At 35.4% G+C, this 72089-nt stretch overlaps 1 protein-coding gene across 6 annotated transcripts; it reads left to right on the forward strand.

Annotated features, from left to right (window-relative positions):
• The first annotated feature begins 7288 nt into the window (after window positions 1-7288).
• Window positions 7289-55332, forward strand: LOC143237942 (protein CBFA2T3-like). Of its 6 annotated transcripts, XM_076477712.1 has the most exons (11): window positions 7290-7643; window positions 11570-11795; window positions 29374-29498; window positions 34755-34972; window positions 35618-35707; window positions 37262-37449; window positions 39680-39897; window positions 42518-42582; window positions 51540-51750; window positions 52236-52426; window positions 54329-55332. In XM_076477712.1, the coding sequence occupies exons 3-11, from the start codon at window positions 29405-29407 to the stop codon at window positions 54641-54643; spliced, it is 1590 nt and encodes a 529-aa protein (XP_076333827.1). In that variant the 5' UTR covers window positions 7290-7643; window positions 11570-11795; window positions 29374-29404; the 3' UTR covers window positions 54644-55332. The 6 variants fall into 6 exon arrangements, with proteins under 6 accessions (XP_076333825.1, XP_076333826.1, XP_076333827.1 ...); XM_076477710.1 differs by lacking the exon at window positions 11570-11795 and having other exon boundaries at window positions 7289-7643; window positions 29385-29498; XM_076477711.1 differs by lacking the exon at window positions 11570-11795 and having other exon boundaries at window positions 7289-7643; window positions 29385-29498; window positions 52239-52426.
• The last annotated feature ends 16757 nt before the right edge of the window (window positions 55333-72089 follow it).

The raw sequence follows: 72089 nt of genomic DNA on the forward strand, positions 1-72089 counted from the left end.
TTAAAATAGATCTCTCAGATCTGTGTGTACGGGAGATAAAAACAAACACGGCTTAATTTTTCCAGTGACAGCTGTTTTTATCAAGCTAGTACCTAAACATTACCGTAAAATGAACAATGTCTCATGTTATTAGTAAAGACGACGAACGAATGGACTTTTAATTTGTGTGAAACTGAACGTTCTTATATCAGCGTGTTCAGAACGACAAATTTCGCCTTTGATATTCATAGCAAGTTTCTAAAACTGCTCTTTAATTGGGTTAAAGAGCACACCTTATAGAAATGTTTTCCTCTTGTATATTCATTTTACAATCTTTGGATATACCACAGTGGCAATTTAAATATAAATGCGCAAGTTATACATATCAAATACATCTAATACATGGTGTTCGGAAAGTCGCTGTGAAAGTTAATATATTTATTAACAGACAAAGCTGCACAGTGACTTTCCGAACACCCTGTATTTTTAAAAATTGCTATAGCTTTTTTTTTTCTTTAATTCCCTGAACTCTGGAAATTCTAGTATGATGAGCAGTGAGGCTATGGGAAGGTGTGTTACTAGTAATTGCTAGGGTGTTGACTTTTTTATTTCTGGTGTTAGAGAACTCCGTTTGCGTACAAGAACCCTTGAGTAGGAACTCATGAGACGTAAAACTGGCAGTCAGTAGGTGTTTGACCTATGCACGACCTTCATATGGCGCTCATATGTGTGAGAGGAAAGAGTGTGGTAGTCTAAGGTCTTATGACTCTGACGTAAGGTCCTGGGTGAGATCTCTGTGTGTGTGTAAAAAACAAGAATGGTATAATAGTCTGGCCTAGTAAGGCATAGTGATTAGGGAATTGCGGTTTCAAATCTCGTCACAGACTTAGGGGCATCATAATCTTTCAGTTAATTACAGTCATTCGTAAAGAGCAATCCCAGAGTTTGTGGTTTGAATACTTTCCTTCCCTTTAGGTACAGCTCGTGCAGTTAAATATCGAGTATTATTGCATGAAACCCCAATAAAGAAACTTTCATGTCATTCTACAGACTTGGGGCACTTGGATATGAAACGTCAGAGTTCTATAACATTAAAAACAAACAGAATACTACAAAGTTATTTTCTAGATTTGTGTATTCCTCTCCAATATACAATAGTTTTAATTTAGTCCCGAATTTTAAATTTTCCTGTTAGGCTTAGTGACATATTATCACTATACAGTTTTAAGTAGGTAGCCATTTCATTCCGTATAGCGCCACATGTTTCACAGATCTCACGATCTTACGCTAGAGATGTAACACTCTGTTAAATGTTAACTGTAGATTTATATTTAGGTCTCTTATATCCTGTATGTTGCATAACATTGAACCATTTGTGTGCTATGATTCTTACTTTATTAATTTGACAATGTAATAATTATGAAACTGTAATATACAGCACGTACCAAATGCACGTGTCCAATTCTTTCACCTTCGTTTGCCACGTGTTGTGGAAAGGATGATGTTTGAGATACGTATGTTTCCGATGCATACACGTACAACCGTCACTGAATTTACATGTGTGTGTTTTTTTCATCCACTATGTTTCAAACGAATTTTTACAATACTGGTTTATAAGAACAGTTACTACCTACCAAAGTTTTTTGTTGTCGTTGTTATCTTTGGTAGTGATATTGAGGAAGGGGGCGTCTCGTATCTTGTAAGTCAAGACAAATGTTTGAAGTAAGAGATCAAATATAAAAATAATTATCTTCTCTGAAGTTTCTGGGTCGAACTGTCGAAAAATAAAGTTTCTCTTAATGTTTCACAATTAACCTATATGATGAAAAAAAAATCTCAACATACATTGTCTCTCGATGGGACGGCGGTAAATTTATGGACTTACAATGCTAAAATCCGGGGTTTGATTCCCTGCAGTAGACATAGTTGCTTGTCGAATGATATTGTGCTCAAAAGCAAACGAAACGAAATTGAACACGTGGTTATGTAGATAATTACGATGTCAGATCTGTGACAAATAACAAGAACAGCTCTTAGAGCTATTTCTGCGCAGATAGCCCTCGAGTAGCTTTGCGTGAAATTAAAAAAAACAACAAAAAGAGCTATTTCTTTAATATTGGTTTTCGCCAAAATCTAAAAGTTAGAAAGTGTTAGCTAAATCACACGTCATTAACGACGTATTCCATTTGTTGTTCGATATCAATGTGCGTGTTCATCCTCAATTAAATACTCAAGTACGCAGTTCATCTTTATAAATGTCGCGACGCAAAAGTCTCAGCCTTGTATTCATACAGAGTATTTGTAGTTCTGAAGATCTAAAACTGATAGTTTCGTATTCGTACTGTGTGTTTGCAGTCAAAACGATCTAGTAGCCACAGTTTCGTATTCATAATGTATGTTTCCAGTTATAGTGAGCTAAACGCTTAAGGCCCAGCATTCCTTCTAGTCCTACACTGCTAAATTATGGATAACGAATGCAGATAGCTTCCGTGTAGCTATGCGAGATATACAAAAACAAACAAACAAACAGAGAGACGTATTGTACCTACTCTCTTTAGAAGACATAAAGCTAACGAGACCATAATCATCGAATGAGAAAAGAGCCTAGCATGACGCAGTGGTTAAGGCTCTTAACTCGAAACAGGTTCAATCCCCATCACCACACATGCTCGCTCTTTCAGTTCTGGGAACGTTACAGCGCGACCGGCATCCCAACTATTTGCTGGTAAAAGAGTAGCCCAAGAGTTAGTGGTGAGTGGCGCTAAGTAGCTACTATCCCTCTGGTCTGTCACTGTTTAATTATAGAAGTAAAGTGCAGCTAGCCCTCGTGTAGCTTTGTGCGAAATTCAAAACAAACCTAACCAATCGGGAAAATTATATATTATACATAACCTATAACATATCCACTTATGAACTATAAGTTTTCCGAAGTATTAAAATATGAATAGCTTGTAATATATCCGCCCATCTATTCGGTACCCGTTCGTACATACTTCATATGTACGTTTCTTAAAGAATATACACATATTTATATATATCTACGTACACATACGAATAATTATATGGCTTCAAGTAAAGATCATTCAGTAATACAATGTACAAGGACCAATCTAATGATTTTCTGATAGGTAGACGGTACATTATGTGCACTTAAACGTGTGGTTATTTTTTTCCCAGATTACAATTAGTGGTCGAAACAAGCATTACTGATGTCCGCACGAAGTATGCCCACCCGTTACTTATACTTACAAAGAGAAAACCAATACAGTAATTCTAGTAAAGTACACTTCGCAGTATTCTGGAACAGGTTTCGTGACCTGACCAGTAAATATTCTTGATGCAGAGAGCCTCGGTTCTACAGGTCCAGCCCGAACTGTGCTTTTAATATGATACTTATCGACGGGCTTGGGAAAGTTCGGTACTACAGGTGACTTCTACCTATACTCCTGTTGTTGTAACCGCTTATTAGTGATTTGTATGGAAATTAATTTGGAGGTCCGTAAACACAGGTTAGCTACCCTCACTAAATACATTACAAGTAAAGTTTAACGGAACTTCCAGTCGTTCTTGGAGCGTCTCCATATTGACGTTTTTGTTGACACAGAATTCGAGTGTTTGAGTGACACCGTACGCAAGGTTGGAAGACACACAACAATACGGCTTCTGAGCGGAGACAAAACCTGTTATTTAAAACACAATACGTGAATGTAACATACGCGTAATTACATAAATTTCCAAACTGTATTTTTTTTATTTCCCAGCAATTTTAAACTTGGTTCTCCAACTTTAAGTCACGTTTTCTTTAATGTAATATGCTCTATTTAATATCAATCTCTGTCATACAACCAGAAATCGAAACGTTGGGCTATAGTTAGTGATTCTTCAATTATCTTACACGCACATGCTATTTTTGATTCGCACGGAAGCTAAAACACACAGGTTAAACGGATCGCTAAAGTTCACCCATAAATATCTTGATCTTTAAGTCGAAGGTGCTGACCACCCGAGAACACCTGCCACCTACTTGAAGGTGATTATAAACTGAATAGAGAGATTGAATGTTCCGATAATAATGTTTCAACAGCTGACGGTGTGAAAAATGTTCGGTACCTTTCGCTGGTTGAACCTCGGACCTCACGATTTATAGCCTAGTACGTAAATAAACAGTTGTGAATTTGAGGTATGTGTAGAGATACGAAACTTACCGATAGTTTAAAATTAGTACAACATATTCAGAGGGAAACCAAAACACAAAAAAGTAGTCTCTGTGATACTTTGGTGATGAAAAATTTATAAAAGTGAGAAGGTTTTATAGAATTAGAGTTAATAAGGAACTTCAAGTTGGGTTTAAATGATGTGATTATCTGATATCTAAGATGTTCTCTTATCTTAATTAGCTTAAATTCTTAAAACAAACCCATAAATCTCAGGAACCAAGATGATTAAACGCTTACAATCTATCTGACAGACATAATTTAGCCTCCCAGTAACACAGCGGCATGTCTGCGTTCTTACAACAGGAGAAACCGAGTTTCGATACTAATGGTGGGTAGAGCACACAGATAGTTAATATACAATCTTACTAAATCAGGTTATTCGTCTATTGTGAACTTATAGAAATAGATCTTATATCATTAATTTTAAACTTCAAAAAGAGACTTTAAAACTAGTATTAAAGAAACATTCGTAACAAAGTTGTAAAAAAGCCTTAGAAACTTATAGTTATTTTCTATACACATATAAACACTAAGATAAAGGGAAAAAATTAATACGCCGTATAAAAACCGACAAAAAAAAGCTTTATATGGGAATTCTAAGAGTCTGTATATAAGAACACCCAGATAAAGGGTTAAATTCACTATATCAGATTAAAGGTTATAAAACAGCTCTGGAAACTGTAAAAGCTATGGATAAGAACATCCAGATAAACGAAGCTCTTTTTCTTCTAAGGCTCTTTCTCGGCCTTTAATATTTTAATATATATAAATAAGGGCCCTTATACGGAACATTGTGTAAATATATATCAGTTATCTTAGCCTTGAAAAATGTGATATAAACCACGTGTCTGCGTGGAATTTTGTATCATCATGCGCAAAAAATGTTTGCAAGGTTCAAAGTTTCCAAAGCTCACCACTTTAAAGTCTCAGATAAGTAAAGAAATGTCAAAACACGTATCTTTTTCGTTATTTATTGTTCGTTTAAAAATAAATGTGACGCTGGGAAAGATTGTGATATATAAACGTGACAGTGAGAGAGTTAAAACGCTTTATAACGTCATGGTAGAGCCATTCTAAAAAGAGACCGTATCATGCAAGAATCTGGTCTCTTATTAATTAGGTACACTTATTAAAACTTTCTCTAACTAGACACTTTTATCACGAGTGTACACGGTGTTTATATTACTAGTTTGTTAATTAGGGACATTTATTGAAAACGTTCTCTAACAGGACTCTTTTTTTTCGCGCATGTACACAATGTTTTTGTTAATTAATAACGCTTCGTTACGTTCATTTTAGTTGTTTTTATTTTGTAATATTTTACGAGGAAACGATGAAACAGTGACAAATGCTTCACGACTGTGGTCTCCTATACTAATGAAAAGAAAGACAAACACGTGAATATATACATATATATATCGTTTGCATGTTAGTAGTCACTAAGTTAACCCTACACACACACTTTTGATACGTACTTACGAAAAGCTACTTACTAATATGGAAGTTTGTTTTTGTATTTTGGAGAAAGACAGATAGGTCTGTGTGAAATATTTCTTCGCTAACAGATGCACTATTTAAACTGGCGCGACTGAGAAAATGAATTAATTTCAAATGTGCTGAGTTCTATACATCTTTGTCGAAGCACTATTCTGTGTGTAATGTGCTATCTCAATCCATAGATGAATATGTACTTGCTATATATTTGGTCTATCTGTCTATCTTTTGTTATTAGTTTTAAATGTCTTCCTCACTTGTATAGTATCTTATTACAAACTTATGCTAAAACTTTTTTGTCATTCATTCAATCTGCATTTCTCTTTGACAGCACGTGTGGTAATGTTTTTTATTTATCAGAAAACAGAGACGCGCACACGATGCAGTATTATTTAATGTTCCCAAGCTCAAATTGTTTTGGTTTTTATCGAAAAAAAATTTTTGTTTGTTTTGAATTTCACGCAAAGCTACACAAGGGCTATTTGTGCTAGCCGTCCCTAATTTAGCAGTGTAAGACTAGAGGTAAGACAGCTAGTCATCACCACCCACCGCCAACTCTTGGGCTACTCTTTTATCAATGAATAGTGGTATTGACCTTCACATTATAACGCCCCTACGGTTGAAAGGACGAGCATGTTTGGTGTGACGAGGATTCGAACCATTGACCCTTGGATTACGAGCCGAACGCCTTAACCCACCTGGCTATGCCGGGCGTATCGAAAACGAACGTGCAACGTTATTCACGTTCCGCTATATATGGCGTGTCCTCCTTCTCTGAATGTCTGATTATGAATTACACTACAGAATGGATATGTATAATTAAATACGAAAATGCTATTGTAAAAAAGTCTGCATGGGTTATTAAAAGTTTATTTGTTTTGGATTTTCGCGCATAGCAACCCATATCATAGCCCAATTCTAATTTTAAAGCGAGGAAAAGCAACTAGTCGGCAACAACCACCGCCAACTCTTGGAGGTACTCTGGACAAATGTTAAAATTTTATTATTTTGCTTATAACAAACCTACTGCTCCTCCCCAAGTGCGGAGAGCGATTTTGCGGCAACGAGACGCGAATCAGGATCTTCGGATTTACCGTCCGGTATGCTGAATACTAGACTATGCTTGGCTCATTTATTTAAATTAGAGAAAATAACATATGGGATTATAAACTGTAAAGATTTCGTAATAACATCCTGACGATATGTGTAAGTGTGTACGCAATGCGGAAATACGAGTAGTTTACTTCTCTTTGTCTTATTTCTACGCTTGACAAGCGCCAGAAGGGTAGTGAAATTAAAGACATTGTCCTAAAACAAACTGTTGTCGACAGGAAACCGTAGCCCCCACACTCACGGGCTCGGAACACCTGGCCGATATTTCCGCTAGTGAGCATTGGAACAACCATCGGAGGATCCCTTGTTGTAGCCTCACGTGGCCCATTGTGTACATGCAGCTGTCGCGGCTAGCGCTGGAAACGCAGGTGTTTCAACAGTGTGTGACGTCTCTGTTATACGTAGATGACGTAGCTGACATGGAAACAGAGTCAGCACGAGACCACGTGCCTGAGTAAAGCATCTGCTGTGTTCTTCTAGTGTGGTTAATAATCGAAGAACGCTTCCTTCTCTAAGGACTAGGAAGTGTGAGAGGGAATCTTGAAGCAAGGGTTGCAAATTCTCTATCGCTTACCAGAATAGAGATGACAGTTACATGAAACAGACGTTTACTCCAAGTTCTTGGGCCGAATGTGGTTCTTGTTAAACACGCTTTTAGTAATTTGAGCTAATTGGAAAAGCTCTGAAAGTGGGTGCCAGGACGTACATGTGGTTGAGAGTAAGTCGCGAGAAGCATCACGTACTTGAGCTACGGTTAGATGGACTTCCTGCTTCTTCCATCCTCCATATCTTTTCCTGACTACCACACACGCATGGCTTTCTGCAGAGGAGGTTTACTGGGTAAGTCGTGCATTATGTTGAATTATAATTAAACAAGTTGTATTAAATAACAAGAAGAAACCCGAAGTTAAATAAAAAAAAAAAGCGAAATAAACACTGTAGTGTTGTCTTCGTGCTATACATAATAATAATAGCACTGTTATTTATGTCTACGAGCTTTGACAGTGTTCAATAGAACGTGTAAAAACACAACAAAAGTCACTTAAATTTCATAATTGTAAGTGGTGTCATCCAAAATGGATGCTATCACTTTACGTTTCTACCTGGACAAAACGTTATGCTCTTTTATAATATATCCCTTCCCTGGTGCAGCGGTAAGTCTACGGACTTACAACGCTAAAATCAGGAATTCGATTCCCCTCGGTGGACTTAGCAGAGAGCCTAATGTGGTTTGCTATAAGAAAGACATCCAAACACCCTTTTAAAATGTAAATGTATAGGTCACTGGTTAGGCACCCTTTGGAGCACAGAGTTTAGTCTTGGGCTCCTAACTTCAAGAAGGACATTTAATCGTTGAAAAGGGTTCAGAAGAGGAATATTACGATGGTATCTGGGATGAAAAGAGGTTAAGAGCTCTGAAATTATTTTCTCTTGGAAAAAAAAACAGACTTAGAGAGGATCTGATTGATAGTATTGATATCTCATCTTCGTTTCTTGTCGAATTTAATGGTGATAATAACAAACCTAGGATACAAAAACATGTTTCGTTTTCAACTAAAACAGCTTTATTTTTCTAATGGGGTGGTTGGCCTTTAGAATGGACTGCTTTCAGATGTGGTGGAAAACTAAAAGTGAAGAAAACTTATACCAAGAAAAATGGTTAATATTAAATAGATATTTTAATATTCATAACGTTTCGGGTATGGAAGCCCTCCCTCTGGTGACTGACTTTAAATTTTCTTCGTGAATGTAGCTAATTTAAAGGAGCTCAAGAAAAGTTTTCATAAATATTATAATGGTAAAGGCTTCGTTTGTTTTATTTTAGTTTTAGAGTTTACTATTGTGGATGGGAGAGTCCAGAGTTCTAGTGTTACCCTTGCATTTTATTTAACCTTTTAACTACGTAACATTCAATGAGTGCTTCTATTTGATGTTAGATCATTGAAACGTTTCTCACACGTTTTATCTTCCTAAAATCTTTTATTAACTAAAAAAACAAATATATAACAACCATCTGGTTGTTATGCCTTCTTTTTCATGTTTTAAGATAGTAAAGAATATCACTTCAATGGAATCAGTCTGAAAGTTTCACTCGTTTAAACTTTTGTCTTCAGGTGGTCTCATTTATCAGCATGGGTTTATTTGTTCAAAGTTAAGGACAAAGCTACATAATGGGTTATCTGTGCTTTGCCCATCACGGGTATCGAAACACGGTTTCTAGCAGTATAAGTCCGCAGAGGTATTACCGTGCCACTGGGGGTGAGCAGTAAGATATTTGCTGTGCCCATTACGGGGGTATCGAACTCCGGATTTTAGTGTAGTAAGTATATAAACAAGTGGATTTGAAGCATTGTTACGACTGGATAATTGTGAAGAAAACTAAATCTGAAAACATTCTTTTACATAGTGGCCCTGGTACGTACGTTATGATAATTATTAATAAATCAGCGTGTTGTAGACTTTCTAAGGGCTAAAGTACCAATACAGGATACAAGAAACATAACTACGTTTTTACAATCAAAGTTTTCTACGATGTTCCTATTACATTTCTTACCATTTATATCCCGCGAATATCGTATAAAGTTTGTTTGTTTTTGAATTTGCGCAAAGCTATACAAGGGCTATCTGCGCTACCCGTCCCTAATTTTCCAGTGTAAGACTAGAGGGAAGGCAGCTAGTCATCACCACCCACCACAAACTCTTGGGCTACTCTTTTATCAACGAATAGTGGGATTAACCGTCAACTTATAACGCCCTCACGGTTGAAAGGGCGAGCATGTTTGGTGTGACGGGGGTTCGAACGCGCGACCCTCAGATTACGAGAGGAGTGCCTTAACCACCTGGCCATAATGGGGCAAGAATAAAAACGAATTAAAAACATCTGTAACATTTCATATAAAGCTACACGAGGACTATCAGCGCTAGCCGCCCCTAATTTAGCAGTGTGAGACTAGAGGGAAGGCAGCTAGTCATCACCACCCACTTTCAACTCTTGAGCTATGAATGAATAGTGGGATTGACTGTCACATGATAACGTTCCCACGGTTGAAAGGGCGAGCACGTTTGGTGTGACGGTGGCTCGAACCCGCGCCTCTCAGATTACGAGTCGAGTGTCTTAATCACATGCCATACCGGGCCCTCGTATAAGATAATAAAGTAGGGTAAATATTTTGTTTAAATAATAGCGTGTTTGCATGTCATCACCTTTTACACTGGTAGAAATAGAAAGAAAAAATAGTTTACGTTTGCTTATATGTTTTTTTTGCATGTGCTGTATTTTTATTTTATCGCCTTTGGTTTAAAAATTATTCTACGTGTTTCATAATCGGTATTTGCTGGAGCCTTGAACCTTGCGGTATGCAGCCCAGAACTAGGTCATTGATTTACTTTAAAGCTTATTTTTTTCGCTTTTCATTAATTAGTAAAATCGTCTAAAACTTGTCGGACTCATTCGATCTGTAAAGGATTAATTTAATGACATTTTGATTTGACGGTAGGCACAGCTTTGATTGCTTTTCGAAGAAAGTAGAAAGTCTTCCTTCACTGTCTTATCCACCAGTCTGGTATAAACAATAAAACTGACTGAATGACATAATTCCTATTTTAACAACAACATTCAAAAATGATTTTTCTACTGTTACTTTCATGTTTTAGAAACTCATATTAAATACGCTTTTGAAAATAGTTTTTGTGAAACATGTCTTGAGTGAGGTACCATTCGATTGTTTTTTCAAGTCCATGCACACATTAAAAGGTTTGATTTAAACTGGACTTTGCTGGATCTTTAGACAAACAATACGTATTATTTACAGTACCTACTTAGTGCAGGGTATAAAGTTTAACAATAAGCACATGGACATAAGAAAAACGCGACCTCATGACACTAATTAAAACAGAAACGGAAACTGAAAGTACAAAGCTTCAAAAATGACAACAACAAGGTTTGTGTTTTAGGAAACGCTCTTGAAGAAGCTGTAAAGCGAAACGTTGAGTGTTTAATTGAATAAAATCAACATTTCGGTGTTATAAGATTGCTTATTTCTAACATTAATATGTTTTCTATTACACCAGTATGCACGACAAAAATTAAATAATCAAGTCATCAGCTGACGTATATGTGTATCAAAAGTTTGAAGTCAAATGAAACCAAAATTCTTAACAATATTGGGTCTCTTTTCTTCGCGGACTGATTTATTCTTGAAACTGAGTTTAAAAAGTTTGATTGATCTTGATTGTCAGTTACAAACAACCACTACTTAGTTTATTTGTTCTTAACCGTTGGAAAGACCTAACTTCAACACGGGTTTTTGTGTGTTTCGCTCTGAGTACACATCTTAATGTGATCGCAAGTTAAACTTAACGCGTTAAAGGTGTAAAACGTTAAAGATTCAGCTATGTATCTTTGCGCTGTAAACAAACAGAACTTCACTTCGCATTTGATTAAGAAGCCAAACTATACATATTTTCGATTCCAGTTCACTTATGTCGAGAACTAGCAAAAGAAAATGTAAAACGTTTGAGTATTTTGTTACTCTTACAAGCAAGACTAGCAAATACTGTACTAATTATATAGGTAAAAAAAAATAACATTTTTCTGTCTAATATTATAACATTAACTTCTGTGAAAAACATTTTTTATATTTGACTGGTTCAGTGTCCATCGCGAGTATCAGATAACGAATTCACAATGACGTTTCATTTCAATTATTTTACCGAGTGTCATTAAAAATATTAATTCCAGTTCTCTTCACCTTATTGGTGAAAAGATCTCGTGCTTCTAGACGCGCATCACGTTCAGAGACTATACTACTCGTGTATGCAAGTATTTTGAGTGGAGCGCGAGCCTTGAGACTGACAGATCGAGGCGCGAGAGTCAGAGCACGAGCTGCAGGAAGTAAACATCGTTGAACCACTCAACAAATCTCGCAGTCCTTCCTATCTCGATAATCAACTGAAGAAATCACCACATTTCAACTAGGAAAACGTGAAAAGGTACTTTTGCATAATTTAACTTCATTTTTAATTCATATAAATTATGTTCGTATACGAAGATAGAACTACACTGTTAGCACTTTCTTTTTAGTCTCTATATCTTCCATTTGCGAAAACACGTAGCTTATAAATGTCCTACCAAAGGCATACACGAATCTCCCGATGTTATCTATTGGAAGTAATCAGTTATTTTGTAAGACAATTTTATTAAGGTACGCGAATGAGGAACCACATTTTATTTATAGGGAGAATTTTAGTGCTAGTTAACCGAGTGCAGGCTGACGTGGTTTAAACGTGACTGGTAAAAACGGAAAAGTACGTGTCGATGTTTTTAGGGCGAAGTTTCACAGACGTAAAAACTAGTCCACATGTAGTTTCTGTCCAGGAGAATCTGCTTAGAACCCTAGAGAGTTCATTGGTAATGTGTTTTGTTTCAAGCATAATTCATGTAAATAAAATAATTTTTACGAAAAACATAAAAAAAAACTGATTTACAAAACTCGGCAATAAATACCGTGAGTTTATATATGTGTATATGTATGTGTATGTATTCTTGGTAGTATCAAAATTTATTAACTATCTAAATATATAACCTGTTTATCTTTTGGGCTGCTTAATGATTTGAAGTTGGGGCTTTGTGCTGATAGATTCGGCTTTAATTATTTCACTACTATAAGCTTACACATGCCTCCTCTATAGCAGTGTATTCGCCATGAAAAATATATAAAAAAGAACTTTGTTGTGCATAACGTGGCAGCGAAAGAATTCCTGATAAATCACTGCCAGCGAACCGTTTTTCGACCCACTGGGGGTTTGGTTTGTTTTGAATTTCGCGTAAAGCTACACAAGGTTTAGCTGCGGTAGTCGTCCCTGATACAGCAGTGTAAGATTAAAGGGAAGACAGCTAATCATCCATTGCCAACTCTTGGGCTACTCTTTTACCAATGAATAGTGGGATTGACCATTACATTATAACGCCCCCACGGGCGAGCATTTTTGGTGTGACGGGGATTCGAACCCGCCACCTTCGGATTACGAGTCTAGCGCCTTAACCACCTGGCCATGTCGGGCCCCCACTGTGGGAAAGTGATAAGCTTAAGGACTTAAACGCTAAAACCCGGGGCTCGATTTCTCGCAGTGGATACAGTGGCTTTGGTCTGAAGGTAAACAAACAAACGATCTCTTTCTTTTTTTTCCTCGGTATTTTAATCCGTAAGTACAGTTAAGTAAGAGTTGAAACAGAAGCAAGGTGGTTTTAAAGTACTATTTAAACTATAATCTATTGATGTTAAATTTTAAAACTGAAGAAGAGATTGGAACAAGTAAGACCAGTACATTTTTCTCAGCATGATATACAGTGCATTTTTAATTGCAAAATGAAATTCGATTGTTATTCTATTGTTTTGTTTATGACTGGCGTATTGTGCTGTGAACACAATACATAAAAACAATGATACTTAAATGTATTAAAAATTCTGCACAAATGTGATATTACTTGAACGATTGGTTGGGTGTTTTACGGCGCAAAGCAGCTAGGCACGAGAGAGAGTGTTAGGCCAAACACGAGTTAAGCCTTTTTCGTGTTTGATAATTTAACGCAAAATGTCAGTTTGTATTTCGAGCAAAGATACATGTGTGCTAACCCTCTCTAACTGAGCAGTGTAAGACTAGAGGGAAGGCAGCTAGTCGTCAACACCCACCGCCAACTTTCGGACTACTTTTGTACGAACGATTGATCGTCAATTTACAATTACCCTACAGCTGAAAGGGCGAGCATGTTTGATGTGATAGGGATTCGAACCCACGACCCTCAGATTGCAAGTCGAGTGCTTTAGCCACATGACCATGACGGTCCGTGCAAAGTGTTCATTTGACTATAAGATGAACGCTTTCAAAGGCAGTTCATAATTCATTTCCGTGTACATTTGTTCACGTAGTAAATTTGGTTTAACTCCAAAGAGTAGCAATCCTTCAATGTTTTTAATATCTCACTGAATAACTTAACATCTATGTGGTTCTGCAGGCCATACAGTCTATAATGTCAACACAATGTCCTCTTTTGACTTTTTTTTGACACCTGTGACATCTATTCAGGATAATACTTAAATTTTCAGTGTCTGAATTAGTGCAGAGTCCACATTTCCCGTCCGATATTTTGAACGCCTTTAGCATTTCAGGATGATTACAAACAGGAACATGCTACTAGGCTTCACTCTTACACTCTGTGCATCAAAGTAGGTCGTTTAGGGTTAAAGGAAAACAAAACGTCTTTTAACGACAGGTAAAAAATGATCGTATTTATGTTGTCGCTGCTAGTTCGTACGTAAATTCTCTACAGCTATTGCTTCATCCTAGAGATTTAGGAATGAGGCATGATTTTAAGCATAATTTAGAAGCTTTTTATTTAACATTATTGTATCAAAGAAACTACAAAACTATAACACTAAAGTCTATCAGAGGATACAATAACAGCATGTAGTAGTTGTGGTGAATTCCACAGTTTATACAAGGCACCATTTTAATCCCCTTAGAAATGGACTCAGTGAGGCACTAAAAGTTGTGTTGTCCTTTAAGATTCTTCATCATGTAATCAGAAGGTCGTACGTTCGAACTCCTGTCACACCAAATATGATCGTCCTTTCAGCTTTGGGGGCGTTATAATGTAACGGTCAATCCCACTATTCGTGGTAAAATAGAAGTCCAAGAAATGGCGGTGAGTGGTGATGATTAGCCGCCTTCTCTGTATTCTTGCACTGCTAAATCATGGATGGCTAGCGCAGATAGCCCTCACGTAGGTTTGTACGAAACCCGAAACAAAACATACCAAATTCTCCATGCAGTCTTTAAACGTAAACGTACGCAGCTGGTTTTGCCCGACTTTACGAAGTAACATCAGATAATTCTAAGGTTACAAACATTCTTGTCTGAGGCTCAACATTTGTATCAAGTGAATAATAGGAGACTAGCGAAAGCCGAAATAACTAACATTTTTATATTAAACGTATAACTAGTATTACTGCAATGTCTTCTTTGTCTACCGAAATGGCCCGACATGTCCAGGTAGTTAAGGCACTCGACTCGTAGTCTGTGGGTCGCGGGTTCGAAACCCCGTCACACCAAATATGCTCGCCCTTTCAGCCATAAGGGCGTTATAATGTGACGGCCAATCCTACTATTCGTTGGTAAAAGAGTAGCCCAAGAGTTGGCGGTGGGTGGTGATGACTAGCTTTCTTCCTTCTATCGTTACAGTGCTAAATTAGGAATGGCTAGCACAGATAGCCCTCGTGTAGCGGGAAGACATCATCACCACTCACCGCCAACTCTTGGGCTACTCTTTTACCAACGAATATTGTGATTAACCGTAAAATTATAACGCTCCCACAGCTGAAAGGGCGAGCATGTTGGGTGCGGCGGAGACTCAAACCCCGCGGCCCTCAGATTAGGGTTAGAGCGCCTTAACCACCTGGATATGCTGGGCCCGGTTTCCTATTAAACAACTTTGTTTGATTAACGTTCTCAACTATTGTGTGAGCTTTAACATGTATAATTTTTTATTATTTATATTATATATGATAATGTATATTAATTTTTTTAAAACATCTCCTCAGCTTTTTAATTAATATTTATTTCATACCCGAACAGCATACGCCAATAAACAGTCTCTATAGATACTTAAAAATGACTTGTTTATTCAGATCACATACGTTAAACTTTACTGTATAGGTTACGTCTATGCATAGATTTTTCTTGTATTCGTATTTATTTCGAATTCTCGTGTTGTTCGATTTTATTTATTCTGAAATTCATCTGGAAACATATAAAATGAGTAAGACGTAAAACATAAATTAGGTAAATCTCCGTGGTTTATGCCATTCTCCAAAAGAAAGGAACATTAGTTTGTTTATTTACAGAAACCATCAAGCCACGCCCACCTCATTTTGTGTAGTAAGGGAGTATGCTTATTAAAATGATCGACAGTGGTGAAACTTTAATATATATCGAAATATTTTACCAGTCTTTCCAAATAAAAGTCATCCAAGTAAGGTTCGTTAAGAGCTCCTAATTGGGTAGCTAATAATATTTCATTTTTTTCTCACGAATCCTGGAAATTAAAAGGACCATAAAAGGACTTTAAACGCATTCTAAACTACTTGAGTCCGAGAGGTATCGCTGTTAAGAAAATTACTACTACCTTTCTCTGTAGAGTATGTCATAAAGACACTTTATCAATATGACTTTCCCAGATGCTGTTAGTAGTATTATTTGGAAAGGATGACGTCAACTTTTGCTCAGGTGCACGTGTCATAAGAGCTCATGCCCAGGGCACTTAGCACGTGCTCCTGCTGGGTTGTTAGCGAAGATCAACCAACCTCAAGTTGAGAGTCGACTACCCTGGCCTTGCTCAAAAAGAACGAACACATGCTGTCAGAAGCAGCTTTAGTGGTAAATCGTTGCACATAACTTCCAGAAGACCCGGTTTTGACAGCTTTGGAATTTCTGTTGGCTGTCTGGTGGTTAATGCTTAAAAAATAAAATTATTCCCATAACGTCTATTAATTAGCTACTTCTTTAGTTATATTCTGTTAGTGCCCACATATGTTTTGCTCGTGTTTCCTTTTTAAGTATATGGGTTATGGAATTTTACAAAAATTAAACTGCCCCGGCATGGGCCAGGTGGTTAAGGCAATCGACTCGTAATCTGAGAGTCGCGGATTCGAATCCCCGTGACACTAAACATACTCGGCCTTTTAGCCGTGGGGGCGTTATAATGTGACGATCAACCCCACCTTTAATTGGTAAAAGAGTAGCCCAAGGGTTGACGGTGGGTGGTGATGAATTGCTGCCTTCCTTTTAGTCTTTACTGATAAATTAGAGAGGACTAGCGGTAGATAGCTCTCGTGTAGCTTTACGCGAAATTAAAAAAAAAAAAATAGTAGGAGTCGGAGTTCCATTTCTACCAGGAAAAACTTGCTTATCACCTTAACAGCCACCATAATTTTAAAATAAGCTGTCACCATAGCAGTAAGAACGTACGTGATTACTGCTATGGTAACATTAAAACATTGTGGTGCACTTTGGTGGGTCAACGTTAAGCTGTAGGATTTATAACGTTATAAATCGTATTTCTATACTCATAGTGGTTGCAGAATAAATTACTCATTGTGTAATTTTTTGATTAACAATAAACAATTAAGCAAACAAAAGACATTGTATTAAAATGCCACATTCGATCTCTAGGCTATACAGATGATTTCACATTCTTTATTTTGAAAAACAGACACTTTACAAAGTGTTACTTGCTCTTGCTTAATGAAATAAGATTGTTTGGTTAAGAATAAACATTTTACTAATATATTAACTATTTCTAAATGGAAAGGTATAACATTTTGTCAATCACACAGTATCTGCTATAACCAGTGCCGACGAAGCTTTTCGCCAATACCAGAACTCATCATGCTAGTTCGGATGTAACAGACACAGCAGCTATTAATCCGTTACTATTATGTTTGAAGCCCTTTTTTTAGCTGTTACTCGAGTCCTAACTTCGAATTAAGTGATAATAATAATTATGTCAAAATTCAAGTTTTTTACATAATTTAAGTAGCCAGATATATGTCAACAAAATCTGTGTTATTATACCTGAGTGAGGTTAAAGTTTAATTTAAAAATGTCCTTCATGTAGAGTATTAACGTTAGAAACGCCACGTTATGAGGCTTAACCCAGTATGTTGTGAGACCTGATTCTTGGAACGGTAAATGTAAATTAAGAAATTGGTGATGATTGTGAAATTAGAAGAATTAAGTAAGCAAAAAACAGAGCATTTTGACATTTTTTAAAAATATATACATGTATAAAAGGGTTTCTTTATTTCTGAATTTCGCGCAAAGCTACACGAGAGCTAGCCCAACCCTAATTTAGCAGTGTAAAACTAGAGGGAAGGTAGCTAGTCAATACCATTCACCACCAACTCTTTGACTACTCTTTTACCAACGAAGAGCGGGATTTACTGTCACTTTATAACGCCCCCATGGCTGAAAGGGCGAGCATGTTTGGTGTGACGGGGATTCGAACTCCCGACCCTCAGATGTATATATAACAACAAAAGGAAAAACAGTTGCACTTGAATTTCAATTAATAGGATATAAACATTTGCTAGTGTACCTGAAGATTGATTTCTTCAGGTCATCTGAGGTTAAAGGTCACAGAGAGTTTGATACTGCTCTTTAAACGTTCTTCGTATTAAACGGAGGAATAATGACAGTGCACGTGAATGTACATTTCTAGCAACGCTGGCAAGTACTACAGTGGAAGCAGACATCACGATCTGAAAGACGTGGCCCGGCATGGCCAAGCTTGTTAAGGCGTTCGACTCGTAATCCGAGAGTCGCGGGTTCGAATCCTGGTCGCACCAAACATGCTCGCCCTCCTAGTCGTGGGGGCGTTATAATGTGACGGTCAATCCCACTATTCGTTGGTAAAAAGAATTACACTGTTAAATTAGAGACGGCTAGCGCAGATAGCCCTCGTATAACTTTGTGCGAAATTCAAACAAACTGAAAGACATTCTTTTTTAATTCACTTCTTTTGTTTGCCTTCAAGTCTTTCTGAATATTTTATACAGAGTACATATAATGAGTAGAGATAAATTGTAAAAAGTGTTTATTTACGTTTCTGTATTATAACTGTTATAGTTACTACTGTTATTGTTAACTGTATACTGCGAGCTTCAACACACATACTTTTATGAAAGGTATAATCTACATTTAACGATTTGTAGTAAATAATCCTTATTTGACAAAACCTCATAAGAAACTTCTATTTAAAATTCTTGTACAGACATACAAAGCTCGGTTAACATAATCTTCATGTTATAAGAGACGACTTATGTGAACACTAGTATATAAAAGTTAATAAACCTAATAAGACAGAAAAATACAAGTGTTTTCAACAATGGCGCTTTATAGGATAGGTAATTTAAGCGGCCATATCGGATACCATGCGATTAAAGCACAGCCGTTTCTAAGTTGGTTTGTTCGTCTTAAAGTTCGCGCAAAGCTACTCGCCGTGTATCTGTACTAGCCGTTTCTAATGTAGCAGCGATAGAGTGTGATTTACCATCACATTATAATGCCCTCATGGTTTAAATGACGAGAATGTTCGATAAAGGATTTGGACTACCGACCAGAAAGGGGGCAAATAGTAACCAACATCTCTTCCCTTACATGACTAATCTTAACTGAGTTACAATTACGAATGCCCCAAATGAAAATGCGGAGAATTATTGGTAGCATGACGTGGCTCGAACCATGGACCCTATGATACGCTGTCCAGCCAAAACATGCCCCCCGCTAGCACAGCGGTATGTCTCCGGATTTACAACACTAAAATCAGGGGTTCGATTCCCCTCGGTGGGCTGAGCAGATAGCCCGATGTGGCTTTGCAATATGAAAAACACAAACACACGCCAAAACAGAATCAAGACTCATACCCTATACTTTTTGTATATGTCAGTATAATAACCTTAGTGTTTTTTTGTGATATTATTCAAGCGAAAAATCTATCCTTTATTTCTTTCGTTATGTCTTTTAAAGTTATTTTTTTACTTGTTATTATAAACAAGAAATAAAAAATTAGTTATGGCAAAATTAAATCTCGTGGCTTATCAAGGCCTCGTTTAGGATACTGTGTACAGTTTGGGAAACCAAAGAACCTTGAATTGTTGGAGAAGGTTCAGAGTAGAGCTACTAGGATGATACCTGGGATGGTTGGATTGCCTCATGAGTAGAGACTAAAATCTTTAAACTTCTTTTCTCTGGAGATAAGAAGGTTCAGAGGGGATTTGGTTGAGATGTTTAAGAGTTTAAGACTATTAGGGGTATTGATAATATAGATCCATCAGAGTTTTTTTTTATTTAACAGTGTAAACAATAGGACAAGGAGTCATTAATTTAAATTTTGGCGACATAGGAGTCCTCCGCAATTTAGATGGTATTACTTTTCAAACAGGTTGGTTGGCTTTTGGAATGAGCTGCCTTCAAGGGTGGTGGAAGCAGAAAATTTGACTGGGTTCAAGAATAGTTTGGATGAATACATGAGTTGTAAGGGGTGGGTGGTCATTGTTTGTAACTAGAAGGGACATCCTTGATGGGCTAGTAAGTTCCTTTCTGTCCCTTTCAAATTTTATGAAATTTATATAAGAAAACAAAAGTACTAACAAATACGTTTAGCTCTTGTCTCTCATTTTGCACGCTGCTACATGAAACATTCTTGTAATGGTGTATTTTTACGTTCAAAGAATACTATTACATTAAACATTACTGTAATGGTGTGTTCTTTAATTTCTGAGAATATTGTTATACGACACATTATTATAATAGTGTGTTATTTATCGTCCTTAGAATACAATTACATTAAACATAATTGTAATTGTGTGTTCTTTATGTGTTTAACATGCTGTAACATGAAACATTCTTGTTACGTCATACATGTCACCTTTATTTAGTTCACTAAAAGCGTGTTAACATTAAATTATTAATTATTATTTACTATTGTTTGTCATTCTTCAACTTAATTCTGTCCACCTGTACTTTTAATTGTTTCTAACTAGACCATCTGTCCGTATTCATTTGTATTTATCAATAAACTAGTAAAAGTCATATAGGACATAAAAATTCCCAATTATACGAAAAACAGTCCTATATAATAGAACGTAGTAAGATTGTTACTACTTCGCGTACCTTGTACCAAGTCAATGTAACTAGTAATGTACTGTATTGTAAATTCTAGAAGAAAAAGGAAAACGCCCAATGATTAGACAAACAATACAAACGTACATATAATTATAGTTGTCTCTCTCTGTATGCATATATATATATACACACACACATATACAGCCACACATTTATATAAATATATACTCTGTGGGAATCGATACTGATTCTACACCTGCAAGAGAGTTGAATTATTAGATAAAACAAACCACAAACTTTACTAGCGGACTACTTAACAGATCGTATTAATAACTTAGCACCAGTCACCACGAGCGAACGACTAATTATAAACAACAATGGTCATTGGTAGGCCTACCTATACTACGTATGGATTAGCTTAATTTTAAGTTTTTCCTAGACCGTTGCTCGTGGTACAAAACTGAACAGATATTATTGTTTATAGGCGTCGAAGTGATGTCACAGCATGTTTTGTATACAGTCTTAAAATTACCATGTAATTAAAAGAAAAAAAAATCTTTGAAACAAGCTGGTAGCGCCCCATTTTTGCACGTTTCTGGGAAATGATATATTTATTTTCCGTTGCTTCTACAAAAAAATATAAAACAGATATTTTGAAAGGGGTGAAATTTGTCCACTATAGGTATCAAAACCCAATTTCTAGCATTCAAATCTCTCAAATTTACCGCTGAGTCAAAAAGGTAGGGGCAGTGCTAAATTAAAAACTGATAATTTAAAAGCTCAGAAACAGATAGAAAATATGACATTACGAAACGCTGTAGTGGGCTAAGGATACGATTTCTATTTTAGTGGCTTCCTCTGACAGCTAATGTACGAATCCCATTTTGTGCGAAATAATACATTTAATCAAGTAGAAAATAATAATCAAAAGAAAAGATAATTTTAACAAAAAATTTTTTGCACATACAAGAACATTCTAGACGGAATAAAGGTAGCAGTTATGTATTAAAAAAACAAATTGATAATTAAACAAGAAATATTATGGATGACTTGACCTTTTTTTGCAACTGAAACAGGCATCAATATTAATATAAAATACGGGTCTATTATTTCCTAATTTTATTTGTTTAATTTATTCATTTTCCACTTTTATAATGTGGCTGTCTCTCTTTTTTATGTCATATATTTATATGGCTGACCCCTTTGTTCTAACCTGATTTTGTACACGTAACATGTTTTGATCAAATATTAAAATACACCAGAAACATATAGCTGAGTTATATAATATGTGTGTGCGCGTGCAGGATCTGAGATAAAAGGAATATGGATACGAAGGGCTATCTGCTTTAGCTGTCCCGAAGTTCAAACTCAAATGCTAGAGGGTAGGTAGCTATCAAACAGCATCCACCGTTAATTCTTGGGCTATGTTTCGTCTGAGTGATTAGCGGGGTTTTACTGTCACTCTTGTAGCTCTCCCATGTCTTGATAAGGGCGAAGCGCATTTTTACGAAAGGTAGAACATAAATCTTAAATCATCGGATTCATAGTCTGTACCTCGATCACACCAAGCAATCTATAATTTTTATCGACGTTTCCAGGTCTATGAATGTTATTTTGAACTTTTCCTAACTTTTGAGACATATTTTTGTCCTTGACTTTTTAAGGTGTAGGTATTTTTCCGAACATTTACCTTGAAAAACAAACTGCCCGAAATTTGAAGGTTTTCAGGTTTGTTGTATTTTGTGTCTGCGGGTGTACATATATGTACACTTGATGCTATTGTTTAAGCACGGCGAAGAACATAGTTTTGGTTTGAATCATTATTGTAAATACACGAAAAACACGCTTAACTTTTAGTCTCTCAAACAACACTGTCGCTTTCTAGTAATTCTTTATTATTTATCTTTGACTTAAGCGAGTCCGACGTCTGTCGAAAAATTTGGCTTCAAAGGCAAACTTTCCAATGAATTCTGCTGAATTAGTCAAAATTATTATTACCATTATTTCGGTTAAGCAGCAGGTGGACTCGCCAAGGCAACAATGTTTACAAACCTGCATCTGGCGATCGCACGTCTGGCTCGAGCTCTGGGAGACGCACAAATAGGTTTTCGTAGTGAAGGATAACTCACGTGACTTTCCACTTGTGTAAAATAGTGATAATACATATACAGTGGAAACTAAAACGACGGCTGTTTGTCCATCTGTCACGCGGCGCACCTGTTTAACATCTGGAGATTAGTCACTACACATTGAGGCACCAAGATAAAAATAATAAGTGATGAATAAACCATCATATAAAATACGGCCTTTTGCTGCTAGAGGGCAAACGACATTTTTAAATTTAATTTCGAATAAATGATTTAAAAAAAAAAATAATTGAAGTTTAAAGTTAAACTTAAAGCTCATCATTGAGCTTATATGTGCACTTTTCATCACGAGTATAGAAACCTGGTTTCTGGTGGTGTAAATCCGCAAATATTCCGCTGTGCCACTAGGTGGCGGGCAACAAAAAGAAACCAAACTTAAAATTCATAATATTTCCATTTCGGGTTTTGTGATTTTTAACTCATTTCATATTTATTGTTTCGTAATTCATCAATCTCATCATGACATCAAATTACTTCCTCAATTCCTCAAAACATAAAATAAAAGCCTGAAATGTTTTGGTTTTATTATTGTACGTTCATGTTGATGTTGTTCTTAAATGTTTGCTTGTTAAAAAAATGTATTAAAAAGAGACTGTAAACCACTAAGCCATGATTTATATCCAAACTCTAAACTCTTGTATTAAAATCCACCATGAAGTATTTTTGACGTAGATGTGTTAACAATCTGATTAGCGTATGAGAGTTTCTTGTAAGATTGTTATATAAAACATATAATATGTTTTACTTGAAGACCTGGCCCGGCATGGCCAAGCGTGTTCAGGCGTGCGACTCGTATTCTGAGAGTCGCGGGTTCGCATCCCCTTCGCGCCAAACCTGCTCGTCCTTTCAGCCGTGGAAGCGTTATAATGTGACGGTTAATCCCACTTATCGTTGGTAAAAGAGTAGCCCAAGAGTTGGCGGTGGGTGATGATGACTAGCTGCCTTCTCTCTAGTCTTACACTATTAAATTAGGGACGGTTGGCACAGATAGCCCTCGAGTAGCTTTGTGCGAAATTCAAAACAAACAATACTGGAAGACCACTTCACAGATCGTATTAATATCTTAGTACTAGTCTGTTTGTTTATTTGTTTTTTAACTTCGCGCAAACCTACAAGAAGGCTATCTGCACTATCCGTCTCTAATTTAGCAGTGAAAGACTAGAGGGAAGACAGCCAGTCATCACCACCCACCGCCAACTCTTAGTCTACTCTTTTACCAATAAATAGTGGGATTGATCATCACATTATAACGTCCAATAGCTGAAAGGGCAAGTATCTTTGATGATTTAAACCCATGACCCCTCCAGCTTGCAAGTCGAGCGCCAGAACCACATGGCCATGCTGGAAGAACAATGATAAGACCACATTCATTTATAACTTATTATCAAACAAATAACGGTGGCCATTTTTATTTAAAAATAACAATGATAAAATCACATTGACGTATAACTTACTACAATACAAAGAACAGTGATGATTTCTGTTTAAAAATTAACGATAAGAAAAATTAGCATTTGAACAGTTCTGGTTTAAAAAAAAATAAAATCATTATATGATTAATGAAGATTTAAAAAGGGGTGGATGTAATATGTCCGTTAAAATCAGTAATAACAGGATAAGAAAACGCATCACTTGTAATGTACACACACACAGTACATATGAAATATTTTCATTAGATAAAATTTACTATTTGTAATATATTTAGTGTATTTCCACCCATCCACCCCAAATAAATGCGTGCAAATAATCTGAAGTTTAACGTGCAATCATATGAAACATTTAGTTTCTACCGTAAAAAATTATTATTATAGAAATATTACTTAGGCAACGAATCATCTGTCACATGAAGAGTTAGAAATCAGGTTTACTTTTGAATAGAATGAATAATAATTTCATTCTTTGAATAATATTTTTAAAATATTTCTCTCATTCTTACCTTTACAAAGTGAAAAACGTTTATTTTTTCGAGGTACATCTGTATTCCTTCTAAGAATCGAATTTAAAAAAATATACTATAAAACCAAAACTATCTGTTTGTGTGTTTTGAATTTCGTGCAAAGCTACACGAGGGCTATCTGCGCTAGCCGTTCCTAATTTAGCAGTGTAAAACTAGTCATCACTACCTACTGCCAACTCTTGAACTACTCTTTTAGCAACGAACAGTGGAGTTGACTGTCACATTGTAACGCCCCCACGGCTGAAAGGGTGAGCAGGTTTGGTGGGACGGGGATTCGAACCCGGGACCCTATGATTGCGACCGTAGCGCCCCCAACCAAGTAGCTATGCCTATTTGTTCTCGTCAATCGTAAGTTTGTGTTTCCATCAAGTTTTAACGCCCCTACGGCTGGAAGGGCGAGCATGTTTGGTGCAACGAGGATTCGAAGCCGCGACCCTCAGATTACGAGTCGAGTGCCTCGACCACCTAGGAATACCGGGCCTAAACTATATCTAATATAACAAAATTAATAGAGTTTCGTGAAGCTGAACATAATAGAAAGTTATTATGACACATTATGATTACTATTACTAAATTACTATAAAACCTAAACTATCTGTGATATAACTAAATTAATGTAGTTTCGTTAAGGTTATTACTAAAATAATTAGTCTAATTTATTTAACAGCAAATTGGGAAAAATCTCGTAAAAAAGAAATTAATGAACTACAACTTAATACATTTTTTTGCACGCGTTCTTTATCACGTGCAGAGTTTTCTTTTTTAAATAACGTGTCATAAAAATTACTTTTACTTTTAGGACATCATACTTGTAATCCATAGATATGATAATTAGGGTTAGATCCACAGGTCTTTGAAGTTATTTCACAAATACATTACTTTGGCAACATCAGCCTTACATCATTATTTGTTTGTTTTAGAATTTTCATACAAAGGTGTACTTGAGCTTACTGGTCCTTAATGTTGAACTGATTCAGATTAGATGAAAGGCGGTTGGTCAATAGTACCCCTTCTCCCCCTCAGGCTCTTATTTAGCCGAACAGTGAGATTTGATCGCCACTTTTATGGCGAACGACCCACGAAGAGCATTTTTTTTCTGTCCATGTGTGTGTGGTAATTGGACGTGAACTGAAACTCCGACGTTTAACATCCCGAGCACACTAGCCACAAGGTCACGTTCGGCCCTTTACATTACTACCAAACGTAGGGTAAAATGTATCAATCTACTATATATTTATTAAAATTCTTAACCAGAACTTCGCTCGCACGCCTTCTTCTTGAAAAATTCGATAAATTTAACTTGGGTAAAGAAACAAGTTTACTGACACTAGTTATTAACTTGTCAATATGTGAGGTCATTCACATCAAGTGATTGAAGATTCAATTGGTCTCTGGTGGACAGTGTTTGATCGAAATAGTTTATCCTTTGTGTAGATCACACAATAAACTTAAGACACCTGTTAGCTCGATACATACACGAACAAAAAAGAAAATCAAATAGTCTGGTGGTGTTTTTTTTTTGTGTTTTTTTCCAACTGGATAAGTTGTTAGAACGTGCAGCATGTCGAAGTATACAGGGTGTCCCAAAATTCTGCAGTCACAGGGATTTCAATGAATTTTACAAAGCGTTTTCCATGTACCATTCTTGAGTTTCGAAATAAATTTGAGACAATATTTTCGTTCTCTTTGATCACTGTTTGTTTATTTGTTGTTGTTTTTTAATTTCGCGCAAAGCTACACAAGGGCTATCTGCCATAGTCGTCCCTAATTTAACAATGTAAGACTAGAGGGAAGGCAGCTAGTCATCACCGTCCACCGCCAACTCTTGGCCTACTATTTTACATACGAATAGTGGGATTGATCAACCAATTATAACGCCTCCACGACTGAAAGGGCGAGCATGTTTGGTGCGACGGGCCTTTGAACACTGCCAAGCATACTGTTGTCATTATTAGAGGTTTGACGCTTGTCACAAATTCGTTGCTTCATATGTTCGATGTGTAAGTAGTCCACCAGAAGAGGGAACTCTGTGGGAATCAAGTACAGAGATCTTGGAGTTCATTCCTGGGGGCTACGTCTGCCAGTCCAATATCTTGATGAAGTATCTGAAGAAAACAAAAGCTGAAAACTACCCATGGTGCCAGATTTTTGGACACTTTGTATACTGATTAGAAAATACATACAAATTATAAAAAAAAATGAAACAGTTTCAAAAACAGACAGCTGTACGTTCATCTAGTATAACGCCGTCGTTAAAGTGTGAGTTTCAAGGTCTCACATCACAGTATATTTCTGGGGTACCTTTATTTTTATGTTATGAAAATATTCCGTAGTTTGACAGATCTCTGAAGCTCACATAATTCCTAATCATGCATTGTTTACAATAAGAGCAATATGAATTGCCTTCAGAACTAGAATTTATAAAATTGATAAGTGTTAAGACATACTATGAACTATCCAATGGAAAATATCCAAAACTATAAAGACTAAAAACAGCTAGAATGAATTATAATAGTAAACAAGTAGCCAATGAATCGTAATTCTTCATATATATTAACCAATCAGTGGTCAAGAGGAAGAATGACAAAAAGCCGTATGCTCATGATGGATTGGTTAATTCGCTGATTATAGAGACAGGTGAGGATGTCCTTTTTTTGTGAAAGCTCAAGCACTAAAGAACTTCAGAAAAAAAGTAAAAATTCATAATGTCAAAGATCTGAAACATACAAACTACTATTTATTAATGCATTTGGGAAATAGGATATTTTGCTTTGGAATATACTTGGAAATTTATATGAATAAACACAAATACTGTCTCTTGTATGTCCATGTATCTCTATCATAAGGTTTGGATGGATCTTTACCAAAATTGGTTTGTTTATTTCTTTTTAATTTCGCGCACAGCTGCTCAGAGGCTATTCGTGCTAGCCGTCCCTAATTTAGCAGTGTAAGACTAGAGGGAAGGCAGCTAGTCATCACCACCCTCTCATCAACTCTTGGGCAACTCTTTTACCAACGCATAGTGGGATTGGCCGTCAGATTATAGCGCCTCTAGACTAAAAGGGCGAGCATGTTTGGTGATACGGGGATTCGAACCCGCAACCCTCAGACTACAAGTTGAACGCCTTAACCCACCTGGCCATGCCGGGCATACCAGAATTGATATGCATGTTTATTAGGTCCATCAAAACATATATGCAAATTTTCAGTTTCACATATTCTGTTTTGCAGTTTTATGAACCGTTTTTTTTTTGTTTTTTTTTTACAATTACATATAATGGAAGCAATTTCTCATGTACTGAGATAACCTTTGATTAATTTTGAATTTAAACACTATCAGTCCGGAAAACGAGTTTCCCAACGAGTTTTAAACAGTTTTGGTATTCTCTTAACAAATCTTGGTTCCCTCGATTTCAATAAACACCTCGAATATAGTAAATATACTATATCATTCGAGGACCCACGACTTTCTTAGTTTCAAGATCCCTAAAAACATACAAGCCTCAAGATAAACAATAAACAACAGTACCATCAATACCAATAATTACTGTTAGAGTTTCCTATTAACAAACAATAGTACTGTCAATGCCAATAATTACTGTTAGAGTTTCTAATAAACAAACAACAATACTATCAGTATCGATAATTACTGCTAGTGTTCCATATAAACAAACAACAGTACTGTCAATACCAATAATAACTGCTAGAGTTTCCTGTAAACAATCAAAAGTACTGTCAATACGAATAACAACTGCTAGAGTTTCCTATAAACATACAGCAATACCGTCAATACCATTAAGTATTGTTAGACTTTCCTTTACCAAACAACAATAACGTCAACACCATTAATTACTGACAGAGCGCTCTATGCGTTTTAGTTTCAAAAAGAACAGTGATTCCAACAAAGGTTTTGTAATTTTTATATCGAGTATTGCAAGGGGTAAAAATACAAATTTATTCAATAGGAAGCAATACATGGGTCCTGATGGCAATGAACTCTGTATAGAGAGTTAGGAAATTTGAGGAATAAATGAAAAGATAACATTCTTTATATAATTTGAACCCAAGCAATGCCTAAAGAGTTTAAGTTGTCTATATATCTTATTCTGGTATCATTGTTCACAAAGTATGGATACCAAACAACGCTTAACGAATATGCATTGTTGGAGTGTAAAATGCAACATATCTAAGGATAGGACACACTTACTTAAACGTTCATCTTTGTTTAACTTCCTATCCTGCTAGTAAAAATCGCGATTTAATAACCACTGTGCAACTTTTTACTCAACAATAACCAGACCACTATCTTTTCGCACTGGACTTGTTATTTTGTGCCGCTCCCTAGCGGCACAGTGGTGTATTAACAGTAGAAACTGGGTTTCAGTACTCGAGGTGGGAAGAGCAGAAATAACCCATTGTGTTGCTTTGTGCGTGACTACAGACAAAACAGAATTTGTTATCAGCATGTTAGGTCCTAAAAGTTCCTGTTTTTTGCAAGAATAAGCCAAGTTATGCGCATGGTTTATCCTTAGGATAGTGCATTCTGTTTAACATTTTTTGTACTGTGGTATTACTTCAAATTGTATATGAAATTTCAATAAGTTTTTGTCAAATAGGCTTAAGTCTTTCATATTTCTTTTCTTACACGAGTAATAACTATGCTCGCTATATCATTTTATGTGTCTGTAAGACCAGTGTAATTTCTTGGTTTTCAATTTTTTCCCAAAATGTAAATATACTGTCTTCATTGTTGTTTGATCTGGTAAACGTTTATTTCTATCAGTATTTTATCAGACTCGACAGACCCTGGAATTATGCCAGACTCAGTAGAATTCAATGCAAAGCAAGCGACATCTAGTGGCAGTGGTTGCGTGCAAGTACTGAACCAGAAACATCACCCAGTACAAGGTATGAGAAAATTGTTACTATTCACACCTAGATACGTTTTTTTTTAATTTTTCTTTTACAGAGCGTTACATAATACACCTACGATGTTAAGTACGAAATGCGATTTTTGCGGGAACGGGACGCGAGCATTGGACCCTTGGAGTCACAGTTTGGCTCAGTAATTATATTTCGACATATCAGACGTATTTTTTTTTGTCATGAATAAATTCTTTACTTACATAGGAAGCACAAGTGTTTCATAATCTTTAATAATTTTTATTTACTGGGTCCTTTATTTTCGTGGTAACTACGTGGAGTAAATAAAACTTGTAATGTCATCCATGTTACCATTAACAAACTAATGTTTCCTGTGGTATCCTCATGTGCGCTGATTACCCTTGGGTAGGTAGGATCTGCGAAACAACATAGGATTCCAGTAGAAAACTCTACGCAAAGCTAAACTTTATTCCACGATCTTGACTGATTGTTAATAATTAAAGAGAATGGACACCAATGTGAAACAATATTCAGTTTATTTGTTTCAATAAAACACAACCAAATATGACTACCGTAACAAAATACTACGATTCATAGAAACATCTACTGTAAATCCGTAAAAGAAAAAAAATCCAGAACTGGTTATTTCACAGTGAGAAAACATTGACATACATAAAACCACACACTCACACTTTTCTAAAGCGCGTGTGCTACCTACATCGCTACCCGTCGTGTCCATCGAAAAATGGAAAGGTGATACCCAGTCATTACTTGACTTGCCAGTGGTAAGTATCGCTGTTTACTTCCGCTTAGTATTTTTAACTTTACAGAAATTTTTCCTACGGGTGAGTTGCCTAGAATAATAGGCTATTTGGTAGAAAGGAACTTCATCACTTCTTTAACTAGTAGTCTTCGTTAAATCTACATATATTCATATGTACGATATGAAAAAAGAAGACAAACGTTAGGAGTTCATTTTATTATAAGATAAAATTTGATGGTCTATCACAAGACACAAAGCCTAAAGAATACAACATATATGCAAAGATGTGAAAGTGTTAAACGTGAAGAAATGCTACGTTCATAATTTCTATGGTTGTATGGTCAGTGAGAAATACTTTAGATCTTACATATTAGTACAGAAACTAGCGTTCAACAGAGTGAGTTGGATTTTCCACTGATGAAATTTCTGTGACGTTACATTTTACAAAAGAAAAAACATATGGTATTAAGATGGACAATGATAAAAAGTGATAAACTACATATCTGAAAACTGTTAATTGTAGCCAGTTAACGCATAACGAACACAAAGTTCGTAAAAAAAAATACCACCATGTGTCAGTACAAGCTGAATATACTTTGCTGCATTAACACGATGCTTTTAGAACTACAACCTCAGAGATAAGCACGTTTGCACGTGTGTGTATGTGTCTGAGTAGGGTGCGTGTTCATTGCTAAGTAAAATGAGTATATTCAATTAAGTAGATTTTGTTATTAGAGGGATGGTATCGTGTGTACTTGAATGTGTGTGTGTGTGTGTTTACTAAGCGAACTAGTCAGAATTTTTTAGCAGATGTAGAATCGGAATTATCTGTGTGTGTATTTATTTACTAATGTTAAACAGCTGTAGCATTTTTTTTCTCTCTTTTAAGAGCTCTTAAATAAAGGTCAGATTTAGGGTTAACATCTAGAGGACAATAAATTACGAATAACTTAAACAAGAAATATTGTAAATATATATATATATATATATATATATACTTCGCATCTACGATTTAATATTAACATATTTCATTAACATAATACGGTTTGGAATTAATAATAATTAATAATATAATTATTATTTTATTAAGGTACAGCGACATAAGATAAAGAAATATATGAATAGTTTTAATTTCTTTATTCAACATGGCGTCCGATAAAAAGCAGGATATGAATTTAACCGGGTGTATTTATGTGTGTTTATGCGCTTATCTAACTGGCCGTTTGTGTTCATATATTTCCCAATATTCGAATTTCACAAATAACAAAAGCAAAATGTACATTAGAAGATTATATACTGTTAGCTAAAAAAAATGAAATAACAAAAATTTCATCGGCTTTCTGTTTGTTTGTTTCTTTTTTAAGTTTAACGTTGAAGGAACAAGTATGTTCTTGCGTCTGACATTCACACAGTGTTAAAGATTACGACACTTCCTGACTTTTGGCTCCTATCAAGTGGCAACATGCTCAGCTAGTATTTAGAACGTGAAAAAAATTTTGCAGTTGTGTTTTTCAAAATTATTGTAATTTTTGTTGACGTTCGCGGGAGTTAAAGAAGATTGAACCACCAGTAGGAGCTGAAATCAATTCAAGCCCTCCAACGAGCGTTAAGTATAAAATCAGGAGTGCCAAATCAGTTCCCCTACATCTCAATCACTTTCTTAGTATATTTCTGTTTTTATAGTACTGGCGACACCAGTGCTATTTAGTTGGATTTCTCCCTGACAAAACCTCTGTGGCGTAGCATATTTGCGCGAAATTCAAAAAACAAACAAAACAAGCTAGTAAAAATTAGTGCGATTTTTATGATTATTATGATATAGTTCAACTTAGATGTCACAATGAGCTTTCTGGACCATGGATTGAGCAGTTACAATAATTAATAAATATAATACTTACGACTAAATAATAAATGTACTCAAGCTCAGACATATGTGATGCAATCAAGCATTGAAATGCGGACCGAACTGTGATGGTTTTCTGCGTAAGGTGACATTTAGTGACAATTTTGAACATCAGCCAATAAGAAAATAGAAGTTTAGTTAGATAATGGTTAAAACATAAAATGTAATCAATAAGTCCGTGTTTGTTTGTTTCTTTTTGGAATTTCGCGCAAAGCTACTCGAGGGCTATCTGCGCTAGCCGTCCCTAATTTAGCAGTGTAAGACGAGAGGGAAGGCAGCTAGTTATCACTACCCACCGCCAACTCTTGGGCTACTCTATTACCAACAAATAGTGGGATTGACCGTCAAATTATAACACCCCCACTGCTGAAAGCGCGAGCATGTTTGGTGCGACGGGGATTCGAACTCGCGACCCTCAGATTACGAGTCGAACGCCTTAACCCATCTGGCCATGCGGGTCAATAGGTCCGTGAATAACACGAACTGGAAATCTTCGGTCATTAACCTTAATTAAATACTAGCTTTCCTCTTTTGTTTTGTTTGGAGCTACTCATACTTTGAATCACGTATTTAGTTCTGAACTACTTATCGATGAAAGTGTCTTTTGGTTTGAATTTCGCTCAGACGGTTATCTACAATAAACCATCTCTAATTTTACACTGATAGACTAAAAAAGAAAGCAGCTAGTTATCACCACTCATTCCCAGATCTTGAGATGCCCTTTTACCAAAAATAAAGATGGGATTGACAGTCCTATTAGAACGGCTGAAAGAGCGATTATGTTTAAGAGATTCGAACCCGCGACCCTCAAATTCTACACATTTTCCTTTTTTGTTTCTTTTCTCCCAAGCGTTTACTTTTCTGACGACAAAATTAATGTTTCGTGTCTAATATGATTTGATATTTAAAATATTGCTGCTAACAGTTAGAATATTTCAATGCGCCAAAACAAATTACTGAAAGAAACAAAAAATTAAAATCTTGTTATGATTTAAGACCTTGATTATTTTAATTCAACTCGCCGCCACTAGAGCTTCAGATGAATGACAGCAGACAAGCACAAGTTTTTTTTGTATTTTTTAAATCAATGTTTAAAAAAATCAATGACCCCCGCTAGTACAGCAGTAAGTTTGCGGATTTACAATGCTAAACTTCGGGGTTCGAATACCCTCGGTGGGCTCAGCAGATAGCCCCATGCGGCTTTGCTATACGAAAGCACACACACACACACACAAAGAAATCCATGATACATAGAGTAAGAAAAATATCTGAGAAAATGCTAGAGGTATACAAAAAAAAAAAAAAAATTTGAAAGTTAGAAGGTAAGCAATGACAAAAATAAGTGATTTAACACATGTTAGTCTCTCTAAAGTCGAGAAAGACATACACTGTCTGTCACTCAGCAGAGGTGGACCGTACCCTATGATGACGAATCAGCAGAAGTTAATAACAAGTTAAGAGAGTTGTAGATTGAGTCAACGTTAACAGAACTTTATGTGGACATAGGTTAAGGTCAGTTCAGTGATCTCTTAGGATTTAGGTACAGTTGTTCATGAGCATAAGCTCCATGCCAAATAGTAGGTTGCTACTCAGTAACACACACCGCCATAAAGGCGTTGCTTGTTCAATTGAACCGAGTTTTATAACGCAATACACAGGCAATTCGAACTCTGGACCTTTTGATAGAAGAATTAGGGTAAAACGCTAATGAAATATAAGGTAATATTGATAAAGTACAAAGCAAACCAATTTCCTCATGAAATATAAAGTGGAATTTTTAACACACTTTTGACAGTTTGTTTGACATGAATATTGAATATTTCTTGAACTGCTATCATGACTAATTGAAGTATTTCTTTTTACCAGGGTTGATGTTAATGGAAGTAGTAACGTTGTGAGAGAGAAATAATGAGAGAATAAGAGTCGAAAGAAGAGAGTTACAAAAATAATGAAAAAAAAATATTACGTTTACTTAAAAATGTAGAATAGTTGTAGAGTACTAAAAGTGTAGACAAAAAAAGACTGAAAAAACCGTTTTATTTGAAAATAAATACAATGCCTTATTGTGCCATGCGGAATTTCCAGAAATAACGCAGGTGGTAATCCTCAGGCCTGTTTGAAACCTGGCAGGGGTTATTCAATATGATACCGTTTTATTTTCAAAATACAATGGATACTTATTTCTATACATCAATAAGCAAACAGAACTGTCGATCTGTTACTGTACATGTTTTTCCTGATTTAACGAACGTTGTAGCTTCAATAGTAGCTTAATTTAATTAGTTCATGAGCTTAAAATAAACTGTTGCTAAATTCATCAAATGAAAACAATTTAGAAAACAAACCCAACAATTATCTAGTGTAAGCTAAAAACCCATTGTTTTATTACGTGTTAGTGCTAACAGCTCTGGATTGCCAAGAAAAAAAGAAAGAAGGGGTGATATTATGTCCAAACCAATTACTATTGATTTTTTAAGCCAAGATACGTAACAGCAACTTGATCTTTTTACGTTTTGTTTAACAAGTAACAATACTGGTTGTGAAAATTTATTTACACGCTCAGATTTAGACTTTATTTTAGTGAACTAAAAACTGAGAAGTTCTGTTTCTACAGATATGAGTGGAGCACATCCCCCGCAAACAGTGTCTCCATCTAGCTTGACCATTCCCATCACTATTGCTGGTGGGGTTTCATTATCAGAAGCCCACTTGGGTTCCAGTATCCGTCAGCTGAGTAAATTAAAACGGTTCTTTACAACGTTGCAACAGTTCGGGAGTGACATCTCACCTGACGTTGGTGAGCGCGTGCACAGTCTAATCCTGAGCTGTTTGGTGAGTGTTTAGAATACTGAGAGATTTTATCCGAAAGTTTAGGATCATTTGGAACCTAGTAAATAGTGTTTAATGTCCTCATGAAATGGATGGTGAGTATTAAAATACTAAGTATTTTTGTTACAAACGTCATTTGGAACCTAGTGAATAGTGTTTAATGTGATTTTGAGATTAATGGTTAATGTTTTAGCGTTATCATAAGTTTAACACTGAGAAACTAGTACAGTTTTATTAAGCTCTAACATTTTGAGATTAGGAGGAGAATTTTTAGAATTATCCTTGTCCTAGTAGTCAGTATTTAGTAAAACATTTTGCACTTAGAGATGAGCGCTTAATAACGCCTTAAGATTACTGATTAATGCTTAAATAACGTCTGAACCTTTGTGTAACTATCGTAAAGTGTAATTTAACGGTTCATTCAACATAATCACCAATAACTTGAAATTATCCGTTTTAAAGCTAGATGTCTTTAGATTAGTGAGTTTTAAACTTAAAGTAGTATTTTCCTAAATATCAATATATTGAAACTTCTGGACAATAAAGTAATGTTTTAAAATAAAAAAAAAATATTCGTTGTGACTTTATATTTAATATTGTCAAAGTTTAATGTCCACTTAGCTGGACACATTTTCTTATCTCTTGCAGAATTCTTCTGTAAGCATTGAAGAATTTCACCAGAAAATACAAGATATTACAAACTATCCTCTTAGATCATTCGTTATTCCATTTCTAAAGGTACAGTATAACATATAGAAGTAATGGAACCTTTTGTACCGTTTTGCATATTGTATCATACTGAGCATCGGTTTGAATTTCGCGAATATTTAGAAGTAATAGATTAGAGAGAAAGCAGCTAATCAACACCACCCGCCGCCATCTCTTGGATTACTCTTTTATCAACGAATAGTGGGATTGGCCGTAACATTATAACACCTCCACCCCTTAAAGGGCGAGTATGTTCAAAGACAGGAATACGAACCTGCTACCTTTAGATTGCGAGTCGAGCAGCCTAACTGGGGCTTCATCTGACCACACCAAAGCCCCGTATTGATTAATACTATGTTATTATTGCCCTTCCCCCTTCTTGTTTACAATTAACTCTCAGTATATTGAATCGATCGGAAAATACTGGGTGGAATAACTCGTTTCTTATGTAAACCACAGAGGGAAAAAAATCTAACAGTAATTAACTGTATTAATTGCAACATTGTGTGTTTATGTGTGTGGGGTGACTCCTTTGGAACCAGAAGATTGGTACTGTAAACTAAATTGAATTCTAATAATAATAATAATAATAATAATAATAATAATAATAAAGAGTTTAGTTATTACCTTCAAAATCCGGCTTAAATAAAATTAATTATTATAATACATTTGCTTTATGTGATTCACGCCATGATATTTACTGTCCACGAAAAACCTTGTAAATTCAGTCCGACGCATCCCAGCCGAACTGTCGAGCCCTGCTATTCAACGAAAGATCTCTTCGGCACTGAATAAGGTAGATGTAGCATTGAAAGCATATTATAACATACTTTCCTATGCTTTCATTCATAGGTTCTTAAAACCATTAGAAACCTTGTATAAAAAAACAAGTAACCAGTTTGTTACTTCAATTGTTAAAAAGTGTTTAATACCCTAATAATTATCCGTCGACATGACCAGAGATTTAAAGTCTTATACGTTTGTTATAACTTTCCTAGAAAATTTTGGTTGCTTGTTTGTGAATTTTGCGCAAAGCTACACGAGGGCTCTCTGCATTAGCCATCCATAATTTAACAGTGTAAGGCTAGAGGGAAGGCAGTTAGTCATCAATCCCCACCACCAACTCTTGGGCTATTATTTAACTGACGAATAGTGAGACTGACCATCACTTGAAAACGCTACGACGGGCTGAAAGGGCGAGTATGTTTAGTGTGACGGGGATTTGAACCTGCGACCATCGAATTAGGAGTCGAGTGCTTTAAACATCTGGCCATACCGGGCCTAATTGTGTATATGAAATAATCGTTGAAGCTACAAAGTTTAGACAATAGTTGCTTGCTGTTCTACCATCTGTATCAGCATTTAGAGGGTGTATACAGTGTATATGTTTAGTGTATACAGTACTTTGTCTTATCATCTCAGTTTGGCTTTTCCTAGTAAATGTACCTTTCATCTTTCTGTTTTGATCGGATTCTGACTGTAAGACAGTGACCATGAGGATTTAGTGTTTGGTACAATATTTTTAGTGAAAAACGTAAAAAACGGGTTATATTTAACCCCTCTTTTCTCTCTGTTTCTCTGCAGTCTCATTTGCCAATGTTACAAACCGAAATCTTGCACTTTGCTCGACTCTCTAAACAGACACCCCAGCAGTACTTAAGACAGTATGAACAGGCTGTTTTAGACTCTGCAGCGCACCCTAGTGGCGAACCGTTCGAGATATTTCAACCTGACATCAAGGAAAATAGAAAGAGGCGTACGCCATCCGACAGGTGTGAAATATGTATTACGTTGGTTTAGCGTTTCTTTGAAATTTGCACGACATTAAGAATTAACCTCAAAATTGTGAGATTTATGTAACGTAACTAAACAAACGTGTAACTAGGATTTTCAAAACTTTTAAGAACAAAAACAAATATTTCAAAATAATTTCAACATATTTTTGGTGTAAAATATTTATAGGAGAAATATTTTGAATTTTAATTAAATATTTTTTCCTATTTTGATGCCTTTTGTGTACTTTTACAACATAAAAAGTAAAAAATAATCAGAAAATATATTAAGATATGGATATTAAAAATAACTTAATTAAATTCGTGATATATTACTGAAGTGTATTATGTAATATGTTAATATGTCAATAACACAGGTCTGCGAATTTAAACTTCATAACAATTGTTTCAGATTTAATATTGGATTTTCAATAATTCTGCTACGTAGATTTCAAAAATAATATTACTTCTTTCTATCACCTGAGGATATTTTTACAAACCGGGGAGAAAAACTCTTATTCAGATCAAATTATTATTTCGTTTACCAAAATGAACATTTTTATTATTATCTTTATTACATTCGGGTTCCAGAACAATCGGTAAGGCTCTCACGTCGCGATTGGTCTAGAGAAATCTAAAGCTCATAGTTGTCAATATTTTAAACATAACAAAATGTGACCTGATTGCAATGAAAGTGATTCACTTATGTAAAAGTACATATGGCAATTTGTTAAAAATCTGTAGGTGATGGAGAAAAACTGATATCCTTTTCGTCCAGAAATTACTGTAGAACATGTAAATATTTCAAGACAATAAAACTACCGCACGCTTGTGTTATGGTCATGTGAGTCACTTCCAATATTTCCAAACGTTGTTGCTGCACATTTTGGTTAAAGTTACCTTAATATGTGGCGACTGGGAGCAGTGAGGGCGATTAGAGTGGAACTTACTTTGTCCAACTTTACTATTTATTTCAAGGGAAGTGTTGACTGGATTCTCAGGGTATTTTTACGATATTAACTTTAGTGGCTAAAGTTTCGTAGATGATGTAGTTTGTTTTTCATCTTACCTGAAATCTCTGCTTACTTATCTTCAAAACCTATGGAATCAGATGGACGTTTTTTGTTCATTAATTTTTAGATACGTGAAACGTATAATATTAAATTTTCCTGCATAACCCAATGTTCGAGAAAAAGGAACTACAGGAAATTAGTCTCCAATGGTTTGGAATGATTAGGGACACTTGAAAAATTAAAAAATAATTCTGGACTCATCTATGGTTCAATGAGATTCAGTTGAACTACAATGTTAAGCTACAATTTGACTACATTATATTTGTCCTCAAGCCACAATTTTCCGTAGTAGGGTGATTAGAGACTCTTAATAAATTAGAAAATAATTATGGATGCAGTGGTAATTCTATGAAATCCACTAAGGTTATGATGATAAGCTATAATTGGACTACTTGTCTACACTTTATTGGTTTTCAAGCCATCAAATTGGAGATTACGAATGTCTGTATTTTAGAGTAATTTAACCCTAAATCACCTCGTTTTGTGAAATATTGAAAAAAATATTTTGATTAAAAGTTCAATTTTTTTAATTGGAAATATTCTATAGAAACAGCGCCTCCCATCGTTATACAGATCGGGAAGTCCACGAGCGTCTTGGCAGTTTCTCTCGTTTTCAAGAAATTTGTTTAATTTTAAATTAAATAACAAATCCCCCCAGTAGCACAGTTGAATGTCTGCGGACTAATACCACTAGAAACAGGTTTCGATACCTGTGGTGGGTAGAGTACAGATAGCCCGTTGTGTTTGTGCTTAATTCAAAACAAACAATAAATAAACAAAACTATAATCTATAAGATGAAAATGGTATGTGCAATAGCTCTATAAATTATCTTTGAACTATTTACTACAAATTGAGCTAGAATAAAATATTGAATAAACAGGGTAGTGAGGGAAGATTACATGTCACACTTGCCTCATGTAAATGGGGAAAATATTAAATAATTTCTTATTTAAAAAATCCAGCAAAAACGTATTTTTGTAAATACTCTGTAGAAATACACTATCCACGATTGGTCTGGAAGTTTGATTTCTAAACCGTCTTCAAAGTTTTTGTAAGTTGTTCCTGAATAGTTTTTGTCTACTCAAAGAGATAAAAAGATGATAGATTCTGTCTTTGTAATTTAAGATTGTAATATTATATGCGTTTATTTGTTTAGTGAAATTAAACGACCAAAAGAAAACGGTTTTAGTGACACGAGCTCTGAGGGTCCTTCCCCAGTTAAACGCCACCATCCTTTTCCCAATACTTCTGTTGGTTCTCGACTTAGCCCAGTGATAACGGCCAATCACGTGAGTGCTAACATGAACCTCAGATTAGAAGATTCCACCAGTGTGTTCAGAGCCAGAGAAAGAGAACGATATGAACGTTACGAAAGTAAGAAATGAATTCATTACTTAATTCATCTACATGTTCGTACAGACCTACCCTAACTACAACCTTCAACCCTGAAATCACCGGGTTGATTAATTCTATCTAATGTACTATTACAGTTTCTGCCCTCAGTGGTTCAACGGGAACTCTGACGGCTTACAAAAACAAAAAACGAATGTTTCGATACCACTGGTAGGTAAAGAACAGATAGCCCATTGCCTAGCCTTTTTACTTAATGAAAAACGGTTAAAATTCCAACATTAAGTTTACAAATGTTTGTTCTTTTAACTAAATGTTAACAATGCCATCAGTTAAACATTCCTTTTAAACCAGATGATAGAACATGCACAACCGTATTCGCATTAACGTTAAGATAAAGGCACACTTGTAGTCACACGACATTAACAGTGCAAAAATAGTCTGTTTGGTTAGGGAAATGGGTTTATAATAAGGAATAGTTTAACAGAGAATATGAAGCAACTAGATTAACTCCAGTATCTAGTAGTATGTAATACCATAAAAGAATTTGCGAGTAAACCAAAACTGACGGTTGAAAGAACATTGATTCAACTCAGGTTTAATTATTTTAATGTTATAATTTCAATTTCTGTGTTGTGAAGTACACTTACACAATTGGCTATTTGTTTTGTGCCCACCATGCGTATCGAGACTTGATTTTAGCTATATGAGCCCTCAAGTTTAACATAATATCACAGTACTTAAGAATATAGTTTAGAAAAAAAATAAGATGATAAGAACGTGGGTTTATATATATCTATATAAGAATGTGTGTGTGTGTGTGCATATACACTGCTGGCCAAAATCTTAAGGCCAATGAATATAAAGAACAAATATGCATTTTACGTTGTTAGACTCAACCACTTATTTGAGTAGAGCTTTGAAAGACGAACATAAGAAAATGGAAAATAAAAATAAAAAACCTTTTTAGCATTTAATAGGGAAAATGTGAACACTATGAAATTAGCCTAAATACTAGCTGGTCAAAAGTTTAAGACCATACTGAAACGTAGCGTTAATCGGTAAACACGTAACGAAATTTAGTCATTTGTGTTCAAGCATTAGCGTTGTCAACATCTCCCACTGACATCTCCTGTGTTACGCTGGGTAAAAACATGGTAAAGGTTAAAAAGTTCACAGAGTTCGAATGTGGCACAATTGTCGAGCTGCAAAAGCAAGGCCTCTCTCAACGTGCCATCGCTGGTGAGATTGAGCGTAGTAAAATTACTGTTGAAAATTTCTTAAAAGACCCTGAGGGATACGGAACGAGAATTTCAAGTAGTCGGCCCAAGAAAATTTCGCCAGCGTTGAGCAGGAGAATTCGAGGGGTTGTCCGGCAAGACATCAGCCGATCGTCGAACCAGATTGAGGCCCTTACGGACGCAGCTCAAGAACAATAAGGCGGCATCTACGAGAGAAAGGTTTTAAAAAAATCGTAAAAGTCTTCAAAGGCCACGCCTCCTTCCACACCACGAAACAGCTCGGTTAAACTTTGTTGAGAAGCACCAAACATGGGACGTAGAAAAGTGGAAGAAGGTTTTGTTCTCTGATAAGAAAAATTTAACTTGGATGGTCCAGATGGCTTCCAACGTTACTAGCACGATACAAATATCCCACCGGAGACATTTTCTACACGACACAGTGGAGAAGGTTCCATCATGATCTGGGGTGCTTTCTCCTTCCATGTAACAATGGAGCTTCAGGTTATACAGGAGCGTCAAACAACAGCTGGCTACTTTGGCATGTTGGAGAGAGCATCCTTATTGACTGAATGACCTTGCTTGTGTCGAAATGGCTGGATCTTTGAGCAGGACAACGCTGCAATCCACAATGCTCGCAGGACAAAGGACTTTTTCATGGCGAATAACGTGATTCTTTTGGACCATCCAGCGTATTCGCTCGAACTGAACCCCATTGAAAATGTTTGGGGGTGGATGGCAAGGGAAGTCTATAGAAATGGACGTCAATTCCAAACAGTGCATGATATTCGTGAAGCCATCTTCACCACTTGGAATAACATTCCAGCCAGCCTCCTGAAAACGCTCATATATCGACCATGCCACAGCGAATGTTTGACGTTATTCGCAATGACGGCCGTGCAACTCACTACTGAGACCACTTGTTGGGCATTTCCTACCCTGTTTAGGACTTCTTTTTGGTATGGTCTTAAACTTTTGACAAGCTAGTATTTAGACTAATTTCATAGTGTTCTCATTTTCCCTATTAAATGCTAAAAAGTTTTTATTTTTATTTTCCCTTTTCCTATTTTCATTTTTCGAAGTTCTACTCAAATAAGTGGTTGAGTCTAACAACGCAAAATGCATATTTTTTTCTTTATGTTCATTGGCCTTATGATTTTGGCCAGCAGTGTATATATATAATGTGTGTGTATATATATAATCACGCGTGTGTGTGTGTGTATATATATAATAACGTGTGTGTATATATATATATAATAACACGTGTGCGTATGTATATATAATAACACGTGTGTGTGTATATACATAATAACGCGTGCGTGTGTGTATGTACATATAATAACGCGCGCGCGCGTGTGCGTGTGTATATAATAACGCGTATATATATATATATTTATGTTTTCTAGGAACGTTTCAAAGGGAAATTTCCGATGAAAGAGATATGGAAGATGAGTGGAGGAACATACACACTGTGAGTTATAGAGTTACTTGATACACACTGTGAGTTATAGTGTTACTTGATACACACTGTGAGTTATAGTGTTACTTGATACACACTGTGAGTTATAGAGTTACTTGATACACACTGTGAGTTATAGTGTTACTTGATACACACTGTGAGTTATAGTGTTACTTGATACCGACTGTTAGTTATAGTTACTTGATACACACTGTGAGTTATAGAGTTACTTGATACGCACTGTGAGTTATAGAGTTACTTGATACACACTGTGAGTTATAGAGTTACTTGATACGCACTGTGAGTTATAGAGTTACTTGATACGCACTGTCAGTTATAGAGTTACTTGATACACACTGAGTTATAGTGTTACTTGATACACACTGTGAATTATAGAGTTACTTGATACACACTGTGAATTATAGTTACTTGATACACACTGTGAGTTATAGAGTTACTTGATACACACTGTGAGTTATAGAGTTATTTGATACACACTGTGAGTTATAGAGTTACTTGATACGCACTGTGAGTTATAGAGTTACTTGATACGCACTGTCAGTTATAGAGTTACTTGATACACACTGAGTTATAGTGTTACTTGATACACACTGTGAATTATAGAGTTACTTGATACACACTGTGAATTATAGTTACTTGATACACACTGTGAGTTATAGAGTTACTTGATACACACTGTGAGTTATAGAGTTACTTGATACACACTGTGAGTTATAGAGTTACTTGATACGCACTGTGAGTTATAGAGTTACTTGATACGCACTGTGAGTTATAGTTACTTGATACGCACTGTGAGTTATAGAGTTACTTGATACACACTGTGAGTTATAGTTACTTGATACGCACTGTGAGTTATAGAGTTACTTGATACACACTGTGAGTTATAGTTACTTGATACGCACTGTGAGTTATAGAGTTACTTGATACACACTGTGAGTTATAGTTACTTGATACGCACTGTGAGTTATAGAGTTACTTGATACGCACTGTGAGTTATAGAGTTACTTGATACGCACTGTGAGTTATAGTTACTTGATACGCACTGTGAGTTATAGTGTTACTTGATATGCACTGTGAGTTATAGTGTTACTTGTGATTTCTCTAAATAAAGAGATACTTCTCATTTGGTAATGGTTTATGATGAGGAAAAATGGAATTTGCTGATGAAGAGAAACACAGTTTTATTTAATAAACAAACAAGTGTCACTGTGATAAAAACCTATAAACTGTATAGATGAAGTAAAAGTAGCGTATCAGTGACCATTGTCCAGTTATTCACCTATATAATAAAAACCTATAAACTGTATAGATGAAGTAAAAGTAGCGTATCAGTGACCATTGTCCAGTTATTCACAATATAATAAAAACCTATAAACTGTATAGATGAAGTAAAAGTAGCGTATCAGTGACCATTGTCCAGTTATTCACAATATAATAATAACCTATAAACTGTATAGATGAAGTAAAAGTAGCGTATCAGTGACCATTGTCCAGTTATTCACAATATAATAAAAACCTATAAACTGTATAGATGAAGTAAAAGTAGCGTATCAGTGACCATCGTCCAGTTATTCACAAGATAATAAATTTAGTATTCCGAAAATTGTTTAGTTTCGAAATCTAAGTTCAAGATCGGTCAATCAACACATGTTATACTAGTTTAGGAAAACTCCACTCCTTATCATTAACCTTAATTAATTTCATCATCTGGGGTAATGTAACAAATTCACACTGAGGTTGTTTTTTTCCTTCACGTTTACTAACACAAACCCAAATAGATTCAATCACCTCGCTATAATATTTGATATCCTCAATTTCAACAGGATGCAACTCACACTTTACAAACAAAGCCACTCTTCCACTTTCTCTACAACCCTAACCATGTTGAATAACCTATAACCATGCACTTCAAGGAAATATTTGTCATAAGAATTCTTTATATTTAATCATGTTTCAGTTATTCGCATTAAATCAAAATCTTTTGTTCCTACTATTGCCCTAAAGTTATCTAACCTTTATACTTTTAGGATTATTATAGTAACAACTAAGCCTATTCTTAGAACTACTTCCGTATTTCATTGTTATGCTAAACATTTTTTCGGGTCCTCACTACTATCTTGATTTTTTCCCTTACAGCTGAGTTAACAGTTCTTGCATTTTAATATTTTGTATCTGTTTAACAACCTGAAACTTGATTTCATTTAACCAAACAATGAAAATCTCATATTAAAACTTTCAATTTGTGTGCTTGTTTGTGTTTAATTTCGCACAAAGCTATTCGAGGGCTATCTGTGCTAGCCGTCCCTAATTTAGCAGTGTAAGACTAGAGGGAAGGCAGCTAGTCATCACCACCCACCGCCAACTCTTGGGCTACTCTTTTACCGACGAATAGTGGGATTAACCGTAACATTGTAACGCCCCCACGGCTGAAAGAGCGAGTATGTTTGGCGCGACGGGGATGCGAACCCGCGACCCTCAGATTACGAGTCGCACGTCTTAACACGCTTGGCCATGCCGGGCCCATTAAAACATTCAATGGGTTTGTTTATTTGTAGTTAAGTACAAGGCTACATAGTTAATTATCTGTGCTGTGATCACTACGAGTATCTAAGTTTTTAGCATATAAGTCTACAGACTTACCACTGAGCCACTGTGGAGTGGGACTTTTCAGAGACTTCCTGTCTTTGGTACAAATTTACCGAAATCTGTAAGTCCACCAGATTCATTCATCTCACAAAAGGCCTCATTGCAAAACACAAAAAATATCAGATCCGTTCTGTTTCAGATTAAATTTTAACAAGTTTGATCCGCAATTCAAAGACGTGTCTATTTTGGTCCTTTTCTTGTAAATAGATGTGCAGAAGATAAAAACATTATCCATAACGCAACTAACGTAAAAAAAACTGACATCAGTAAGATTTCGTTTCGATATTGAATCACATTTTATTTGCGACGAGAACAAAGTGATCTTTCAGAGTTTGAAAGATCTGATCGTTCACCATGAGTAGTACCAGAACCCTCCAAAAAGCTTTTGAATTTCCTGTGTTTGAGAGTACGGTTCCTACGCCTAATCAGATTAATATATACTCTTCAAAAAAAGAAACGCAAAAGACAAAATATGAAACAAATTGTTAACAAGTTTATTCCGGGTAGTTCTGTATGACATGTGTGAAACTTTGCACATTCACTGCTGAACATCCAAAGTCAGCAAAGGCGAAGTCCACGCTCACTAGGTGAAGTTTAACGTCACTCAACGTCAATAACGAGTATGCCCCCATGAGCATCAATAACTGCTTGGCATCTCCTGCCCATGGAAACGATGAGATGACGAATCACATCCTGTGGAATGGCTGTCCACTGAGCCTGCAAAGCTGCTGCAAGCTGAGGTACAGTCTGAGGTTGAGGTTGTAGCCGTCGCAGACGTCGGTCCAACTAGTCCCAAAGATGTTCGATGGGGTTTGAATCTCGTGATCTGGAGGGCCAGGGAAGAGCGTTGATGTTGTGGTGTCTGAAGAAGACAGTGGTGAGTCGGGCTGTGTGAGGACGGGCGTTGTCATGTTGAAAAACGTCGTTGACGTTCACTATGATGGGTTGCACATGGGGCCTAAGAATCTCATCAACGTATCGTTGAGCCGTAAGATTCCCTCGAATGTGCAAAAGGTCTGTTCTGGCATTGTAGGTGATGGCAGCCCACATCATGACGCTGCCACCACCATATCTGTCAACATCCTGCACACAGTTTGCTGCAAAACGTTCACCTCGGCGACGGTAAACACGGGGCCTTCCATCCTGCCTACGAAGCATAAAACGTGATTCATCGCTGAACCAAACATGCCTTCATCGTCGATGAGGCCATACCCGATGTGCCCGAGTCCACTGCAGCCATGCTTGACGATGTTGCTGGGTGAGGGTGACGCCTCTGACTGGACGTCGAGGTCGGATTCCTGCATCTCGTAGACGGTTGCGTACGGTCTGATCGGAAATCCTACGCAGCCCTGGTATGGTTGAAGCAGTAGACGTCGCAGTGGTGGTCCTATCCCGAAGGTAACGTAACCGGGTGTAGCGATCTTGTGCGGGCGTGGTCACACGAGGTCTGCCAGATCGTGGACGGTCACGAGTTGATCCATGTTGTTGGTGACGATTCCATAGCCTTGTGATGGTGCTTGGGTGGACATTCACAGCTCTGGCAACATCTGATCAAGATTCGCCTGCTTCCAAGCGACCAATGGCGTTGTTGCGTTGTGCTTCAGTCAGTCTTGGCGTAACTGTATTGCGTGTCGGTGGCTTAACACTGCGCTATGGAAACCGAGAACCCGTCACTTTTATAGGGATTTTGCACATGTTGCACTTACAGAACATGCAGATCTCTCAAACAAAGTTATTGGACACGCATGCGTTTTGGCGAAAAATCCGATGTTTTCCTCCGTTTTCAAAGTGCACAACTTTTATTGTCATTTTGGTCTGACAATCAGTGCCTTAACACGTGTAACATCACATACTCTGAGCTTGTAACGTTATTACATATATTTCTCTTTAAAATAACAAAAATATCCCTTTTGCGTTTCTTTTTTTGAAGAGTATATCTCGCAAAATACTCCATAACATTTTTATTCGTGTATTCTTGATGACGATAAACCCACTCGACATAAAAACGCGTCTCAGAACGGCTGGTATGGGTACTAACACTTTTATTGACCTGAGAGATGACCTAGGAAGCCCGAAACGATGTTCTCTCGTTATCAATAAAACGAGATATCTTCAGGTTATCAAAGATGACCTAGGAAGGTCGAAAGGTTATTCTCTGCTTTATTAGTAAAAGTGTTAATACCCATACCAGCCGTTCTGAGATACATTTTTATTTCTTAATGGTTAAGCACAAAGCTACACAGTAGACTGTTAGATCTGTACATACATGCATCGAAACCAGTTTTTTAGAGCTGAGCCACATGGGGGGAACTCCATGACACAAATTGGTTGTAATAAAGAATAACAGATAGTATCTTGCAATGTAAGATTTCATATTCAGTACCGTCTTTTGTCTTCAGTAAGTCGACAAGTCCAATAATTTGATTGACAGTTTATTTTACAACCACTTGTATACTTTGCAAAATCGCCATATTCTTTTAATATATTTCTTTTATCTGTTTGTTTATTATAAATGTTCATCGCTTTTGTAGCTCCACGTATTGAAGCCAAGTGTAAGAGCGCATTAGAAGAATTGCCCGGCACAGTTAGATGGTTAAGGCATTCGACTCGTAATCTGAGGGTCGCGGGTTCGAATCCCCATTCCACCAAACATGTTCACCCTTTCAGTCGTGTAGGCGTTATAATGTGACAATCAATTTCACTATTCGTTGGTTAAAAAAGTAGCCCAAGAGTTGGCGGTGGGTGGTGGTGACTAGCTGCCTTTCCTCTAGTCTTACACTGCTAAATTAGGGACGGTTAGTCAGTTCTTTCAGAGATAGTAAACGTCTGACTGGTGTAGGTTACATCTGTCCTCTCGTACCATGCAAGTAAAAAACAGTAGAAATGTTTCCGGATTGTATTTTATATTTTTTCATTAACTTAATTTGTTGTGTCATTAAAAATGTTTCGAAATTTCCAGCCATTTTTTCATTACCGAAAGCTCGAGCCAATTTTCTGGTGTGCTGTTTGATTAATTGTCTATCATAGAATGATTTCTTTTTCCTTTCTGCTATATATTTATATATATAAAGAAACAAAGAAAGAAGCTGTCATGGTTGTAGTTTGATTCGTCGTATCTATCGTAAACAAGTTTATTATGCTTGTCCGACTTACTTCTAGGTCCTTCATCACTAAAATTCTTGATTCTACTGCGTACTTTGAATATTTTTGTTCGTCGAAAGAAACACAATGTTTTTTTAGTATGTTCCTAAGGACTGTAGTTAACCTTTATGTTCAACTATGTAATGTTCCCTTTTCTAACGTTCTGAAAACTTCCTGCTTCCGCTGTTTGTCAAGATCCGTACCTGAGAACAGCTGGTATAGATATTAACACTTAATACACAGTATAAAACAACGTTTCGACCTTCCTACGTAGTCTTCAGGTTAACAAAGAGTTCTCAACTGACCGTTGTCGGGCACATGTCTTAGGGACGAGAGTATAAACAGGTACGGGATTGTAGGGGGCATTGCAGTTATATGTCAGATTATTAATTAGTGTAGACATAAAGGTGTTCCTTTATATTGGTTTCATTTTGGTTTTAGTTGTTGCATAAGTAAGGATTCTTTAATTTTGCGTTTGTTTATATTTGTTTCCCTACTTAGTATCGGGTGTTTTCTATTATTATGTTGTGTTTATTTGACTTGCAGTTTTCAAAAACGTGTGAAGGTGTTTGTATGTGTGTGTGTTCTTTGAATCTACTTTCCATTTTTCTGCTTGTATCTTGGGATTTCTTGTTGGTCTAGATGTGTGTGTATAATGTTTTCTACGGTTTGTGGAGGAAACTTATTGATGTTGATGAAGTATTGTTTTATTTTGTCTAATTCATCGTTAATTTTATCAGGTGAACATAGTTTTATAGCTGTGTTTATTTGGTTTCTTAGTATGTTGAGTTTTTGTTTTGTTTCATGTGCTGAGTCTCAAGGAACGTATAATCCAGAATGAGTGATTTTCCTATGGATTTCTCTTTTGAATTGTGTATCAGTTCTAGTGATCTTGAGGTTAAGAAATACTGTTTGGTTAATTTTTTCCTGATCACAGGTGAACTTAATGTTGGGGTGTATCGAGTTAACGTGATTGAAAAACCTAAGTGTGTGTTCTGTAGATGTGAATCCAACAATTGTATCATCAACATATCTGTACCAGTATAGTGGTGGGTGTAAGGCCGAACTGATCACTTTTGATTCAATCTGTGCCATAAAAAAATGTTAACGTGATTGAAAAACCTAAGTGTGTGTTCTGTAGATGTGAATCCAACAATTGTATCATCAACATATCTGTACCAGTATAGTGGTGGGTGTAAGGCCGAACTGATCACTTGTGATTCAATCTGTGCCATAAAAAATGTTAACGTGATTGAAAACCTAAGTGTGTGTTCTGTAGATGTGAATCCAACAATTGTATCATCAACATATCTGTACCAGTATAGTGGTGGGTGTAAGGCCGAACTGATCACTTTTGATTCAATCTGTGCCATAAAAAAATGTTAACGTGATTGAAAACCTAAGTGTGTGTTCTGTAGATGTGAATCCAACAATTGTATCATCAACATATCTGTACCAGTATAGTGGTGGGTGTAAGGCCGAACTGATCACTTGTGATTCAATCTGTGCCATAAAAAAATGTTAACGTGATTGAAAAACCTAAGTGTGTGTTCTGTAGATGTGAATCCAACAATTGTATCATCAACATATCTGTACCAGTATAGTGGTGGGTGTAAGGCCGAACTGATCACTTGTGATTCAATCTGTGCCATAAAAATATTTGCTAGAACTGGTGACACGGAATTCCCCATACTAAGGCCATTTATATGTAGGTAGTTTGAGTTATTGAGCATAAAGTTAGTTTTGATGGTAGTGAATTCTATAATGGTTGCTAATTGGTTGCTGGGGATGTGTATCAATGGATTGGGGTCCTGGATATAAAGTTTTAAATCTGTGAAGAGGGAGATTAATCAAAACTGGCCCAGTAAGACTTTATGGTTTAGTTGATTAAGAATATATTTAAAGTTAAAAGAGTCTTTGATAAAGGATCCGGCTGATATTACATATTTAGAAAATGCCCACGCTATATACTTACAGAGGTTGTAGTTAAGTGATTCATAGGTCGACATTATGGGTCGTAGCGAACAATTGAGTTTGTGAGGTTTGGGGTTGCCGTACAGTCGTGGTATGCGTGAGTCGGTCTTTTGTTTATAAGAATAAAGGGTTTCTGAGATTGTGTTGCTTTTTCCGTTTGTAGTAATATTTTGTTTAATTGGTTTTCATGAGTTTTTGTTGGATTTGTGTGTATTACTTTAAATGTGTTTATATCTGATAAAATGTTCATTTTTTGAATGTATTCATTAGTGTTCATTATAACTATAGCATTATCTTATCTGATTTCGTTTTGCGTGAATATTATTTGAAAAAGTTATTTAAGATATTTTGAGGTGTTTCAGGGAAATATACGTTTTCAGTTCCACGTATATGCACGTGCTAATGTGTTTTATGTCATACATTGTTGAAATGGGCATTCTTTGATGTGCCACTATAAAATCCATCGCAATCCGGATACGTAACTCGTCAGTTGGTCAGTCTTTCTCTGACCAGTGGCGCAGGAGACAACTCGTCAAGTTAAAAACTGTTGTTTACCTACTGAGCGATAAGATTTACCAAACAACTATAGATGTGTTTCTCGCCATGATTTTTAGAAGACTTATAAAAGTATGTATTTTTAGTTTTGACGTCACACACACACACACAGACCCCACATATATATGTTAGATGTACCTCTGCAGCGCCCCCGAAAGTGTTTTGTTTCAAGAGTAAATAACATCAACATTAAAAGTGACGAATATTTTTATTTCTTGGTTTTCAACTTCATACATCATGCTGTGCTGTAGTCTACTGAGTGCATAATTTTTCTCATGATTCATGCCGTGCGCATGTTTTACTGATGTCATGACTATGTAAACCGTAACGTAAAGCGTTCTTTATGTGACGTAATTTTAATGTCTACTGACAGACAGACAGACAACGCACTACTGTATACTTGTGTGAGCGATTAAAACAGCTGCTCCCTAGAGGCAAACGTTTTTAAATAATTAAGTATACGTTCACAAAATTAGTGAGTGTTGTATATATATGTGTAATGGTTCAGATAATCAAAATATTTGCTAAAAATTAATTTTTTAATGGAAATTATATATATATATTTATACATTAGGTTTTATTTTTATTTTCGGAAACACTGGGTGACGTATGATTGTGATATTGCTTTATAGATGTTGAACTGCATTCTGGGAATGGTGGAGAAAACGAAACGTGCTCTAGCGATTTTGCAGCAAAGAAGTCACGTGGAATGGAGCGACTGCGCCCACTGGGGCCGAAGACATTTAGACGCCGCGGAATTTGATTTTACAAAGCAAAACAATGATATTATGACGCAGTATAAATCAGCAGAAGAGCGGGTTTCGGAAGTTCGTCGAAGAGCAGGTTAGTATGGTTACTGTACATAAGAGAAATTAGATTATACATTTAAGTTGCACGTGTTTTAAATGCTGAAGAAACTCGTATCTTAAGCCTTATTTTTGTAGCTATTATTTTAGTTTTTCTTCTTATATGCAACAACAACTGGATCATGCTATAGTGAAGTCCAAGTAAAACCATGATAACCATTGGTTCAGCGGCAAGTCTGAAGGCTTATAATGTTAAAAATCGGGTCTCGATAGTCGTGATGGACATGACGCAGAGATATAGCCCATCGTGTAGTTTTGTGCTTAACAACACATGAACAGAGTTCTAGATAATAATTATTTTAACAAAGGTAAATGTGCTTTATTCTAAAGTTATAACTAACCACAGAGGTGAATTAATAAGATGTAAAGAACATAATTGTAATTTTAGTATATTTTGCTTAAATTGTTCTCCCAAAAGTGAGAGTTTTTGAGAACTGTTGTGAACAACATGTTTTCTATCAGAAGAAGCTGTAAACGAAGTAAAACAACAAGCAGTTGCCGAACTGAAGAAGGCAGTTTCTGTAGCAGAAACCAAAGCCAGTGAACTTGTCGCGGTGGAAAGAGCGAAAATGGAAAAACTTATATCAGAAGCAAGACGCCAAGGGACCGAAGAAGCCATGGCTTCCATTAGTAAACAGGAAGATTCCAGAGACGTAAGCTATTTAAAAGTGTGACATTCAGTTAAAAAAATAATAAAATTGAAACACCGAACAAATTTAAGTACTTAAGCATCAATCACACTGCACAATAAAAGCTATCCTGAACATTAACCACCAGTCACACTCCGCAATATAAGCTATCCTGAACATTAACCACCAGTCACACTCCACAATGTAAGCTATCCTGAACGTCAACCACCAGTCACACTCCACAATGTAAGCTATCCTGAACGTTAACCACCAGTCACACTCCGCAATGTAAGCTATCCTGAACGTTAACCACCAGTCACACTCCGCAATATAAGCTATCCTGAACGTTAACCACCAGTCACACTCCGCAATATAAGCTATCCTGAACGTTAACCACCAGTCACACTCCACAATATAAGCTATCCTGAACGTTAACCACCAGTCACACTCCACAATATAAGCTATCCTGAACATTAACCACCAGTCACACTCCACAATATAAGCTATCCTGAACATTAACTACCAGTCACACTCCACAATATAAGCTATCCTGAACGTTAACTACCAGTCACACTCCACAATATAAGCTATCCTGAACATTAACCACCAGTCACACTCCACAATATAAGCTATCCTGAACGTTAACCACCAGTCACACTCCACAATATAAGCTATCCTGAACATTAACCACCAGTCACACTCCACAATATAAGCTATCCTGAACGTTAACCACTAGGTATATTCTACAATATAAGATATCCGGGACGTTAACCACCAGTCATACTACCACAATATAAGCTATCTTTCTGTGTTATGTTACGTACTCTTGCCTTGGTCACATGGATGGCTTTTGCACCGGCCTTTATGTTCGTAGATTCTTACCCCTTTTACCTAAGTCGTTGTAAGTGAAGTACTGCGTTTTATGAGTTGTTGCAAAGCTCTATGTGGATGTTCCTTGATTACCCTGGTTCATCCATTCTGCTCTATTTCTGAATGTCATTAAGTACAAAAGATATTAACTGGTTGGAAATTCTGAATTCCTGACATAAACACATAGTTAAGATTTGACTATGTAAACGTCGTAAATTGGTGTTATATAGCAATTAGTTTTCGGTGGTATCGAACTACCTACAATACCGCCAAAATAATGTGAAAATGTAGTTCTTATACATCCTGTTTCACTGGGACTTTATACAGTCTGTGGCTAACACGTGACTTGTTGATTTGCATAGTCAATAATTAAACAAAAACAACATATTCAACCTCTTATATAAGCTAACACCATAGCGAAAACTAATGTTTTCATAAGACTAAGTTATACGACACGACAAAAACAAAAATGTAAATATTTACAAACTTGTTTACTAGATCGCCCCCCATTGTCTCATCGATACGTCTGAAGGCTTATAATGCTAAACAAATAGTTTCTATACTGGTGGTAGGCACATCACTGATAGCCCCTTTGCGCTTAACAACAGATTTTCGTCTGTTTGTTTATGGTTAAGCACAAAACTACACAATAGGCTATCTGTGCTTTGCCCACCACAGGTATAAAAACCCGGATACAATAGGAGCTTGATACGTCAGAAGATGAATGTTAACGACTTTTCTAACCTCAAAGTAAAGGTTAACAAATGATATGTGTGAACAAAATTTTTGACCAGTTGAAGTTAAATTTTAAATTTCTCAAACGCCTTTAAAGAGGCTGTTTTCTAGCAGCCTGTACACGTCACGAAAAACAATTCACTTACGCAAAATATTAAACCTCGAGTACAGATCTGAATATTGAACCCAATGATGGTCAGTTAGCTGGCATATTTCTAACAAACGCAAAACAGGATTTGATCTTCATTTTTTTCAACCTAGTGGATATTGTAATTAAAAGAAGGAAGAATAGTGTCTAATTTACCCCTTTTTTTTTTTTAGAGTTGTTGGAACTGTGGAAGGAAAGCAAATGAAACCTGTAGTGGCTGTAATACAGCGCGATATTGTGGTACATTCTGTCAACACAGAGACTGGGAAAACCATCATCGAATCTGTGGGAAAGGAACCTGTGGATCTCAAGCCACTTCCAGCACCACCGTTTCTCCTGATCCATCCAAGGTCCCACAGACCTCAACAAACACATCACTTTCTCCGGTGTCGTCTACAAACCTGGCTAAAGGAAGCCCAGGCTCTAAAACAATGAGCAGGACCGAAAAACCAAATATTTCTTGGCCCCAAAAATTTGAGAAAGATTGACAAAGCAACAATTTTCTGACCCGAAAAGACTGTGCAGGAGAGAGAGAGAAAAAAGGAATTCCTTTCGCTACTCTCTTCCCCCGGAAAAAACGAACCAACAAAACCAAACGCGTTAAGCATGACTTACAAACAAATAAACCACTATTTTACTCAATAGTATTAGACCAAAATTGACAAATCAACCGTGTTTTGGTCCAAAAATAGTGACTAAGGTTGACCAAACCAACCATTTTCTGAAGACTGTTTGTTCAGGATATTGTCAAAACATGTTGTATTCGGGGTGTTTTATCGTTCACTATCGTACTGCAGCTGTACCAAGCATTGAACCATTGTTTACTTGCGATATAGCAGCATTAGGCCCTCTGATGGCAGGAATGTGCTTTACAGACTAAGGCTTGCTCAGTGAGTCAGTACACCAAAACCTAGGTTAATATATATATATTCATTAGAAAAAGACTACGTTTATATACCTGTAGCAATGTATATACTTTTAGGTGTAATCATACGTTTTGTTGAAGGTTATGTTCAATAGGGTAAAAATTCCCTTGTTTAGAAACAAACAAATTGGTAGGTGTTCTTAAAAATTACACTACTAAGATGTGAGACTTACTTTTACCAATTAAGAAGCAACTGTTCTAAAAAAAAAAAAAAACCTGAACGAGAAAATTAGCCGTAAATGGTAAGGCAGATCTTTCAAGGATATTTTAATATCATTCTTGAGTCTCAGGTAATGCATAAATAAGACGTAAGAATATGTGTAGAATTGATTATTAGTTCATTCTTTAAGATTGCGAACGCCCTTTATAAAGCCTCTATAATTATACAGCACTGGTAGAGTAAGCCTAAAAAAAAAAAAAAAGAGGGCATCCCCTCGTAAATCGCCCAAATAACAATAAAAATAAAATAAATGCGAGAAAAGGATCGATCTATACTAGTCGTTATTACTACTTATGTATAAAGTAAAAAAAAAGGAAACCTGAGAAGAAGTTATTCTAAACAACTAGTAATTTACCCCTTCCCCCGTATTAATCTCATTTTTTGAAAGAAAAATCGTACAAAAATATGCTTAAATACCCTAATTAAGAGATTATTTTTTAATTTATACTCTTGTGACAGTTTATATATATTAACTAGTCTGTTGTTTTGTGTGGATCTAGTTGTTGACCGTTTTTATCCAGATTTTTACTTATTTTACAAATAACCAAAGTGCGTTGTAAAACCAGTGTGCAAAAACTGGAGAACGTACTTTTTATGTCTTTGCATTTTAATGTTAGTACACAGCAAGTTCCGATTAATATTAATCTCAGAGAATTCTATGAGAATAATTAATTGTTTGTATTAAATGTCGAATGACTTCTTTTTTTTTTTATGAGGGTTACGACTAAATAGTATGTAAAAATATGCGTACGCCTGTGGTTTTCCTCTTATAATGATATATCGGAATATACGCACTTCTAATTTGTGTCAAGAGATGGCGCTAAGCAAATATTTATATTCGGCTTTGGATCTGAATATTGCGTTTTGCGGGATGAGATTGGTAGTATGAACATTCGTATTTAACAGTATTAATGGAGGTCTGGGTACATGAATACGCATATTATTGTATTTGACTTTTAAATATTTCAAAATACTTACTTTCATGATCAGATGATGTTAATCTTTTTCAATGAAGACGGATGACAAAACAAGAAACTATTCTATTTACAAGGTTCGATCATTTCGGAAGATACTGATAATAACGGTACAAAATATTTATTAACTAAAGCTAACAATTAACAACACTGTAGATTTAGTCAACCAATATATTTGTAACACTTTCTTCAGAGCTCGTTGAAGATGGAATTACTGTTTTCCCAAACGTTCGAACCTTGTAAATAAAACGTTTTGTGTGTTGTCAACCATCTACATATTTATTATTAGACTTCGTTTTCTTCATCGCGAATGCTCATTGTTTTATTTCTGGTGACGTGATCAGATCATAAATAGGGAAAAACACTACCCCTAGCGGTAACCTTGGTAAGATGGTAATGACATCTAAAAACATGTTATAAAAACGAAAGTTTAGTATCATTATTACTTAGTTTTCCAACTCTTGGAGCTAGTTGATTAATCTTTACATTGCTTTAAAATATCTTTCATGTTACGAAGATTGAAGCTGACTAAAGAAACAAAGAATGCTACATTTCATGAGAGAATGACCATGTAGCGACTTTATGTCTGAGTTTTGAACTTTGCCCTGAAGAGGTCGCATTGTTTGGATTTTGTTTTTAAGAGTTTATAATGAATCCACGACGACGTTCTTAGCGCCGCCTATTGCTAGTCATATAACAGATACAAGAAAGAAACGTTCACTAGGTTTTAAAAATTGTTATTGTTATTTATACTAGGTTGTTTACCTCAACCATAATTCAACATAAAGTCAACAAGTCAAAGGGTTGAGAATCAATATTAAATTTTAAATATTAAAATGATCTGTAACACGTGAATCTGCAGCAGTTACCTCTTTGGTTTTTGTTATCGTATCTGGTATTTTGATATTCTTGACCTTGAACAATAATATAGTTGGTTTTTGGACTAAACTGCTAGGTCAGAGACCCCTGGGGCTCGAGCACAGTCAGTCATCTTTATTTAGAACTGTTAGGAAGGACAAGCACTCATTAGCATCCGCCGCCTATTCGGCTACTCTCAACTGACCAACGGACTTAAATGCCAATTATAAAATCTTTAAGAACTAAAAATGTTGTGCGATTTATCGCGGCTCAAACGTTGGCTCTTAATATTCGTGTTGTGTTTTCACTTTCATAGTAAAGCCACATCGGGCTATCTACTGTGTCCACCGAGGGGAATGAAACCTCTGATTTTAACTTTGTAAATCCAAAGACGTACAGCTGTCCCACCAAAAGCACCCTTCGGATTAGCTTACCCCTAAACTACGAAGCGGGGCAGAATATTTTAAGGGGACCAAGCTGAAATTGATGACAATTTTTAATAAAAATAGTCATTAAAGCAAATCAAATGTAGTGGCGTTCATGGAATTTTTATGTTATTATTATTCTATTACAAAAGGAGTTTACATATTACTTTTCAGCTTGTGTATATAATAATCAATATGCCTAGATTTCAAGAGGACCGGTCCCCCTCATTTTATCCCATCTTGGATACGCCACTGCACCCAACCCCCTCCGTTATGTCAATGGAGCGGAGTGTTGTTTTTTGTTTTTTTTTACGAATCCTTATTTTAAAAAAATCTAATTTTGGCAGAATATTCTAAAGAAAAAATAAATCATTGATTTTTTTTTTCTCTAGCATACTGCATATTCGCTGAAGTATAACCAGCTGGAAACGTAAATCATCGTATGTTTAAATCACAGATGTGAACTCGGTAATCTGAACGTGTACATGGGATCTTTACTGGTATAGCGAATCAAGATGTTTCACTTATGTTTATAAAATAACTTAATGATTTTTTTCATCTCTTTAGTTGTGCCTACTCAACACTAAAACGGCGGAAAGATAATATTAATAGGATTGTCACGTTTTTTTGACAATGTCTTTCCTTTTCAGATAATTCACTTTTCCCATGGTTGTCTTCCTAATGAGTCACACATCACTAGAAAGCGCTCCTATCGCTTATTTCAAAGTTATATTGCAATGTTCTACTTTTTAAATCTGTCATGAGGTATGTGAACGTCCCTTTAATGAGTTTGAAGTATTAATTAATAGCATTTCAGCCCTTCCAGTTAATTAATAGTCTTGTAGTTTTAGCGTAATGTGGTAAAAAAGGTGTGGCGGGGCATACTGAAAACTGCCTTAATATAGATTCCAAAGCGACGTTCACTTCTTGAGTTGAGGAAAGCTTGAACAAGAGTAGTTTCAGTTTTCTTTCCCCGTCAACATCCATAATCTGACATGCTAAATTATTTATAGCTGTACACGATTACCATGGAAACTTGGATTGTTGTCAATCCGTATTATTGACACGTTTGAACCAATACGTCAATAATGTGTTATCGATATAACTTAGCATATAATGGTAATATAAATATCGTGTTAACCATATACTGTATCTGTCATGTCCCAGCTGGCCTGTGGAGCTCTGGTATTGCGCAGAAAGGCCTTGTTGGCATTGAATAACAGATATGGTGTGCTTAACATATTGTACACAGTCTTTCTTACTTTCACTTATAAGTTCTTTTTAAGAATTATCAACGTTATGTTATTGACACGTTTTCAACATTATGTTATTGACAGGCGTGTAATAATATGCCAATACTATATTTTCCAACAATGTATTACTGACCATTAACGGAGAACTTAGTAAGTATTATTGTATATAAAATAAGGTCTTGTTTCCAGTTTCACGATAAAATTAAACACTCTAGTCATTTCACACCAAAGTTCAAAAATCTCATAACTAGAATCACAGTGTAGGAAATACTTGTATCTGGAATACAAACTTTGACAAAAGCTTGTAAAAATAAAAATTACAGCCCCTTTTCCCAGTGGCTCAGGTTATAATGCTAAAATCCGAGCTTCTATATCCGTGGTAAGCAGAGCACGTATTACTCGTTGTCTTTGCGATTAACAACAACCAAACCAGTAGAAATGGCTGTTTATAGGTGCCCTAGTGGAGTAGTTATATGTTATATTATAAAAGTCATATACGACTATGGTTAAAACTAAACACCAAAGACAGAGGACTGGGGGGGATCATTCTGAATTTACGTATTAAAAAAGCACAATATTATTATTAGTGAGTAATGTTCAAAATCCATATATCATGGAACACTTCGTTTACAACAGACGCTACTGGAAAACACAGATTTATATAATTATTTGTCTACGATAAAGAACAAATCGTGCAAAATGAAAATTAATAATATCAATTATTGTTTTATAAAAGAACAGAAGACAGGCTTAGTAAACCACAGTAAATATATGGAAGTCCGGAATGTTTGATAAAAAGATGAAAATTCTGACGTAATAGTGTGAGCTGCCCTAAAACACGTTACTTGGATATTTGAACGTAATTTATTTCGTAAACCATTAAGTTGTTTTTTTTTGTTGAATTAGTCCTTCTGGTATTTATAATAAGATTACGTTCTTCTGATAATAAAAAGTCAAATCTTCAACAAAAAAGAAAATAACATGTTTTTACTGGACGTGTTAAAACCATACGGTTTAAATAACATGTTTTTACTGGACGTGTTAAAACCATACGGTTTATTGTTACAAACCTGACAACGTACATTTTCGTACTTTACTAGAATGTACAGTTTTTGGTGCATTTCGTTCAAACATTTATATATATACAATCACCGGTGGTATATGTGTGTATATATACAATCACCGGTGGTATATGTGTGTATATATACAATCACCGGTGGTATATGTGTGTATATATATATACAATCACCGGTGGTATATGTGTGTATATATATATATACAATCACCGGTGGTATATGTGTGTATATATACATACAATCACCGGTGGTATATGTGTGTATATATATATACAATCACCGGTGGTATATGTGTGTATATATATATACAATCACCGGTGGTATATGTGTGTATATATATATACAATCACCGGTGGTATATGTGTGTATATATATATATATACAATCACCGGTGGTATATGTGTGTATATATATATATACAATCATCGGTGGTATATGTGTGTATATATATATACAATCACCGGTGGTATATGTGTGTATATATATATATACAATCACCGGTGGTATATGTGTGTATATATATATACAATCACCGGTGGTATATGTGTGTATATATATATATACAATCACCGGTGGTATATGTGTGTATATATATATACAATCACCGGTGGTATATGTGTGTATATGTATATATATATTCTTGTTCTTCGATAAGTCTGGAAGATGTAATTAACGAGACACGTGACTGTGGTGAAATCCTTATCTGATTAGATGTCTAGATTCTACTGTGAGAAATGGATATCTAGGGTTACCAATGTATTATGTACGCACTGTTTATTGTTTATTTATTGAAATAAAAACTCGTTAATGTGTTAATACGTTTCGTTTTGTGTATATCTACTCCGAACAAATAAAAATGGAACATTTCTAAATATGTTGCACAATCGCTGACTGTTTCGTGTAGAAAGAACCTACGGAAAGGAAAGCGTATCAGCGGTGATGCGCGTGACATTTTGTGTAGCGCGTGTCACCGATGGTATACTAAGACACGAACGAAGTCTCACGGTGCTAAATTAGGGACGGCGAGCACAGATAACCGTCGTGTAGCTGTGTTTGAAATTCAAAAACAAACAAACAAGCATACATGGAAGCTAATGAGTTAAATGGCTTAGCAAGGCTTATTAATTAGGGTATTCCACTGGCAACCTGCCGTTTGTGGGTTCGAATCCCGTCACTGAACATGTTTGTCATTTCACCAGTGAGAGCATTATAATATGATGGTGAATCCCACTATTCGTTGGATGGTGTTGACTAGCTACCTTCCCTCAAGAATATCATTTCGCAATTACGAACAATTAGCGCGGATAGCTCTACAGTAGCTTGCACGAAATTTAAAAAAACAACAACAACAAAACGACAGCGTTATGTCTGCGTACTAAAAACAGGGTTTTGATACTCGTGGAGGGTAGAGCATAGATAGCCCACTGTGTAGATTTATACTTAACAACAAGAGCGATTTTTTTGTTTTGGTTCACAATTTTACTGTAGATCGCAACAGATGGATATTGTCTGTTGAGAAAAGTATTGTGATATTAATAGAACAACACTATCAGGTTCAGGACACACCAGACAGAAGTTAGTGGAAGGTAATACTTTAAAGACATTCACACGTGTATTTCACAGTCATGCTAAAGTTTCTTCTACGGGTAATTAACCAGTTATGAAATAAATAAAAAATATAAAGTATCTCATCAGACTAATGTAATCAAATATATAATATTGGTCCATTCACAATACCCTGTAACAAGCAAAGCGCATTCGCTTCAAGTGACACGTGTTTATCTCTTGCTTCAAGTTGCGTACTTCTTTAGAACAGTGTTCTTAAAGGTTTTACAACGTATAATTTGAATAATGGGAATAATTATACGCCTGAATTTGTTTCATCTGAACTCCAGATTTCCAGTGCTTCCTTTAAGTATCCCCCAAATTTTTAAAAGATATATGTGTTACAATCAGTCTTCGATACCCCTAACGTTCATCCGTTAATACTATGACTCTTCAAGTGGTTCGTCTCGAGAAGTTTATTTCAATTACCTTTCGAAAACCCATCACAACATTTAATCACCTAATATTGTGACATTAATATAAAATCCGTTTAATCATCATATTGAACAAATTAATCTCCATAAAATTAACCTAACAGATATGACAAAACACAATAATCTACATGTACTCACTCATCCAAATATATATGACAAAACACGACACTATCCATACAACCACACCATTGCATATGGTAAAATACAAGAATCTCCATGTAATCATCTCAGTACATACACCCACACGTACGTATAACATGATACACAACACTTTCCGTGGGATTACCACAATGTACTTATGTAATGATTGAAATAACCACGAAGTTAACCTTTTCATATCCAGCACAGAAACCACCTGTGTTTGAATATATTCATGTAATATATATACGTGTTTTTTTTTTTAAATCTGGATTTACACGCAGTTTCCACGTGTAGTTATGACATTATCGTGACCGGATGTCTCAAGGTCGTAAGCATCTTGTCACTGATAACTGCTATATACAGAGACCTTTGTTTTTAAGATACACTATAGAAACCTGCACAACTGGCTTAGCTTGACATTACGTGAACAACACCGAACACGTGGGATATCCGACTTTCTTTCTTTGGCCGGAATAAGATATATATTTTTTATAAGATATATTTTTTGTCTCAGTCTAATAATATCTCACAAAACTCGAGCGCGAATTAAGTAATGAAAACCATTTTCACAGATATGGTTGTAAGTATTATTAAAACTATTTTGAACATTTATAGCCAGTTAAATGTAAAGAAACTAAAGTAAAACGAAGCAGATTATTACTTTTAAGGCAATTAAAACACACACACACACACATACCAGTCGAGTAGTTTGTTACTAATAGCAACACAATATATCGATATAATGATGTTTGATTCTATCTGACATCTCTATATAGAATAATAACATACGTTTAAAGGTAAACAAGGGACCTGTTGGTCCTTCTTGTCTGTCCTATCCTCTAAGGCAAACTAAAACTATTAAATAAAAATAAATTAAACACAGCCCTTATCACTCATATATATATATATATATCAAGCTTTCTTTTAAACTCACTCAAAGTTACTACCTTCACATCATCCGAAGGCAACCCATTTCATAGGCCAATCATCCTATTTGTAAAATAAAATTTTCTTAGGTGAAGACAACTTCTACCTTGCCTAAATCAATATTTGTGTCTCATAGCTCTATGATCCTCACTCTTAAGTAGGAAAAATGTTGATGTATCTATAATATTAGTTCATATTAGACACTCCAATCAGATCCCCTGTAACTCTTCATTTTTTCAAGAGAAAACAGTTTTAAGGGTCTTAATCTCTCCTTATATGGAAATCCTTCCATCCTAGGTACCATTTTAGTACCTTTGGGCCCTTTCCAACAATTCAATGTCTTTCTGACCTTCTGCGCATTTTTAGTAACAGCTTCGGTTTGGTTTTTGTTAAGTGGAAAGCTACGGGTATCGAAAGTCGAATTTTAGCATTGTAAGCCTGTAAATTTTCAGTTGAGTCACTGGAGAACTTTCTTTTCTTTTCTTTTTTTAAGAGCAAGGCCGTATCGGGCTATCTCACGTGCCCACCGACGATAATCGAGCCCCGGAGTTTAGTATTGTAAGTCTGTAAACTTACCACTGTCCCACCTGGGGACCATCAAATAATGACCCAAATATCTTAGGCCATTTATACTTTTGTTTTTATTGCTTTAGTGTCTATCGTGCGTGATCATGAATACTACGATTCTTTACCAAATTCACTCCACTTAACTATGATTAATTAGGTTTAAGAGTGCTTCTTTGTTAACAAAGTTCTTTAGCTGAAGCCATTAAAACTGAAATTGTTTTACAAAAAAAATACATAGCACATATAAGAATGCATGTTAAATTGCTTCCATCGTGGACTCGGACGAGTTAATGTGCCCAAATTGTGAACCTTAGAATTCTAAGTTGGCGACACATTCCCGTAAAATCTTTCTTGCACCTTTAGGGTCGTGGCTGCAATATAAGGGGTAATGATAAAAATCTACTTTCCTAGAGAAGGGTACAGCAAGAGTTACAGGAGTTGTAGTTGATCACTTGACTCCCCTCTAGTCTGTCAATTACAAATTAACAGTCATACGAGTCATGTGCCAAGTGCTCCTTACTGTTAATATTACAGTTGTATGTAAATATGGCATCAACCAGAATCGCCATGTTTATCCAACTGCTTGATACGTCCTAACGGAGAAAGTTATTTTGCTGTAATATATTGTGTGTTTACTACATTTGATTATATACGTACATGGACGTATTCTGGATGATCGATAGACTTATCGCTGTCCCACCAGGGTACTTACCGTACAGTAGGTCATTTCTAACACTTGATTACTTTACATCTAATGTTACTCATGTTAGTTGCTGTGGAAACGGTGATATACTATAACAAAGACGTGAACGTTAATTGACACATGACGAAGAAGACGAAGGCGTATTTCATGTTACATATTTGAATCTTTTGTTTTCCTTGTTTTGATTTTAGAGCAAAAACCATACTAGGCTATCTGCAGTGTCTACCGCATTGAATCGAACCCGGTTTCAGTGCTGTAACTCTGAATTATCACTGTACAACTGGTGGATCGTATTTAAAACAATTTAAATACATATATCATTGGATACACAAATGTCATAATATAAAGAAATACAACCTTTCGGGCTAATAAAGACTTGTTGATTGAAATGTGGAAACGTAATATATTCCATGAAAACTACAGTGATTAGTTTAGAGTGTATTAAGGTATGAAACACGGAACAACTGATTAGTTTAGAGTGTATTGAGGTAAGAAACAAGGAACAACTGAATAGTTTAGAGTGCATTGAGGTATGAAACACGGAACAACTGATTAGTTTATACTGTATTGAGGTATGAGGGCTGTCTGGGCTAGCCGTCCATAATTTAGCAGTGTAAGACTAGAGAGAAGGTAGCTAGTCATCACCACCCACCGTCAACTGTTGGACTACTTTTTTACCAACGAATAGTGGGATTGACCATCGCTTTATAACGCTCCCTCGACTGAAATGGCGAGCATGTTTGGTGTGACGAGGATTCGAACCCGCGAATTAATAGTCGAGCGCCTTAACCATCTGATCATGCCGGGCCTGTCTAGCTTTTCGTTTAACATCAACCTGTCCATCGAGTTATGAAGACTTGCGTTACCCAATAAAGTCAGACTGGCAAACTCTAGGAGTCTCAGTTAAAGCTCATACGATTAATGTCGCACTGTAAGGCCTGCTGATAATAAATTAGTTTTTATAAAGCGCATTACAGGCACTCAAGCAATAGAAACGTTATTTATGATGGAAATAACTAAACATTTACACAGTTTAAGAGATTCATACGTTTATGAATAATACATAGAAGGTAAGATTGTATAATTGAGATGTTTGAAAGGAGCAAACAACGTTTAGGTACACGTTTGTTTTGTGTATTGAAAAGTTGTGTTGATCTTGTAATTAATTAATGAACTTGTGTGTGTATGATAAGTCCTTTATAAGGAATAACCTGTTCCATTTTGCTTAAATTTCCTTACATTCTATTGGCTGTTACGCTTAAAATAGTTTCAGTATCAATTATAATCAGGCGTATGAAGATCGTTTTGTTGTTGACTTCCCGGACGCCACGAGATATTATTAAGGCTACAAAATAATATGTTGTTAATAAAGTAATTAAGTTTCAGCTTCGTTTTTCCCTAAAGTATCGATTCACAACATCTTTTCAATTCATTTCACGAATTGCCTTCTTATTAACCATCTTCCTTCTGATCTATATAATTAGCATACATTTAGTCAAATATTCTTGACAATAAAAAGAGTCAATTATTTAATAATTGTAAATTAGCGTCGGCTTACAAAAGTAATCAAGAATTCTCACGTGTTTACATGAAATCGCGTGCGGTGATTGTAATATGATCACGAGCCACAGCGGCAGTTTTGAAATCTTTCCTCGTATAGGATGGTTTTATAAATATTCTAGACAATAATTAATGCGTCATACGAACCTTCTGGTTTAAGACCATGGTGTCGGTAATTTACTTTTAAATTATTCATGTCGCCTCATGTCTCAGAATTATAGCTAGTTTTTGTAGTCAAAAGTGTTTGTCGTAGTGAGATACCTCACGCAAATTCCCGTGCAACATGAAAATTACAACACAGTAATTGCTCCAATAACAAAGAAAGCAAATTCGGAGCTGCGTACACATTTGGAATTTATGTGGTTCTAGAACTTTGACTTCAAACATAAATTATTATTGAAGTTAGTGTTAGAAACATATATTTTATCCACAAGAAATAAATAGATAGAAAAGCAGACAGACATGTAGGTATATACATATATATTGTTATTTTTTGTGTGCACTGCTCTGAACTTAAGATGAAAACATACCCTCAGGTTATGCGATTCTTTTGAAAGCTGCAGGTTGGATCTAGTTACAAACATTTCATCATTTGATACCTCGAAGATCATGAGATGATATGCCTTTGGTCCAACTACATGACCTGGATCATATTACGTGCATCTCAGAATATAGCAAAAATTCCTATTGTAAGATTGTCGGTCACAGGGATCACAGCAGAGTGCGATTTTAGATTCTCGTACCTCACAAATGCAACGTTATTTGCCGTTTCGCCGAATAACACTGCTTATGTTTAAGGAAAACGAGCTATCATGCCAATGATTTCTCGATAAATGATTTATGTAGATACTACATACTATCATGGTACGTTTCAATATACTTTTGTTATGTAGATACTACATACTATCATGGTACGTTTCAATATACTTTTGTTATGTAGATACTACATACTATCATGGTACGTTTCAATATACTTTTGTTATGTGGATACTACATATTATCAAGGTACGTTTCAATATACTTTTGTTATGTAGATACTACATACTATCATGGTACGTTTCAATATACTTTTGTTATGTAGATACTACATACTATCATGGTACGTTTCAATATACTTTTGTTATGTAGATACTACATAATATCATGGTACGTTTCAATATACTTTTGTTATGTAGATACTACATACTATCATGGTACGTTTCAATATACTTTTGTTATGTAGATACTACATACTATCATGGTACGTTTCAATATACTTTTGTTATGTGGTACTACATTACTATCAATATACGTTTCAATATACTTTTGATATGTAGACACTACATATCATGGTAATGCGTTTCAATATACTTTTGTTATGTAGATACTACATACTATCATGGTACGTTTCAATATACTTTTGTTATGTAGATACTACATACTATCATGGTACGTTTCAATATACTTTTGTTATGTAGATACTACATACTATCATGGTACGTTTCAATATACTTTTGTTATGTAGATACTACATACTATCATGGTACGTTTCAATATACTTTTGTTATGTAGATACTACATACTATCATGGTACGTTTCAATATACTTTTGTTATGTAGATACTACATACCATCATGGTACGTTTCAATATACTTTTGTTATGTAGATACTACATACTATCATGGTACGTTTCAATATACTTTTGTTATGTAGATACTACATACCATCATGGTACGTTTCAATATACTTTTGTTATGTAGATACTACATATTATCATGGTACGTTTCAATATACTTTTGTTATGTAGATACTACATACTATCATGGTACGTTTCAATATACTTTTGTTATGTAGATACTACATACAATATCATGGTATCGTTTCAATATACTTTTGTTATGTAGATACTACATACTATCATGGGTTTCAATATACTTTTGTTATGTAGATACTACATACTATGGATACGCCATACCATCAATGGTACGTTTCAATATACTTTTGTTATGTAGATACTACATACTATCATGGTACGTTTCAATATACGTTTCAAAATACTTTTGTTATGTAGATACTACATACTATCATGGTACGTTTCAATATACTTTTGTTATGTAGATACTACATACTATCATGGTACAATATACTTTTTTGTTATGTTACTCATCATGGTGCGTATATATTTTTGTTATGTAGATACTACATACTATCATGGTACGTTTCAATATACTTTTGTTATGTAGATACCTACATACTATCATGGTACGTTTCAATATACTTTTGTTATGTAGATACTACATACTATCATGGTACGTTTCAATATACTTTTGTTATGTAGATACTACATACTATCATGGTACGTTTCAATATACTTTTGTTATGTAGATACTACATACTATCATGGTACGTTTCAATATACTTTTGTTATGTAGATACTACATACTATCATGGTACGTTTCAATATACTTTTGTTATGTAGATACTACATACTATCATGGTACGTTTCAATATACTTTTGTTATGTAGATGCTACATACTATCATGGTACGTTTCAATATACTTTTGTTATGTAGATGCTACATACTATCATGGTACGTTTCAATATACTTTTGTTATGTAGATACTACATACTATCATGGTACGTTTCAATATACTTTTGTTATGTAGATACTACATACTATCATGGTTCGTTTCAATATACTTTTTTGTTATGTAGATACTACATATGGTTCGTTTCAATATCATGGTACGTTTCAATATACTTTTTGTTATGTAGATGCTACATACTATCATGGTACGTTTCAATATACTTTTGTTATGTAGATACTACATACTATATCATGGTACTTTTGTTATGTCAATATACTTTTGTTATGTAGATACTACATACTATCATGGTACGTTTCAATATATACTTTTGTTATGTAGATACTACATACTATCATGGTACGTTTCAATATACTTTTGTTATGTAGATACTACATACTATCATGGTACGTTTCAATATACTTTTTTGTTATGTAGATACATACTATCATGGTACCATCATGGATACGTTGCGTTTCATACTTCTTTGTTATGTATACTACATCATGGTACGTTTCAATATACTTTTGTTATGTAGATACTACATACTATCATGGTACGTTTCAATATACTTTTGTTATGTAGATACTACATACTATCATGGTACGTTTCAATATACTTTTGTTATGTAGATACTACATACCATCATGGTACGTTTCAATATACTTTTTTGTTATGTAGATACTACATACTATCATGGTACGTTTCAATATACTTTTGTTATGTAGATACTACATACCATCATGGTACGTTTCAATATACTTTTGTTATGTAGATACTACATACTATCATGGTACGTTTCAATATACTTTTGTTATGTAGATACTACATACTATCATGGTACGTTTCAATATACTTTTGTTATGTAGATACTACATACTATCATGGTACGTTTCAATATACTTTTGTTATGTAGATACTACATACTATCATGGTACGTTTCAATATACTTTTGTTATGTAGATACTACATACTATCATGGTACGTTTCAATATACTTTTGTTATGTAGATACTACATACTATCATGGTACGTTTCAATATACTTTTGTTATGTAGATACTACATACTATCATGGTACGTTTCAATATACTTTTGTTATGTAGATACTACACATACTATCATGGTACGTTTCAATATACTTTTGTTATGTAGATACTACATACTATCATGGTACGTTTCAATATACTTTTGTTATGTAGATACTACATACTATCATGGTACGTTTCAATATACTTTTGTTATGTAGATACTACATACTATCATGGTACGTTTCAATATACTTTTGTTATGTAGATACTACATACTATCATGGTACGTTTCAATATACTTTTGTTATGTAGATACTACATACTATCATGGTACGTTTCAATATACTTTTGTTATGTAGATACTACATACCATCATGGTACGTTTCAATATACTTTTGTTATGTAGATACTACATACTATCATGGTACGTTTCAATATACTTTTGTTATGTAGATACTACATACTATCAAGGTACGTTTCTTAATATACTTTTGTTATGTAGATACTATCATACGTTTCAATCATGGTATATTATCGTTTCAATATACTTTTGTTATGTAGATACTACATACTATCATGGTACGTTTCAATATACTTTTGTTATGTAGATACTACATACTATCATGGTACGTTTCAATATACTTTTGTTATGTAGATACTACATACTATCATGGTACGTTTCAATATACTTTTGTTATGTAGATACTACATACTATCATGGTACGTTTCAATATACTTTTGTTATGTAGATACTACATACTATCATGGTACGTTTCAATATACTTTTGTTATGTAGATACTACATACTATCATGGTACGTTTCAATATACTTTTGTTATGTAGATACTACATACTATCATGGTACGTTTCAATATACTTTTGTTATGTAGATACTACATATTATCAAGGTACGTTTCAATATACTTTTGTTATGTAGATACTACATATTATCAAGGTACGTTTCAATATACTTTTGTTATGTAGATACTACATACTATCATGGTACGTTTCAATATACTTTTGTTATGTAGATACTACATACTATCATGGTACGTTTCAATATACTTTTGTTATGTAGATACTACATACTATCATGGTACGTTTCAATATACTTTTGTTATGTAGATACTACATACTATCATGGTACGTTTCAATATACTTTTGTTATGTAGATACTACATACTATCATGGTACGTTTCAATATACTTTTGTTATGTAGATACTACATACTATCATGGTACGTTTCAATATACTTTTGTTATGTAGATACTACATACTATCATGGTACGTTTCAATATACTTTTGTTATGTAGATACTACATACTATCATGGTACGTTTCAATATACTTTTGTTATGTAGATACTACATACTATCATGGTACGTTTCAATATACTTTTGTTATGTAGATACTACATACTATCATGGTACGTTTCAATATACTTTTGTTATGTAGATACTACATACTATCATGGTACGTTTCAATATACTTTTGTTATGTAGATGCTACATACTATCATGGTACGTTTCAATATACTTTTGTTATGTAGATACTACATATTATCAAGGTACGTTTCAATATACTTTTGTTATGTAGATACTACATACTATCATGGTACGTTTCAATATACTTTTGTTATGTAGATACTACATATTATCAAGGTACGTTTCAATATACTTTTGTTATGTAGATACTACATACTATCATGGTACGTTTCAATATACTTTTGATCTTCGATTGTGGTTTATACAGAAAAGAATAGCAGTTAGGACTACGAAAAGACATATCAACTTCAATATTTAAGTCATAATTAGTACACACGGTTTTCGGTTAAAAAACTGAGAGGAATTACTATGTTCTATAAAACATGTGCTATGTATTTATACGTATCTTAAAATTTTGTGGTGCGAATTCTACTTACCTGTTACAATATGATAGACCTGGTCATCAAAACACACACTATTCTATAGTTTAGGATCGACTAAGCATCCGGTCTTTAATCAGGTTATAACAATTCTGTCCACTGCAAATTTTTAGAAATAGACCTTTCCATGGGGACCGACAACTTTAGGCTGGTCCCTGTATTGGGTATTTAAAGTGAATGTCAATTTCATGCATATCGTGAGCCAAACAAACAGGTTAAAGATAGGAAGATACGTTCTTAATTTAGAGATACTAACCGGAAGAACAACAGATGGACAGGTAAACCTTTCTTCTTTGCAGCTACTTTTAATAGAATATTCGGGTTGATTATCGCCACTATCAACCCTTTTCTCCACAGCTGAAAATGCCAAGTTTGTTCAGCTACATATCGCACACGAACTTTAGGCCTCCCGATACGCAGCCTAGAAGTTAACAGCTAGATCAAAAGAAAAGAGGCCGAAGTTTTCGCTGAATGAGAAAAAGTCGATGGGTTGATTAATTTAGGATATATTTCTTGAATTATCCCAACAAGAGATAACTGTTTCTGTTTTAGACTGAATGACTGCTGTTGAATACTAAGCCTATTTCTTCAGGGTCCCCGAAACTGTTCTATTCCATGAGCAAATAAAATAAAATCTAATAGCAACAACTGATTTCACTACTTGCTTTGAAGTTCACGTATCACGGTGTGTTGTAAGCTAAACTCATCTTGTTAGAAAAAACTATAAAACTGAAAATAAACGGGAAATT

Source organism: Tachypleus tridentatus, chromosome 13, assembly GCF_004210375.1.
Source record: "Tachypleus tridentatus isolate NWPU-2018 chromosome 13, ASM421037v1, whole genome shotgun sequence".
NCBI classification, from domain to species: Eukaryota; Metazoa; Arthropoda; class Merostomata; order Xiphosura; family Limulidae; genus Tachypleus; species Tachypleus tridentatus.

Coding starts and splice junctions, on each gene's coding strand:
- LOC143237942 (XM_076477710.1), top strand. CDS start 7,562: ATGGACTTCCTGCTTCTTCCATCCTCCATATCTTTTCCTGACTACCAC. Junction 7,644..29,384: donor CTGCAGAGGAGGTTTACTGG/GTAAGTCGTGCA, acceptor GTATTTTATCAG/ACTCGACAGACCCTGGAATT. Junction 42,583..51,539: donor AGTGGAGGAACATACACACT/GTGAGTTATAGA, acceptor ATTGCTTTATAG/ATGTTGAACTGCATTCTGGG.